Source organism: Dipteris shenzhenensis, chromosome 14 (assembly GCF_047967505.1).
Source record: "Dipteris shenzhenensis isolate YYH24624 ecotype China chromosome 14, Dip_SZ_1.0, whole genome shotgun sequence".
NCBI classification, from domain to species: Eukaryota; Viridiplantae; Streptophyta; class Polypodiopsida; order Gleicheniales; family Dipteridaceae; genus Dipteris; species Dipteris shenzhenensis.
This window is the reverse complement of record NC_141609.1, coordinates 19,792,351-19,864,439: the sequence shown is the minus strand read 5'-3', so window position 1 is coordinate 19,864,439 and position 72,089 is coordinate 19,792,351. Positions and strand designations below refer to the sequence as shown.

General features: G+C 43.1%; 1 protein-coding gene and 1 pseudogene across 3 annotated transcripts; one reads left to right on the top strand and one right to left on the bottom strand.

Moving 5' to 3' along the window:
• Positions 1-14,693: 14,693 nt before the first annotated feature.
• On the top strand, positions 14,694-46,708 carry LOC147894314 (uncharacterized). Of its 3 annotated transcripts, none has more exons than XM_087384956.1 (7): positions 14,694-14,906; positions 15,139-15,278; positions 15,673-15,743; positions 15,908-16,227; positions 24,186-24,263; positions 27,880-27,942; positions 46,209-46,708. In XM_087384956.1, the coding sequence occupies exons 1-7, from the start codon at positions 14,862-14,864 to the stop codon at positions 46,254-46,256; spliced, it is 765 nt and encodes a 254-aa protein (XP_087241082.1). In that variant the 5' UTR covers positions 14,694-14,861; the 3' UTR covers positions 46,257-46,708. The 3 variants fall into 3 exon arrangements, with proteins under 3 accessions (XP_087241082.1, XP_087241083.1, XP_087241084.1); XM_087384957.1 differs by having other exon boundaries at positions 15,049-15,278; positions 46,209-46,707; XM_087384958.1 differs by having other exon boundaries at positions 14,700-14,806.
• A 24,354-nt stretch (positions 46,709-71,062) lies between these two features.
• Positions 71,063-72,089, bottom strand: part of LOC147894313 (uncharacterized) — a 5,650-nt pseudogene continuing 4,623 nt past the window's right edge.

Below are 72,089 nucleotides of genomic sequence, written 5' to 3'. Positions count from 1 at the left end.
TAGGAAATCTTCAAAGGGAAGCACTTCCAACAAGGATCGCACCATCGAGCAGAGTGGAAGCCATGGCTCTAAGAGTAAAAGATGAAATGATGTAGGTCATCGAGAAAAAGTTGCACGTCTCTTAGCCAACCATAGTACCCATGGAAAGAAAATGCTTGGTGCCCACACTATATGGCCAACCATACAGCCAATGAATGCCCAATCCTGAGGAACATACTAAACCCACTAGAAGTGGCTCAACCCCCATGATTATGGTGTCCCATTTGCAATATTGCAGGGCATGAGGTAAATATTTGTTTCTATAATATGAGGGTAGCACAACCCCGGCCCCAACAATACCAATAGCCGCCAATCCCTATTTATAGTGAACCAGCACTAGCACCTAATGCACAAGTGCCACGTCTCAACCCCCTCCCGATGAGGTCACAAGTGCCTCAGCTATTGAGGAATCCCAATCCTTCGCAATATCCTCGATCTCCCAATCTTGCTCCAATAGTTCCAGTGCAACAACTCCAACCTGAAGAGCTAGAACCTCACACTGAGTAAGAAACAGAATACCCTATGTACTACGTGGATGGTGCCGAAGGACTCATTCTGGTGTATGTAATCAAGTAAGGCTCGCCACATATCAAACACCCATTAAGTGTTTTGGTTGTGGAGAAAACCACTACATAGCGGAATGCCCACACAACGGTAACCCTGTTACATTCCAACTTGTGTGCCTGGAATGTGCATGCCCAAATGGAGTGCCCACTAAGAACAAAGCCTCAACCAACCATGGAAGTAAAACTTGAGGTACCCCTGGGGATGATAAGTGTAGAAAATCACAGTGTGGCAACACAAAGTGTGGTATCACAACTAGTCTTGATCATAACAAGATAGCAGAAAGAAGTGGCACGGCAAAAACTCCTTCCCACTCAAAAAGCAAAGAGCCCTCTAGCAAAACAAACCATGTCAATCCCATAACTCAGTGAGACCATGCCTTGCACATCTACAGAAAGTGCAACCCAAGAAGCCAAGGAAGCATACCCCAACACTGAAAATCAGAAGGCTTGTTATCAAGCCTTGAATAAATGGGTACAACAGGAGCAAGAAAAATTTGAGACAGATAGGATGGCAGTAGCAGAGGTCAGAGCACCATCATCACCCCCAGCATTGACATAGTGATTGATCCCAACAACTTCCAAAGGTAATGGAACATGCAAAACATTGCCAATTGGATGGTGCCGCACTAGAAAGCTTGATAAGCTGACCCGTCACGATGCCAATTAGGAGCTTACTAAGAAGTTGCCCTACAATGTGGGAGAGTTTCAAGGGATGGATAGAATCTTCATAATACTTCCCCCCACCTGAAGATGAAGAATAGGTTATTTCATTAAAATTTAGTGCTAGGGATGACATAAAAAATGTAACCATCCCAGTGGAGCATAAAGCCTTTGGCCAATACCCTGCAATAGTGGACGATGGAGCCGGAGTAAACATTCTAGCAAAAGAATGGGGCCTATACCTCTGATGCAGAAGGCCACATTCAGCATCTGCCGAGCCGACCACACTAAAATGAAGCCCTTGGGTATCGTTGACAATGTGTCAACAAAAATTATAGGAGTCAGATTCAGTCTCCAATTGACTATCTTGGATCTTCCCAAGGGAGCCATAGCATACCAGATATTGTTGGGAAGACCATGGCTTTAGGAAGCTTCAGTACTCCATGATTGGGGCACTGATAGAATCACAATTCAAAATAGAGAAACTGCTGTCAAGATAAATTTGGGAATAGGGGAAATCAAACCCAGTATTCCTAGAAATGTTGAAGACACTTCCTCCACTATAGCCACCTATCATGCAACCCCTGTACCTATAAATCTTCTAAAACCCATAGAAGGGGATACACAAAGTGACATCAATAATTGGATACAGGCATTGGCTACAATAGATATAACTGTAAAACAACACATCCAATATTGCCAGATATGGACGCCCAAATGATCCAACTAGAAGCACCAATCTGGGATGATGAATCGGAAGAGGTGGAAATGCCAGTCTTCATGGCAAGTGTCGAGTGGGTAGACCATATAGAAGGTTACGGTGCAGACTTTAATTGAGATCTAGAAATAGAAACTGATAATGCCACCTTGGAAGGCCAAGTATTTGACAATGACGGCAATCTTGTAGGCATGGCCATAGAATACCCCAAGATAGACCCTCCAGCACTAGCCAATAGCAATTGGTTCAGGAAAAAGAAGGAGTGTGTGCAACGCCAAAAGGCCAAGATAGAGGACTTCAATGGATTTGAAAGAATGCAGACAAAGCAAAATACTTTGAAAGTTCAAACCCAATGTGAGAGTGAAATGGTGAATACTAACAAAAAAGAAGAGCAAGGGAACACTGCTGAATTGACCAAACGTCTCCCACCACATCCAGTGGAGCTAGCAGCTAAGCAAGCACCTCAAAGTGCCATGAAGGCCTAAGGGAAGGTCCCGATCACTTCAAAAACTACACCAGGGGAGATAGCAATGCCTAGGTCAATCAAGGAATCAGAGCTCACAAAAACAGAGAATATTGAGGATACCCCAGTTTATGAAGGGCCAGCCACCAAGACGAGGAAACTGAATCTTGCCTTGGATGGAGAAGAAGAAAATCCTGTATACATCGATGAACAGCTCACTCTAGAAGAAGAAAAAGAATTAAAAGCATTGCTGATGGAATATAGAGATTGCATGGCTTGGTCCTACAAAGGAATGAAAGGGATTTCCCCTGAAGTTGCAATACATACCATACCACTAAGGGAAGGATCCAAACCGAAGGTATGCGGACCCTATAGGACAAATCCCAAGTATGGCACCCATGTTTATGAAGAACTAGAAAAATTAATGGATGTTCGTTTCATTTATGAGATCGAGCATACTGATTGGGTGTCACCAATTGTGATTGTTCCTAAGAAAAACAAGAGGCTCAGAATATGTGTGAATCTCAAGTACGTCAATGTAGCAACAATCAGAGATCACTATCGCCTACCATTGATTGAAACAATTTTAGAAAGGGTAGCGGGGTCTAGAGTGTATAGCTTCTTGGATGGGTTCAGCGGGTACAACCAAGTACAAATTGCACCCCAAGATCAGGCAAAGATAGCCTTTGGCACAAAATGGGACATTTTTTCATACAAAGTCATGCCATTTGTCTTATGCAATGCCCCATCTACTTTTCAAAGGGTCATGTACACCGCCTTCAAGGAATTTCTCAACAAGTTCCTACAAGTCTTCCTCGACGACTTGTGCGTACACTCGGGGAAAAAGAATCACTTGAAATGCCTTGAAGAAGTACTAAAAAAATGCAGGGAGTGTGGAATCTCTTTGAATCTTCTTATATGCCAATTCTTGGTCACACACAGAGCAGTCTTGGGACACATAGTCTCTTGACATGGGATTGCAACAGACATGAACAAAATAAAGATCATCATGGAACTTTCCCCTCCACTAAATGCTAAGGGATTCCAAGTCTTCATGGGCCATGCCGGATACTATAGAAAGTTCATACTGAGGTATGCCATGTTGCAAGACCCCTATATAAGCTCCTAGTCAACTTCATCTAGATAGATGAATGTGAACAAGCATTCAAAACCCTCAAGTGGAGATTGATCACAGCCCCTGTTCTAATGGCACCAAATTGGGACATAGAATTTCATGTACATATTGATGGTTCCAATTATGCAGTAGGGAACATGGAAAACAAAACAAAGACTACCCAGTATACTTTGCTAGCAGACAGCTAAATGATGCGGAGGTGAATCATACCATAACAAAAAGAGAAGCCTTGGCAATGATTTACAGTGTACACCGTGAAGAAATTTCGACACTATCTATTGGCTACTAACTTTATCTTCTACACAGATCATCAAGCCTTATTATATCTTATGAATTGACCATGTACTAGTTACAGGCCTGATCACTCGATGTCTTCTATTGCTACAAGAATTCAATTTCAAAATCGTGGTGAGAAAAGGAGCTCAACATTTGATTGCTAATCACATGTCACGATTAAGGATAGGAGAAGAGCTGAAAGGAATAGAAGATGACCTGCCAGATGCTGCATTATTTCAAATAGACACTGTGTTTGACTGGAGTCCAAACATCATTGGGTACTTAATGGCAGGAAGACCACCTCAACCTCAACAGCCCTCCTCAAATCCCCAACCTAAAGAAGGACAAGATCCAAAATCACCAACCCAGAGGTCAGCACCAAAACGACCATGTCTAGTGGTTCTGGACAGTGATAATGATGAGCAAATGAATGCAACATGCTAAGAAGATATGCCACAGAACCTAAGAACCCTAGAGTCAGGGGAAATCGAGGTAGAGAAATTGACTATGCCAGATGCAGGTGCATAACATCTTGATGACCAAACCAACAAAGAGCTAGCAACAGATGAAACAATATAGGTTGTATAGCCACGAGTCTCAACGTTCACCATGTCACCTGATGCATACAACTTCTTGTTGTCAAAGGGCCTCAGAAGTCATTTTGAGAAGCTAATATCCTTCTTGCCAACACCTACTATGACAGAATACATTTGTCAATTCATAACATCATATAAAAGCAAAGCGTTGGAGAAAGATAAGTACAGCACAGTAACATATAAAGAGAATCCCTTACAGATCTACCTCAGTAGATTCACTATGCCAGAAGCTTTCTCATTTCTAGACGCACAAGAAGAATATCCAAAGAAACATTTGGATGCTGAGATTCAAAATTTATTCCCACCTAACAAAAAGTCACAAAGCGAGGGGATACGCCATGATATGATTCTAGATCCCATATGCAAAAAGGCAGCTAAGTTTTTGGCTGACATTTTCAATCATCTAGGAGGGAGGAGGGAGGAGGGTGGAGAAAGAGGGAGGAGGGAGGAGGAGATGGAGGAGGAGGAGGGAGGAGGAGGAGGGAGTAAAGGGTAGGGAATGCAAGGGTAAGGGCATGCTAGAACACAATAGTGTAAGAGATCATGGACGCAATGGAGATCAATCACATGAACATAGTGAGCTTGAACACTGAACCCCAAAGAGTGGGAGCTTCATTCCATTGAGAGATATTTATACATGTTGGTCTCTACACAATCCGTAGGTACATTCGTGGTGGGACCTCTTTTGTAGGAGACCTTTTGAATAAGAGTCCCTCCACTTTTGGGGGGGACCTTTTGGGTCTCTACACAAGTGGGGGGACCTTTGAGTCTCTACACAAAGTGGGGGGACCCTTTGGGTCTCTACACAAAGTGGAGGGACCTTTTGGCTCTCTACACAATAAGGGGGGACCTCAAAAAATGTAGGCTTTTAGTATTTCTCTCTCTAGATTTAGTCTTTCTCTATCTAGATCCTGATTTTGCAAGTATGGTTAGATCTTTTCTAGAGAGGATTTTGGCTATCCTCATCCTTTAAGATTCATCATACCATATTTCACGCTCAAGATATTACAATCGGATCTTTGCCGCTACTCTACACACATAATGCTCTCATCGTTGTTGTCCTAGACTGCACTTCTGGCCCTTGCTACCATAGGCTTAACAACTCCCCTAGACCAATTTGATTACCTGTCCTCAGGTTATGGTTGAGTCTGCAGATGATGTTGTGCTGCGGCTGTCTTTACCCAATAAGTATGGTAAAGATGGCATCGGGATGGATGGAGCGAGCTTGTTGTCGATCTTTTCCTTGTACAATCCACGAACATCGTAGATTGCCAGCTCAGTTTTTAAGAAGCCAGTGTCAAACCATTTCTTCGAACAAACACACATAATGCCCTTGAAGAGAAATGGCTCTTGAAAGAGGCGACTTGTTGTTTGAGCATCTATCGTTGATTTGGATTGAAGCTGAGGTTGGGCAAATGGTCATCAATGGTGAGGGAGACCTCCAAGATTACTGTTAAGGCTTCACTGTATTTTCCTTGAGTGTTTTGTCATAACTGCCTTGCATAATTGATGCATGTTTGTCCAAGGCTCTGATGAGTGTTTCCTGGCTTGTTCATTTGATCTTGAGTTTCTATTGATTAACGGCCAATTGCGAGGAGCATCTACATTATTTGGATCATGATGATTGGCATCCCACCGGTAGCGATGGGGTACCACATCAAATGTGGGATGCATGTGAAAGGAAGATGGAGCTTGTAAGTACTCAAGGAGGTACGCCAAGCAAGTTATGGCTCCAATTTGTTGCTGATGTCTGGAGTGATTTGCGCTTGGTGGATATTCATTGAATTTTCGGAGAGATCCCATCCTCCTCTTGACTGCATGTTTGGGTATTGTTAAAAAATCACCAATGGGATTATGGGTCCTATTTGTATCCTATTGCAACTCCTGTGTGGGTGTGCGATTTGGATTATCCAATTCTTGAAGCTCATTGATGGAATCATTAATGGTATCTTCCATTGAAAACTCAAGGGAGATCTAAGGAATATGTGGTCTTGAGGGAGAGGAAGAGGTTATATGGGAAAAGGCTTGAGGTCGAAGCAAGTAGTGAATTTGAGAAGGTAGAAGTAGGGATGTTGGTGGAAAGTGGAGGGAGAGCAGGGCAACTTGATAGCCCTCAAGGGATGGATTGTCAAGTGTTGGAAAAAAGTTAGGTGTAACTAGATGATAGGAGTTAGATTCTTGGATTAGGCGGTAGTGTTGAGAGGCATGGGTAAAGAGACATGGTAAGGAATGGGTTAGCTTGGATATTTGGAAAGGTATGGAGGATAGTATTGGAGCTAGGGAGGGATGTGAGAAGATTAGAATAGAGAGTGGCAAGATAGGGGAGATTAGATTGAAGGTAGACCACATATTCCTCTAGCAGATCTTTGTCGCTTCTGGTAGGCATTGACAGCTTTAATGTTGAATGAGTAAAAGTGAGCGAAGATAGGGTGTGTCTTTACTAATGATGCCTAGGCAATGACATACCAACTCTCTCATGGACTTTTGAAGAACTTAGACAGTTGCTAAAATAAGGATTTTTCAATCTATTATTGTTTTGTTTTGATTGTTTTTTTTGGCTCGCTCACTTTTTCTTGCTCGCTTTTTTTGGTTCGCTCACTTTTTGGTAATCCTCACGCCATGGTAAGCAAATAATTGTGACCATTGTTGTAACTGCTGTGACTGTGATGTTGTATGATCTGGAATGTGCTATGGCCTTGCTTGTATTGGACATACATTTGACTCCCATGTGCCCATGTGGAATTTTGATCTATTTCTTGAACAACAGTCTATTGTATGGCGCCACTAGAGACATTTGGGGGTTGTGACTCTAGAGTCGTGGAGTCATCAACGTTGGTGACTTGTGATTCTTGAAGAGGCATGCTATTTGGCTCACTTGCAAAGTCATTATGTGGCATGTTCTCCTCTTGGATTTCCATGCTCGAGTCCTTCTGTTGCGGTAGCAATACTGAACTGAGTTGTAGGATTCTTTGGTAGAGTTCCACATTGTCATTCTCTGGAGTCTGTTCAAATTGCCGCCCATCCATGTTATCCGCATTGAGAGTAGGTGGAGGCTCTAATTCCCATTCTGGCGATAATATCAATGTTTCAAAGTCCTCTATATCTTGTGTTGAGAGAGGTGTGGAGTCTTCCTCTTGCTCGATTGCAAACCCAATTGTAATGGCCGATAGATGGGCAATGTAGCTTTTGCCATTATGTGTAGTGGATACATAATTGGTTTTAGCACAACAAGGATATGTGTTGAGCCCAGTCTTGTAGTTTTGCTCTACAAAGGAGTGTAAGAGTTTTTACTTCCTTGTCCCTCCTCCTCAACCCTTACCCCTCCAATCCGCAAAGGAGACTAGCTCTCCACTCCTCAACCTTGGACTCCTCCTATACGCTACAATCCCCTCTGAACCCTGGACCTCCTAGATAGCTCTCTCAACCCTGTCCCCTTTTCCAACCCTGAAATCCCCTTCAAAACCCTTGAAATCTAGTGGAGGCAAGAGCCTCCATCAATCGTTATTATCAAGCCCTCTTTCTCACCCACACAAGCATGAGATTTGCTTTCCACGCTTTAGCCTACACCTCTCACCGGAACACGACCCGATGACCTATGCTACACTTTTGAACACCTATGCTACAACGAGTGACGACACGACTATAGTTGATCAACACCCTCAAAACCTGCACATGGGAGAAATAGGGACAACACTCTAGCATGCTTAAACATGCTCCTACAAAGGACACAACAATCATGCATGAATTTATTTGTGCTTCATTCCTAATGCAATTAATTTTCATTGACGGGATGGTATTGCATTTTGAAGCAATGTTTAAAGCAACTTGCAAAGTGGGTCTAATAAAAAAACTTTATCAAAAGAAGGTAATTACAATGCCAAAGTGAAGGGAATCCAACTAAAACACTTATCAAAAGAGGGTAGCCAAACATCTATTTGACCATTTGGAATTGAAACAATGGGTGTAAGACAAGATGTGCTTGACCATTTGTAGAGAATAGTGTCTCCATCATCTCATAATGTCTTCTTGGGACTCATGGTATGGTAGGGATCACCTTCTTGGTCTTCATGTGGCCATTTTTCATGTGACTTTAGGAAATGAGTGTCAATATATGCATGTATCAAGTCTTGCATGACCCCATCATCGGGGTCTTCTTCATTCCTTACATACTCGCCTTTATTAGTTCCATTCTTGCATTCGTTGAATGACACACTCCTCGCTTAGCATTCATGTATGATTCACTATCAGCTATATTCATGAGGATGATAATGCATAAGATGCTCATGGGAGTACTCTCTTCTTGTGAGAGATGGTGGGTGAATAAATAAATACATTTTATAACACAAATATTTTGATATGAAAGGAGTATAGAGAAATATTTGTACCTCTTCATTCAAAGCTATGTAGGTAGAGGTTGGAGTGACATAACTATGAGTATGTGTCATAGTTCTTTTGCGTTGCCTAACTATTGCGCCTTTTATCATGCACAATACAAGGTGCCCATTCGCCAAAGATACTAGATCACTTTCATGGTTGACCCTCAACATTTGATGACAATGAGGTCATCTACAAAAGAAAGCACCAAAAAAATAGCATATCAATTCAAATATCAACACCATAACAACAAAAATAGCATATCAACACCATAACTCTAAATGAAAAGATGGTGGTGGAAAATTACCCATAAACATCAACTCAACTAATGATTCCATATACTTTTACATAAACACAAAGACATAAGATTTTCTGCATGTCCAAAAAAAGCAAAAATGATTTCAAAGAAATAGCAACCATCAATACAAGTGTCATCACAATCCTAAGCATTGAGAAAAGCCTAAATAATAAAGCACCAAATTTAATATTGAGAAAAGTATGAATAAAGTATGTTTAAAAACCTGAATAAGTTATAATAGTATTGATGTAAGTGTCAATAAAATCTTTGATAGTAGGATTTAAAAAGATGAACATTAACGGTAATGTCAATGATAATCCCAATGCCTCTAATTAATTATCAAAGAGACATATGAATTTGATGTGAATGATTATTTCATAAAAAATAGATTGACACAATAGATAGCTGGGTAATTTGCAAAACATTTTGATGAGTCTAATGATGGCCAAATTATTTGGGATCTCTCTCTCTCTCTCTCTCTCTCTCTCTCTCTCTCTCTCTCTCCCCCTCCCTCCCTCCCCCCCTCCCTCCCTCTCTCTCTCTCTCTCTCCCTCTCCCTCTCCCTCTCTCTCTCTCTCTCTCTCTCTCTCTCTCTCTCCCTCTCTCTGTGTCTCTCTCTCTCTTCCCTCCATTTTGGCAACATTATGCATGGTATCCTCTTTCACCCTTTTGTAGAGTGGGCAACCGATGTCTATATCCCACCTACTTTGCCAACCTCCCCATACATCTATCCTTCAACCATTAGGCTCCTCTCCCACACTCAGATTTCTATTTAATCTATCATAAAATGCTAGAAGTAATGCCTTTCTAAAACTCACCCCAAATTTTTGCCTATTGTTTCATCTTCTAGCCATCACTAGCTATTGTATTAGGTGGGGCTCATCCACTTGGCATTGAATTTATCATAAATGTTGGAACTAACACCTTTTTAAACTTCACCCTAAAATTTTTGCCTCTTGATTCACCTTCCAACTATCGTATTAGTTAGCAATCCTTCATTTATTATGGTGATCATCTAATTTGGTCAAGTCCCAAAGTAGTTCTACCCTTTCTATGAAGCCTTCTAGCCTTGTCTGAATTAATTTTTAGTGGAAATTTATCTCTTGTAATAGATTTGCACACTATATACTGTCTTTTTGGCTTGCATCACCCTTTAAACCCTTCCTACCTTTCCATGTTAGCACCTCTTTAGCAATGATTTTATTGGTTTTTAGGCTACACAAATTTTGCAACTTAATCAAACCACCCGGATGATGTCAATCAATTTAATCTTTCAGGGATCCAAAAGGCATAACTCTATTGTAAGCTACACAAAAATCCCAACATTGCAAAAAACATCAAAGGCATTCAATAAGGATTCCAGCTTCCTATTATATACTATTGAAAGAGCAATGTTATCATCTACAAACAATTGTGCTTCATTTTATGACCTTTGCCAAAGGACTTCATACTCAAATTAAAGATATCTATGTAGGCTTGGTACTCAAAACTAGAGGTACCTATGTAGGAATTAGTACTCAAAATTAGAGATATCTATGTAGGCTTGGTCAATATGGAGTAGAATGGATTTTGAAAAGGAAGGGACATTTATGAAAATACTTCGAATATGTCATAGTCCTAGACTACACTAACCAAAAATGCATCTTTTTTTTAGTGGACTTTGATAGGGCAAATTCAATTGGGATTTCATATCGAAGGTGCTAGAACATATGGGGTTTGAGCAAAGTGATGTTGAGTAATGCATCTACTATCTTGTGTTTAATACAGAGTGATAGGGAGGTTTAAGCTTGAATCAGGCAAGGATGCCCACTAGCCCCGTTGTTATTTACTTTAGTAATAGTCTCATTAATCTCTCTAGTGAATAAGGAAGTGGACAGCAGTAGATTGACGTATTAACATCACCTTTGGGTAGGAAATGAAGCACCACCTCCACGTCCTCCTTGAGCCTTACATTCTAGCCACATCATCATCTTCTTCCTCACACTCTCTTCTTCTCCATTTTTTCCTCTTTTGAGCAGAATTTCCAAGCACTTGTTCTCCCTCTGTAGGCGACCATTTCCAGAATGCTTTGAGCTGGAGATACCTTGTGATAGGGCAAATCTATAGATTCAAGAAATTAGAGGATAGTTGCGCCTGCTGCCCATGCCGATGCAAAATCTAGTTTGTGCTATGTCGTGCAATGCGACCTGCTGTGGCGGAATTTCTCTAATTCCTCTCAAGGGAGGCTGGGTGACACCAAGAGCTATCTACAGTTCAAATCTGAAGGCAAATGCTCTAGTATTTGAGGTGCAATGAAGAAAAAACCAGTCGACTTTTGAGCTTCTGTCTATGGCGACCTGGCATGACATTTTGCCTCTGCTCTCCGGTGAAAGTTCTCTGGTAATAGAGCTTCCTTTCCATGCTAAAAGCCCTCTGAAAGCCAACTCCAGCAGTGCGAATTTAATCCTCTAGTTCTTGACTATTTGATTTGGGGGTTTCTCTCAAATCCCCTTCATGGCTGAAGCATTGCAAGTGGTTAGATGCTCAAAAGTTTCAGTATTTTACTGTTTTTGCTTGGCATTGATGGGTGTTGGTCATACAAGTAGATGGTTGAAGTATTTAATGCTCCAAAGTTGGTGGATCACTTTGCTTGGATGAAAGGTTATATTGGTTACAAGGATGCATCATTCATGATGTTTCAGACTAGTTCAGTGATGTATGCTGCCCCTTTGCATTTCTATGGGGATGATCTGATGATTATGCTTATGCTTTCGGAGATTATGTCTTGGTTGAATCTATTTGTTAACACTTGTTTGACTATCACTATGAAGTTCTTGAATTGCAAATATGATCTTTTGAAATTGTATATTCCTCATGGTATTTACTACCCTTGTACAAGAGTAGACACTGCCCTTGTTGCAATGACAAGTGGTAAGACCCTCTTATCCATGATGAAGATTGAACATCCCAAGAAGATACACAAAGAAGGAAAGCTTTGCTTCATCGACACCAAGTACAATGCAATGGACAAGCAAGTTTATGAGTATGCTACAATGGTGGCTTGGAAACGACGCTAGAAAAAGATTGCCATCAAGGGGAGGAATTTCCCCACATCTTCAAAGTAGATTTTTTGTATGTGTGTGGTCAATAAGGTTCTCTCCTTGATAGGAAAGGGTTTCTTCGACATCTACTTTTCATCCAAGGTTCGCTTTTGATGGCTCACATCGGGCATATCTTCATTAGTTGCTTCATCTGTATGTGATGGTTTTGAGGCCAAACCTCTATCAACCCCACGATCTCCACGAGGGCTAGCCCAACCTAGAGAGCAAGAACCTTCCCTCCACTACCATCATCCAAGACATCATTAGACCCCTCCTGTGTTGTGCTCTTGACTAACTCTATAACCTTCACCTTGGCTTTCTTTTTAATCACCTTCCACTCATCACATTTATTCGCTTTTAAGGTAGCCTCAGGCTTACCCGATCCTTGGAACCTTCTTCAACTCCCTTTTTAGCTTCACTTGTCTCCTCCATTACCCAATCCTTTGAACCTGCTTCCCACTTGTCTCCTCCATGTGAGGACTAGCCCTATAAGGTCTCTGAGCCCCCCCATCAACACTATTAGGTACATGTATGGCCTTTCTAGTGCCATGTAGCTCCTTTTATAACTTTGAGGAAATTGTGAATTGCATATGAAACATGTATCTAGAAAGACTTCAAAGCTAACCTATTAAGTATGCGCCAGACCCTCCGTAATCTTGATGTCAAGCTCCTCAAGAATCTCCTGAGCATGATCCCACAATATCTAGAAAATTTTCACTCCAAAAGGGGGTCCTTGCAGATGGTAAGATGAGGAGAAGCTTATTTAGGATGCATGCCAAGTACTCCACGGCATCTCCTAACCAGAGTGGCAAATTAGGAAAATCAACCCACACAGGGCACTCATGGTGCTTATTTTATTTTTTTGGGGACTTTATGAAAACAATAGGTTATAAACTTAAGGTTAATGACATACTGTTTAAAACATAAGAAACAATGACACAAGATAGTAAGGCTATAGTGGTATCACCATCTCATACCCCCTTAATGGCTCTCACCTAATTCGTCCACGATTACTTTACTCATCTATACTTTCCATCTCAACACATTATTCCATACATAGAACTTAACCTAAGGAGAAAGGTAATTGAAAATGCCAATTGTTGAATATTGATTTCTTAGGTGGAGCACCCCAATGAAGCTAAGGTCAAAGGGATAGCTTCAAAAGGTGGACTTGAACTCAAGACATCCACTCTGCACTCTCAAGGTCTTACCACTAGGCTAAATGAAGGTATTGTGAAAGAAGTATAGGTATGATAAGAGGGGAGGGGCCCTCTCCCTCATAAATAGAGGGACTTCCTCTTTAATTACTCTCATATTTACCCCTCCCCTCCTTACTTTTTCACTAATAAATACACTTTTGAATTCTTTTCAATTGGGGGGACCTATAATAAGAGTAACTTGGGGACATAGGTGCTGGGAGAAATCCTCTATTCCAAAAAGACTTGTGAAAAAAAGGTGGCTATACTCGAAAGGTAGGCACAAAGTGTGCACAGAAAAGTGAAGGTGTGCATTGCATCATAAAATGGAGCTCTTAGAACTAGAACTTTTTAAGGATGATGTTAGGCAAACTCAAAACGTTTCCATTACCACTTGTGTTTAGGGAAGTGCTTAGAATAAGATTATAGAGGTTTTGCCTACAAGGCGGGATTCATAGTTGTGGTATCAAAGTCACCTAGTGTGAATATATTGCAGTGGTGGTGGGGCACAATGTCGTCAGAAGTAGGCAACACGTGGCATAGCTAGGTGGGCATGACACATGGTAGTGGAAGTTTGGGCTAAGTATGCAAACATGCCAAATGAAGCAATAGCTACAGCCATGAAGTATGAAGATGTTAGAGGCAAGCCGAGTGGATTTATGTATGCAGGGACTCAGTAAGAGTACCCGAAGAAGAGTGGGTTTCGAAAGAGGTGGGTTAGAAAGTCTAGTGTCCCATAGTCTGATGGCCAAACCAAGAAGAGTGTACCCGAAGAAGGGTGGGTTAGAGGGGATCCCCACACTAGCTAGTAGGGCTGGACCAGCCCTATTGGAACTGAAAGCAAAAAGCTCAGCTAGCATTTTGGCCTGGCATTTGACTGCTGGCCTGGAGGAGGGGACTGGGAATTTTAGCACAGCAGTAGATTGCTGGACTGGGTGAACCGGTGTAGCTTGCAAAACTCCTCAAAAGTGGTTGCCACTTCTCAAGCCGGTTGCAGATGGTGCAGAACCTCGAGTGTTTTCCTTGTCGCTTTGCATTGATGCATGCAGGGACACATTTTCACTAGCCTTGCAAGCTGCTAGCCTCCCGAGTGCCATAGGCAGGTGGCCAAACAAAGAAGAGGGTACCCAAAGAAGGGTGGGTGAGAAAGTCTGGTGCGGCAGAGTCTCTGGCCAAGTCAAGCAAGCACTACAGACTTTTGACCAAGGTTGGGCAACTGGTAATCAGGGTGAGGTTCTAACGGGCCTTGATCATCGTGCCTTTTTCATGCAAAGTCAAATCATTTCCACTCTGTCAATTCTCATCACTTCAATTTCTTTCTTTCAAGATGTTGTTGCTGCAGTCGTCTTGGAAGTTGCAACAGGACGACGGCTCTTATGCTGCCGATTAGGTCTCTCTCTTCGAGGTATTTTCACTTCGTTGACGCTTAATTCAACACACGGGACACGAAAGTTGGTTTCATGTCTCGCACCAGAGTCATTGGCACCCTCAAACCCAACGCCAAGGTGCCTTTCCTCTTGCCTTTGCTTCCTCGCATTGCAATCGAACGGAGGAATTTTACTCATGGAAACATGGATTTGCACGCAAGCCGACGAGGCTTTTAAGCGTGCTTGCCTAGACCTTACCGGTTTGTATTGGATTGTACAGGAAGCGAACTGCTTGCATGGTTGCTTACAGCGATTGTTTTGAAATAAAACTCAAAATTGCACTTCTGACGGTGCAATCCACGTGGTGCAGCAAGGGACTGCATCTTTTAGTGAGATGTATTCAGATCGAATTGGTTCAGGTGGAGCAGGGAAAAAAAGATCCGTGAAGGATAGACTGGGGGCAAACGTGGACAATCTGGATAATCCCTCTCGCCAGGGTTTCAACAAGCGGTAAGAGCTGTTGCCTGCGGTTCAAACTACCACGACACGCTTTGACATAAAAACACATTTTAAAAATTCTCATAGTAACCTTATTTGTTTGAATTTTGAATCCATCTGAGGCGAAAGCAATAGCATATTGTGTGAGTTGTTCTGGCGTAGAATTTCACTAAAATCTATGCCAAATGTATTCACTTTTAAGAGCACTGGCATACCTTGCAAGTTGGCTAGGTTTGATTGCTTTGAACATCTCCGCCGAAAACTTATTTGGAGAGCAGTAGGAAGCTTAGGCTTACTTGCTTTTTAGGGCTAAGCCTTCAAAGATGAAGATGTTTCCGCAATGGGTCCCACATTGTCATGATTTGATATGCATTGAATTACTGACTTTACTATTGTATGTGGTCAGATTCTGTGGATATGATGGGAAATGGTCGCATGATATATACGATGAGGTTGACAACGGCTCAATCGCAAAAAGTATTGATAAACTTTCTTAGGTTTGAGTCTCAGTAAAACGTGGAATTTGATAGCAGATATTGGTGATGTATTTCTGTTATTGCATCTGTTTTTTGTTGGATTATATGGTAGAGAAAGTTCATTTAGTTTTCAACTTTTGAGCCAAATATCTGACCACTGTTCAGGTGAGCTAATTAGTACCCAGGATGTACGATCTAAGCTAAACAAGAATTCCCTTCGGGGAAGTCAAGGCAGAAACGAGATATCTGGCGGAGTAAAGGACTTAAGAGAGAAGCTTTCTGGACAGGCGCCATCCACTCAAATCCGCACTTCCCAAACCCGCACTCCTCAAGCCCGCACTCCTCAAGCCCGCACTCAAACAGTTTCTATGCCACAGCAACGTAGCTCATCTGCTGCAAAGGCTGCTACACCAGGGGTCACGACTGTTTCTGCGAGTAAGCCAGCTGCTGTGAAGCCCCCTGGGACACACAAAGTATCGACTGGGGTATGAGCTTCCCTTTGTCTTTCCAATGCAAAGTAGGATTTAAGAAAAAGTTCCCCTTTATGTACTTTAGCAGCCAGCTGCTTATGTCCAAAAGTAACCCACCCAAATTTTTTGATTAATCAAAAAATACACTCTCTCTTCTTTACCGGTCTGTTTGTTTGCTTTGTGTGTTATTTTTGTGCTCGTCTGTAAGATGTAGCGGATTTGCGTTCCTCAAAGTGGGGAAATATATTTTCTCCAGGCCAGCTTGAAACTACTATGGAAGCAATTCCTCTGGCTTGAAAATTTGGGAAGTGGCGTAACAAGACCCCTGCAATGCCAAACTTCCTTTTTAAAATCTTCTTCAACTGCCAGTATAAATATTCCCTAACCATCAAGGGAGTGGTAGACGTTACTGCTTTATGGATTTCAGATGCAGTTCATCTAAGGTTTGGAAGCACCCTAAATTAGGTTGTGATATAATGACCAGCAACATCATCTAGGGTTTGGAAGCTGACAGTGAACGTATATGGGCAAGGCCCATCAAACTCTCTCCAAACTTACATCCAACAATTGCATGAAAAACAAACTGAAATCTGTGTAAATGCAGAAGAGAGATTTGTAGCACAAGAGAATCTCTCTTAGATTCTACTGAGGGTACAAAAAAGTGGCCCCCAAAAGTTCAGCAAGGGCTGAATAGCTGAAAGCAAAATTTGCTGAACTGCTGCTGCATACTCTTTCGAGCTGCATGCCTATTGGAGGTTTCATGGGATAAGGAGAATGCAGCAAGGAGTTGTTTATGAAAGGGTGGGGAGGCAGTCTGCACACCCCAGAACAGCTGGCATGGAGTAGGCGGTCAGACCTGCTTCAGTAGACCCTACTGACTGACCAGGTGGGCGAAGCGGCCACGTGGCAGTTTGAGGCCATGTGGACCTATTTGCTGTTGCAGCCCTGCTGTTTGCTGCTCTGGGGTGCAGGGCTGCCATGGTCTACGGATGACCATGGCATCCCGCTTCTACCGAAGCTGAAACTAGGGAGATGCCAAGCCTTGTGGTATTTTTAAAGGAATCTGAAAGGATGTCCTCGTTGACCCCACAGTGCGTTGTGGGAGCCCTAGTGTTTGAACTTGACCGCGTACAAGCGTTGGCAGTAACTTGTACCTTTCTTGAACCGATGAAGTAAAATCTGCTCTGGCTGACCCACCTCTGCCTCGTTGATGATCTCAGTGTGCTCCATGACTTAAGAGGTTTATATATAAGCATGAGACACAGGTGAGGCAATTATCGATATGAAGTCATCTTTTACTATCTAGCTCCTTAGAATGTTGGCAAGATAAACATTTTCCGGATGAAATGTGTTGAACAATAATTCCTTGTGGCAACTTCATTAGCATTCTATCCAGCAATTGTCCACATTTTGTGGCCTTTAGTCTTTTGAAGTTTATTGAACACAACTTTTCAATCGTTATAATTTAAGTCGAAAAGTAATATGTGACTAGTCATCTATTTAGCTTTTATTGAATATGGAGGAATGGATGGTGGAGATAGTGATTGACATGCAAATATATTCATGTTATGCATCAGTAAGTTCATGTATTTTTGTTTCTATTAAAGACATATTTGACTTTCAAAGCTCATGTATTTTTGTTTCTGTGGAAGACACATTTGACTTGTTTTGAAACATTAAAATGCCATGTTTTGAAATGCATGAACAACATGCTTTTACTTTTTCTCTAACTGCCATGTTCTGAAATGTGGAATAATCCTAATTTTCGTGCATAAGTCAAGAAGGAGTTGAGTGCTCCTAAAGAGAGTGCCATTGCTGTAGTGCCTCTGCCTGAAGCTCCTCACTGCTCCTGTGGATTGCATCTGCTATCCAACTGACCCCAACCATCCTAGGGGGGGCTATCTGGTTGCTGCCAGATCGCTGCTACGGACTGCTGGACCTCCTCCTCATGTAACAAAGCTTCAGGAATTCAGAACCTCTTTTGCAGCAGGAGTTCACAATGGGGCTGCTCTAGGAACATCACGATCGGGGAGTGATTTGACATTGTTCCTGCCAAAATACCCGTGGATCCCCCTTTGTGCATCGTCCAATCCCCCTCGTAGAATCTCTCAAGTCTCTCTAGCAATCCATCATGCCGCTGCTGTCCAAAGGAGTAGTGGAGACTACCCGGGAGTCTTGAGAGTCAGCCTCCCTCTAGGGATCACTACGACTAATTGCCAAGTCTTACCCTCTGCAAAAGGCATCATCGAGAAGGAGGCTCCACCTTGCTTGTGCTCCTCTAGAACTTGAGATTGTTGAAGCCTCCGATAAAAATCCAATAGTTAACATCTGAGAGGCTCTCTATAAGCCACCTCTAGGAAGATGGTCATTGCTGCCGGCAAGCAGGGGCATAAACGTTTAGGATCCTGATCCTGGAGTCTCTCAAATCCACAAACAAATCCAAACCACTTGCCGTCCTGTAAGCTCTCCCTGATCAAACGCATCTGGAGCCAGAGACTGGGCTATTGAAATACAAACATCCTTACTTCTATCCACTATTGAGACCAATCTGCCAAGGACCTCTCTTTGGGAGGAGACGATGCTGTCATCTGATATCCTCGGCTAAAAACATGTGCTCTTCAATCAAGATGATATCTAACCGATCATCCCACCACAACCCTCTGCAACTCCTGATGATATCTACCGATCATCCTGACGTAGAATCAACGGTTGGTGCAGCGGCTGCTGACATACATGATCGTGAAGACCATGCATGTTTTGACTCACCATGGTCCAACTCGGGGGGTGTGGGGTGGGTGGGTTTTGGAAAACAAGGCCTTCCTATGCATGGAAGCTTGTGTAACAATTGTTGGCTTCTGTGACTTGGGTGAAGGCTTGGATAGTGAATAATCCGTGTTTGTGCGGTGCATGGTAAAAGCACGACTGGCTCTATGCCTGGCTTTTAGTGGCCACTGCATCAGAAAAGAGGTCTCCACACCTAGTCCGCTAGCACATTGGTTTAGTCTCCCAAGAGAAGGCTAGTTGGAAGGTAGTTGTGTCTCCGTGTGTGATCCACAGCTCCTTCCACTCCCCTACTGTCTAAACCTCTTCTCCATCATCCTAAACATTTGATCCCTCATCATCAAGTCAAAGAGTATCGGGGTCCACTGCTCCTCTCATGTGCATGCAAAGTTGAAGCCCCAGAAAGCACGAGACGGCTTCCTAGCTGCACCAACAGAACCTTGGGCTGAAAATCAGGACTGGCACCTCTAGAGCAATGGAGTAGTCATCTGGAACATCAAGATAAGTCCAGGGCCCTAGTTGCCAAAATTCCGTGGGAGCCGGACGAGGCTTTGGCATTGGAGCCCGAGAGAACAAGGAAGACTCCTGTACTAGTCCTCGAGGAGTCTTGCTGTGAACTTGTGAGGAACAAGGTTGGGACTTGGACGATGAAGCCGCACTCTAGCCTGAGGGTCTGGGTAGAGGCGCGCGTTGAGTGGCTGGCGAGGTGGGGAGCAGGGAGAAGCGAAGACTACGGGGCATAGTTAGGGGAAACGGAAACGAAAATGGAAACGTTTCGGGATTACTGGGAGGGCTGCAACATGGAAACACCACATCAGCAAGGGGGTTTAGAAAAGGGCTGAAATAGAGGGCTGAAGGAGAGGGCTAAAGGAGTGGAGGTTTAGCTTCGAAGGAGGGCTGAAGGGGAGTGGATGACTGAAAGGACTTCAAAGGAGTGAATGGGGCTCAAGGAGGGCTGGAAAACCCTCAGGAATGCAAGAGTATGAGGCTGAAGGAGCAGAGGGAGTGCAAGGTTGAAAGTGGAGGCCAAAACACAGGTAGAAACAACAAAAGGAAGATGGGGGGGTGGGTGGGTGTCTGAACGCGCCGTTTCAGACTTCTAAAATGTTTTAAGCAGCCGTTTTAGAAGTCTGAAACCTTTCAGAAGTGTGAAATGTTGCAGGCAGCCGTTTCAGAAGTCTGGAACATTGCAGACCTGAAACGGTATTTCAGGCTTGGGACTTCTTTGAAACGGTGTTTCAGGACAGGCTTGGCCCTAAAACCCGTTTCAGCGTAACTATGCTGCAGTAGCTAGTCCCTGCTATGCATGATGGAGTTTATGGTTTTCAACCTTGTGAGTGACTATCATGAGATTGAAACTGCACTATGTTGTGTTTTTAGAGGATGAGTTTGGGAATGTTCCTGGATTCATCTAGGTATATAACTATGCTGCAGGGAGGGGGCGAGGAGTTGGCTCTGGCAGCGGGGGGTGGAGGGGGGCTGGACGAGGGTTTGGTAATGAGGGGCGGGGGAGGAGAAGGGTCAGTCGGCGAAGGAGAGGATAAGGAGGAGGGAGGCAGTGTGGAAGAAGGTGCAGCCTGCGTAGGGGGGATCTAGAGGCAAGGGACTGAAGGATGTGGGTGGGTGGCCTGGGAAGGGGCACCTCTCCTGAGCTTGAGCTTGAGCTTGCTGAGCCTGAGTCTGCCGGTGGAGGAGAGGACGAGGAGGGAGGGGAGGTGGAAGAAGGCGGGGGCAGAGGAGGTAGAGGATCTAGAGGCGGGGGAGGGGGGGATGAAGGATGTGGGCGGGTGGCCTTGGAGGGGCACCTCTCATGACCCCGAGCCCGAGCCCCGAACTTGAGGTAGACTCTGAGCCTGAGCTTGAGCTTGGGGTAGACTCTTGATCCTACAAGGGGCATCGGGGGATGCCACAAGAGGCCCATTGGGAGATTGGAGAAAACATGCTCTGGCCCAGGGCATGGGCAGAGTCGGGCGTCGAGCTTCTGGTGAGGTGTGGGTGGGGAGAAAGAGGCTGTGGCGGCAGCAAAGGGTGGAGAGGAGGGACGGTGTATAGATGGGGCGGATATTGAGGGTGATCCTCGGCTTCATTGCAATGGCAACAGGGGGGAGGGAGAGGAGAACCTCGGTGATGGAGGAGAGGAGGGAGGCAAGGTGGGGTGGAAGAAGGTGGGGCGGAGGGGGAAAGGGGTGGTTGGGGGGGGGGGATGTGGGTGGGTGCCTGGGTTAGACTCTTGAGCCAGCTGGGGCCCCTAGGGGGCTGTTGGAAGAGGTTCCGTCAGGAAAGGTCACCTCCCCATTTGTAAGCCCCCAAATGAGGAGAGCGTGGGGGAGGGAGACCTAAGGCAGCATATACCCAGAAAAGAGAGAAGAGAGGACAAAGGTACTTGGCTGACCTGCAGGAGCATAAGGCGGAGCAGAGGGCAGCAACAGGGACCTAAGAGAGAAGGCTATGAGCTCACAGAAGGCATCAGCAGAAGTACGGATCAGTGCGGGATAGAGGCGCACACATGTGGGCAGATCAAGGAGCCAGAAGAGGGCGCAGCAGAGGCGGGACAGACCAGCACATGGGTCGGCCAAGAGAGAGGCTGGTTGGGCTGCTTGGAGGCAGACAACCAGGCCTTATATAGGGCAGACCTAGGGGCTGGGCCCTTGCCTTGATGTGAGGACTAGCGCCCTGATTTTGTGGGTCAAGGGCCCCTAGTTTTGAGCCCCAGAAGGGGCACTTTTAAGGAGCTGCTGAGTCGGCTGTAGGCCAGACTGAGTCGGCCAGAATGGGGCAGACCAGGCGGTATTTTTGGGGCCCCTTGAAGCCTATAAAAGGGCCCCCTTGGAATATGATCCAGCACACCAGCAGTTGTGGGAGCAGCAGGAGCAGCAGTGCACACGTCTTCAGGTCTACTTCCAGGAGGCAGAAGAGTGCAATAGAGGCTGCAGAGTGAGCTCTACTAGGGCTGGGACTTGGCTGTCTTCTAGGGCAGCAAGAAGCTAAGATCTTTGGACGGAGAAGTCTACATATGCTCGAGTTGGAGCATGCGGGCTCAGGTTCTAGAGATAGTAGAAGTACGTGGTGGTAAGATCAAAGGACCACGCCGTGGTGGAACTTTGGATCTTTCTCTCTTTGTATGGTGTCCATAGTTTTGGACGGAAATATGTTCTTTTGGTAGCTTCGATATCTGGCTGGATTATTATCTATTGATGAGTCAGCACATCTATTTGAAGTTATTATCTATTGATGAGTCAGCACATCTATTTAAAGCACATAAGTTTAAGAAGTTTGTGATTCGGCACCTTACACACACTATGTGAGCTCCTGGGCTAGTCTATTTGTCTTCCGCTGTGCGTACCCTCTGTTGATCGATTTCTAACATCGTCTTCTTGACCTGTAGGAGCTTTCTCTGCTTGCTCCTCTTGGAGCCGGGGGAGCTAGTGAGGGTCTCACGCTCGCACCCGTTGATGATGTTGTGTCCGACGTCTCCTCAGAAAGGTCAACCCAAGGTGTTTGCCTCTCATGCTACTGTTTGTTTGTGCGAGGACTGTTTGTACGGCTCTCTCGCTATTGTCTTGAATACGGCGGCAGTTGAGCGGCGGCTTGATCTGTATTGCAAGGGCAAGCTCTTGCAAGATGTCCCATGTGTTTGCATCGAAGTCAGAATGTGCCCCCATCAAAGGTCTCAAGAAGTCTCTCCTCGAGTAGGGTCTCCGAGTACTCTGCAACCACCCTGAGTCGAGGAACCCCATTGCCCGCCAGTGTTGAGGCTGCTAAGGGCGGAGACTCCACCACTATACTAAAGAAACCTCTAGTAGAACATAAAATGGAGCGGTACTTCTTTGAAATGCTAGGGAAGCAAGAAAGCGTGGCACTTGGTGTGTCGAATCCATATCATCAATGCCGAGGAAGATTGGGTACTTATCCACAAGGGCATGGGTGATGTCGGGATAACTCAGCTAGAGAAGAAAAACAGCTCTCCCATAGATGGTGACCTCTTGAATATAGTCACACTCAAGGCCAAACTTGCTTGGATCCAATCACGAACCGGACTCCGAGTGGGCGTGAGGCCGACAATGCGGCCCACTAGTGTGCTTTGTCCTGATGTGACTGGATGGCAAGCTTCACTTGTTGCTTGTCCTCTGGAGATCCAAATGGCTTGGGGAGTTGAGGGAGATGCCATGATTTCACTCGTTAGAAAACTGAACAAAAAACCTGTTCTTGCTGTGTGGAAAGAGAGGGAAGCGGTAGAGGAAAGGAGAGAAGAAAAGGGCGAAGAAAATACCCTGCAAATTGCAGGAAACCATAGAAATACCCCACAAAATCCCCCAAGCAGGGGATTTCAGCTAGGCAGGCTCCTTGCTTCAGCCTCTTTGGGCTGACAACCAGCCAAGATGTTCCAGGGGCAGTCAGGGCTGAGGGAGAATGCAGAAAAGAACCTTCTGCCAGCAGCAAGCTGCCACAGCAAAGGCAGGGCACAGCCCGGAACAGAACTGCTCGTAGAGTAGTTTGAGCAGTTAAAAGGGGAAAGGACCCCTACAGGGGCTGTGTGATGGTGCCAGCAGCAGGGGGGGGCAAGAAAACAGCTGTGCCTGAGCCGCAGGCTCAGGCTGCACTGGAAAGCAGGGGGGGCAGCAGCTGCACGCGCAAGGTGCGCAAGAGAGGAGGCGGAGGGGAGTGAAGGAGGAGGGGGGGAAGAGCACAGGCAGGTGGAGGATGTGGGAAGGGGCAGTGGGGGCCAGAGGGCTGAGGCGAGGGGAGAGGGGAGCAGGGGAGGTTGCAGGGAGAGCCTATCCTTCCTGTGAGGGAACGAGCCTGTACTGTAATATGGTAGGGTGTAAGGATTTATAATACCTTCACAAGAAGATGGTTTCTTAACTCTTTAAAAAGATGACTGCTTTCTGATGTGATGAAGTGTATCAAATTGAAGGCTTAGGCTAATGGTTACGTTGCATTGGTGTGCATGAATTTGTCCTTGCATTAGTGCAAACTTAAATCAACAAGTCCTTGAATTATTTATTGTTCTGATTAGTAAAAAGGAGTTTTGTCTCCATTAATAGTGATATGAATAAAGGTCTTTTTCTCCATTCAATCAAAGCAGTATATTTTGTTTTCATTTAATTAGATTAACATTTGCGAGACCATTATTTGGATTGCCAAAATTGAATTTCTAGTCTCATGGGCAAATGTTCTCTCTTCGTGATCAGGGTGAAGCCATTACAGTATCTAGTTTGTTGCAGTCATTGGGCCTAAGCAAGTATTTGATAAGTTTTCAAGCAGAAGAGGTATGCTACTCTAGTTGCCAGATTGCCTTTTAATGATTTCTTCATGAGTCTTTTGTGTATGCGAGTGCACTCTTTTCCTCTTGTGAGTTCTTAATAAGTGAAGGCTGCATATATTATGTTCATTTTATCATGTTTAGGTTTGTGATTCAGTCCTGCTGACATGAGATCGAATTGTCTGTTTGTAGAATAATTTGTGCCTAAAAAATATATGAGAGAGAGGAAGGGACGTCTTTGGCTAAGGGAGAGAAGTTACCGGAGAGAGCACACTTGAGAATTGGAGAGGAAGCAGGAGAACTAGAGAAGATCAAAGAGTGGAGATGTCACAACAACCCTTTCGTTATGTTCTCTTGGCCCTAGCCAAATTACTCATAATCTCCACTAACTTGACTAAATTTTGATGCTTTTAATGGCCATTCCTGCTTGAAATAACAGTGTCTTCAAAATTGCAAGTGATGGTGGGTGCCAAGGTTCCATGCCGCAAGAGAGCATAATCCATCATGCAGACCACCTAGGTTAAAAGGAAATGTGATAATCTTCACTCCAGCGGATTTTGTGGCATCTCCTCTTGGCAAGCTCACCATCAAGAAGCCCCAAAAATTTTGAACTGGGATGCTATCATGGTTTTTATTTTGCATGCTCTTTTGTGGCATGCTGTCCATGCTTTTAAACATTGGAATATTGATTGCTTTTCCATACATCCCCCACGGCAATGTAAATGGACGTGTCACATCAAAATGTCGCTATGACTGGTAGGTGGGCTTGTGTAGTCCCTTCCACCCTATCCGGAAAAGCAGAGGCCTTTGTGGAAAGTAAAGCTACTTGACACATGAAGCCCAAAGTTAAGGCTAATTGCTAAAGATAGCTAGGCTACGCTTAGAAATGCAAGCCTAGAGCTTCATCTTGGATTTCCTTGGAATATGCTAGAGTTGGATGTCTCATATCGATGTAGACCTGTTGGCCATGGTGTCAGAAAAACCTGGACCCTTGGCTAGTTTCTCTATGCAGCGGAAATAGAAAATGGATGAGGTGTGTGCAATGGAAGAATCTTTGAGAGGAGAAGGGAATGCTATAATTCAAGACTTCAACTTTACGTGTCCACAAGATAGAACTCACAAGCACAAAACTCAGGAGATAGACAATAAAACAGTTCAAAAATGCATCAGAATATATTGCACAAATCTGAGCCAAACACTCTTACAGAAGGCTTCACCGAGATCCCAAAAACATGCAGCAGTCCGCTGCCCTCGATGCTCTATGGTGAGCATAAACTCTGCTCCTACTTCTGTCCTCGCACTCCTTTGGTTGTGTGCTCTTCTGTGAGCTTTGTAGTGCGAATTCCTTGGACAGCACCCTCCTGTGCAGATGTGTGCTCTCCTATGGCTGTAGGTATGCACCAAGACCTGCCCAAAATTAAGGGCTGCTTCCAGTCTGAACTGTGCATGAGAACCTCTACTGCTGCAACTCATCCACTCCTCTGCTATCCAATAGACTGTTGACTTGAACACTGGAGCCTTGAACTGCCCCCACAATGGGGATTTTTGTAGGGGTAGGAAAACCCCTAGACTGGCTGACTTGCTCGTCCAGCCTATCGAACTGCCAGTTGGCTCTGTCTGCTGGCTTATAAGAGTGTCTTCTGCAGGTGCCTTTTGCTGGACGTCTGCGAGTCCACCTGACACCCTTTCCCATTGGACGTGAGTTCGGCGTCTGGACATTCCACCCTAGGTGAAGGGAATCATCCAGAAGACAGACACGTCAGCAGCACTGTTGGGTGCCACGTGGGCTGCCACATGGTCCACTGTTAGAGGTGGGCAGAAGCTCAGGAAGAAAGCAAACCTGTGAGCAGCATGTAGGACATGCAGTTCAGGCCTGTGAGCAGCATTTAAAACATGAAGTTCAGGCTGTATGGCAACATCTGCAGGACTTCCTGGAGCATGCACAAGGCACATGGATTAGTTGTGTGGCTGCTATGCAGGACTGCACAGAAGCTGTCAAGGAAAGAGCTTGTGATCGGCTTCTGCAGAAGAGGTTGTCAGAGGCAGCACACCAAGGAGTCGCTCTAGAAGTATGCTGGAAAGGCCTGGCTAGGCTTACCTGATGCTCACACAGTAGTCTCTCATGCCCCGCAATCATATCTTGGTAGCATGTCCTTGTGCTATCCTCATGTGGGGGCTTATAGGTGGGACGAGGGACCCTAATTTCCAAGACAGGGAGTTGTAGCTAGGAGAAGTGTAATGTGGTATGGGATGCAGGATCCGACCTTGATGCTGTCAAGCTCTCGTGGTGGTGTAGACCTGATGCTTGGGGATGCTTGAAGTACTGAGCCTACAGCTATGAGGTGAGCCGCTAGCTCAACCCTAACCCTCTATCTGTGTATTTGATTAGTATATGATTCTTGCTTAAGGGACTACACCCTGCCGAAGCCCATAAGTGACTTGACCTGGTTGGGGGTGTTTGATGAATCTTTTTAACTCAAATTTGAAAGTGACGGTTAGGCTCCAAGTAATTTTTTGCTCTGGATCTTGCGGCACCCTCTATGTCAAGTCTTTTTTTGCATATGCTGCTTGTCTGGTGTCCACTTTTCTTCATAGTAGAATCATTGATGTTTCCCATAAACTCCCCATGGCAGCTTCAATGAGCTGTCCTGCATTCCATCCTTGGCTGTGCTGTCCTGCACACTTTCCTAGAACTGAGTGTCATTTGTAGCTGGCACATGTGAGATGTTCCACTCTTGCATTATGTCCATGAAGCCTTTGAAATCTGCACATGCATGTGACTTGCATGATGAAGTCGCCACCTTGCTCCACCAAGTGACAAGTGCGGACACAGTCATCCAAGTGCATGCCAGCAAATTAAATATTGCCCTCATCATCCATTGTATTTAGTCTGAAGCTAGGTTCCAGTCTTATGAGCCATTCCTATCCCCAGGGTCTCTTCCTATGATTATCCACATAATTTGAGAAAGACAAATCAGCCTTGGTATTGGCTGGTAGCATGTTGTGGCTGTAACAAGGCATCATGAATGTTCCTTGGCCTCTTTAACTCATGTGCTAGTGGGGCATGCATGCCCATTTCTGTTGTATTTGAGTCGGTCTAGACTAGCTCTAATTGAGTTTGAGACCAAGTCCTTGTGAGAGATTTCACCATGCACGCAATGCATATCAGCAGAAGCACTCTTTAACCAGGAATAGTTCACACAAGACAGAGAGATAGAAGAGACTGAATGTATACAACCCAATCAGGTTGAAAGCTTAAGCTCCACACATGTAAAATATCTGGAAACTACGCTCTCCACTAGTGCACTTAGTAGCTTTTTCTTGTCTCCCATCTACTAGGCTTTCATAACATTTTCTTTAAACATTTTGTAAATCAATGGGTGTACAAACATTCACAATGTGCTGTAGGACTAGCTTGGCCTTTGCATATGCAGTTGAAAATGTCTCATCTGCTCTTTATAGGGCATAGGAGATGTCATTTGGTACTTTTATAGACATTAAGGATCCAAAGAAATGGTATTATGCATGGAGCTGGAATGTAGCTGCTCACAGGTTTCTCTTAAGCAGGTTATTAGATGAATTTTATATGCTCATTATTGAATTCAGTCAATATTGTGTTGCAGATTGATATGTCTGTGCTTCGAATGATGAAGGATAATGACCTGAAGGAGATAGGGATTCCTATGGTATTTATACTGACTTTTTCATTTTGCTATGTGGTTTTTATTGTTGTGTGTCTTCTTTTCTGTTAACTGTTGTCATGTGCATATAAAAGGACAAAACTTGAGTTTTTCTGATGCTTATAGTCAAGCAAAAGGTGATAAGTGTTAAAGAAAATAGTTTTATGTTCATGGAAGAGGCATGCACGAAGCATCTCTCGGCCAATATCAACACGAAGCTCCCAGCTGCATCTCCTCCCATCCAGAGGCTCTTTGTTTCTGTACATTGTTCTGCCTTAGATTTACACACTTCCTTGCACTTGAATACGGATTTGTCGTTAAACACTCGCTGAGTAAAGCTAAGATTACTGAGAAGGGAAAAACCTTCGTTCTGTATTGATGCATGTAAAAAGCTCATGCTCCAGGTGGCTATGTTATTTGCATGAATTGAGGTGTCACAACACCTTATGTGATGCCATACTTTGTTGGAGGATTCATGTCCCTCTCAATTGGTCCCACTTCTTCAAGCGGGTTAAGAGGTTTCCTTCATAATAATTACTGTCTATAAGATGTTTTGGGCAGATCAGGAGATCAAGTCAGGGATCCTCACTCTTGAACAAGACCGTACTTGACAAAGAGAAAGCAGTAATTGTTCAAAACTGTGAAGATTCGTTAGGGCTATTTATACATCTGGAAAAAGTTGTCTTTTGTTCGGAACATCAAATGAAGATCCTTGCTTCAGTACATCATTATATGTAGCCACTCGTGGTTTACTTTGTCATGGGGTTACACTGCTTGGGTGCTCTCTTCTCAAGAATTCAAGTCATCAGTGAGGATAAATCATCCACGCAAAGAATGACTGCTACAAGCTGTCCTATGCGGGCAAACCGCCTGGGGGGAGGGGTAGAGGCAGGGAGAGGGGGATGTGTGTGTGTGTGTGTGAGAGAGAGAGAGAGAGAGAGAGAGATGATATGATATGATATGATTGTGCGTGAGAACTGGTGATCACTATTGGCTAATAGTGATCCCTTACATCCAGTGAGAGACAAATCTTACAAACTTGTCATGTAGTGAGTACTTGTTGGGCTAGCTTGTGAGCTAGAACCAGTACCTTGTTGCGATGTTCCAAAATCTCTTTTAACTAGCTTCCTAGCTTTTTGGCCGGCTGTTCCAGCAGATTTTTCAGATCTCTGCTTCTCCATAGCCATATGCTCTACATCTCATGAGTACACGCTGCTCGTTTTCTCCTCTCCTGTGGGGCAGATTTTATAGATTCTTTCCTCTTTGGGGACCTTGGGTCTTGCCCATCTACCCCTCTCTACCTTGAAATCATGTGAACTAGGCACTTTCTTCGAAAATATGATTGTGTACTCAAAAGATGAGGCAGAGCACAGAAAGCATCTGGCAATCCTGTTTGCAGAACTGCGTATGGATCCCGCGAAGATCAAAGCAACTCGCAACTGGCCACAACTGAAGAATTTGCATGAAGTACGAAGCTTTTTGGGCTTATGCTCGTACTACATGCGATTTGTACGCCATTTCGCTGAAATTGCTTCACCTCTCTATGCTATGCAGAAGAAGGGAGTATCCTTCGTGTGGGCTGAGAATTAGATTGCAACATTTGAGATGCTAAAAGAAAAGCTTACCACAGACTTAACCAGATCTTCGGAAAGCATTTCATGTCCAAGCTGATGCTTGTGGAAAGAATGGCCTCGCAGCAGTCATTATGCAGGAAGGACGGGTAGTGGCTTGTGAGAATAGAATTTTGCAAGATGATGAGAGACATTTGGGCATTTATGAGAAGGAATTGCTGGCTGTAATTTATGCCGTTGCTACGTGGAAGCATTATTTACTTGGGGCTGATTTTGCAGTGCAATCAGTCTTTGAGATATTTCCTTACTCGGACAAAATTATTTGAGAAGCATATGCGTTGGGCCAATTTCTTTCTATATTTCACTTCCAGATAGTGCATGTGGAAGGTAAAAAGAAAGTAGTCTCAGGTTTCCGCAGTAACCATTGCTTACCACAGTGAGTTGAATGCAATGAAGGACCAATATGTTCAGGACGAGGATTTCTCCAGGATTTATGACCAGCTGTCTAATAATCAGCGGCATGATCATTATACTCTCAGAGATGGCTTTATTATGATGCACGGATGCCTTTGTGTCACAAAACAGTTAAGGTCAAAGGTTATGAGAGAGAGTCATGCTCCACCATAAGCAGTAGGTGCTTGTGGCGGAGAGACTGGTCTAGTCTCTAATCCATTTACAATACCTAAAAAATTGTGAGATACCAACATGTGGCGCACCAGGTACGACAACATGGGATAGTCGGTACCATCAAGCCTGTCTTCATGGGCAAGATGCCAAAAGACGGATGGTGGGCCATTGCAAAAGAAGATTCCTAAAAAGAAAAGGAAAATGTGTAGCAAAGGCAAAGCCTCAAGGCTATCACTGCAATGAGCAGGCTGTCCAAAAACTGATACAAAATCTGCAAGTGTCAACCCAAAAATGACAGCAAAAGCTCGGCAAGTGTCAAAGCCAAGTATACTCGCTCAAACACTGAGCAAAACTGCACACAATATCTTAAGTATGATCAGCAAAGACGGATTTGTGGAAAGGGAAAATGTCTGACTACTGAAAGTGATCCTGCAAGTAGCTACTTGATGGTGCAATAATGACTGCAATGGCTGCAAGTGTCAAAGCACCAAAAGCATAAAGCTGCACTGCAAATTTCAAAGCCTCAAGGCTACAATGCAATGAGCTGGTTGCTCAAGAGTGGACTGCAAGTCTGCAAATGTCAACTCAAAAAATAACAGCAATGCTCTGCAAATGAGCAAAAATGCAGAAGGCTGTCCCCAAAGAATGTCCCACAAAGGTAGATTGCAAAAGTGCAAATGTCTGTCCAAGGAAAATACCTCCTGCAAAAGGGCTGTCCTGCAAAAGTCCCAATGCACAAGTCAGCTCCAATGGACCTGAAAATGACGTTCTCAATGCACAAAAGCCAAAGAAAGATGACGGGAGCAAAAGCCCCAAATTCTTGCAAGCTGAGTGTGTTAAATGGAGGACAATGTCTGACAAGGAAACGTTGGAATGGTCACCTCCCCATCTGTAAGCCTCCATATGAGGAGAGCATGGGGGATTGAGACCTAGGGCAAGTGCCCAAAAGACTCATGGTGGAAAGGGGTCTGCCACATGGGCAGCACCTCACAAGGAAAGGGCTAAAGGGGTTGCCACATGAGCAGCACATGGGCTGCCATGTGGGCAGCACAGCAGCCTGGCAGAGGCGCCTCAAGGACTGTGCATACGGGCTGGAACAGGCCCCTTACAGAGGCACACAAGAGGGCTGACTGAGGTGACATGTGGCGCAGCCAAGGCGCACATGTGGGCAGTACAGGGTGCCAGAAAGGGGCGCAGCAGAGGCGGGTGCACCAGCAGCAGGGTCGGCCATCCTGGTTGAGCTGGTTGGAGCCAGTCAACCAATCCTTAGATAGGCAGACAGAAGGGGCTGGGACTCTGCCTTGGAAGGAGGGCTAAAACCCTTGGAATGTGGGCCAAAGGCCCTGGAAAAGAGGGCCCTAAAAGGGGCTGCCTACAGCAAGTATTCCCACAGACCAGGGTCGGCCCAAACAGACCCTGAAGTCGGCCAGTTTGGGTCGGCTATTTTGAGTAGGGCTTTGCCCTATAAAAGGGGCCCCTAGGGGACTCCATAATTATCACTTGGAGCAGCCCTCAGGACAGCAGACAGGAGCAGCAAAGGGGGAGCCTTAGGCCTACATTCAGGAGGACAAGGTGACCTAGGAGAAGCTGCAGACTGAGCTAGAGTGGCTGCCCACCTAGGCTGGCTTCCGGACAGCAAGGTGGAAGGGATCTAGACTGAGAGTCTACATATGCTCGAGGTGGAGCACGCGGGCTCAGAGATCTAGAAGTGCCAACCTTGTAGTTGAAGAACCTTTTGGTATTGTATCCTGTCCTGGTTTCTGGACAGACGGAAATATAAAGTGTTGCTTCTATATTTGTCTCTGAGCATTGTCTATTAACTGGCTTGCACATCTATGCACATAAGTTAAGAAGTTTGTGATTCCACACCCCACATCACATTGTGTGAGCTCCTGGGCATTACTATCAGTCTTCCGTTGTGCGTACCCTCTGTTGGGGCATTTCTAACATGGTATCAGAGTCCAAGTAGGAGGCTCATAGGTGTGGGAGCCTGAAGGCAGGGACCTTGCTGAAGGACGACCCTGTTTCAGACTCTCTTGGGAATTGACTTCCACGACTGGAGGATTGTGCCCTTGCGAGAAGGAGGGTGACTCAGGTTCAGTCAGGTGCGTTCAGAGTTCTGGTCTACTAAAAATTGAGTTTGGTTGACTTTGCTGTGTGATATAAAAGCAGAGATGTCGACCTCTATAGCCTCTTCAGCCCCTGCTCTCCCTTCCTCCTCCTCGAGTTTTCTCTCATTCACTATCCCTAACTTCGTAGAGTCTGGGAAACTAGACGGGACCAACTACCCGATCTGGAAGGTGAAAATCTAGAGCCATTTAGTGGCTCGGAAGTTGTGGAAGCTGACAATGGGAGTGGAGGCGAAGCCGGAGGACATGGTGGACAGGCAAGGGAATATAGTCATGGCAGTAGACAGAGAGGAGCTCGAAGCTTGGGAAGACAAAGATGCCCATACCCTGGTACTAATCATAGGGACTACGACGAACTTGACCAAGAAATCACAGTGAGGATGTCTGACATAGAGATGTGGGTCGACGAGGAGTCAGATGCCTTTGTGATGGTAAAGGACAGCATGGAGCGCTTGGTACCTTCTAGGTGCATGGCTGTTGACACTCACACGAGGGTGGATTCCATCGAGGGCCCTGGAGTCTCATGGTCAGATTGATGCTGTTCTTCGAAAGGGGACAGTACAGGATTACACAGGCTATTGGTGGTTGCCTCAATGAGGTACAGGGTTTGCTTTCAAAGCAAACACACAAGCAGTACAATAGTCTGGTATGTACTTGATATTTTGTATTTGAGCCTTTATAGCTGCTGTGGAGAGACTCTGCTCCTCATTTTTCTCCAGAGATACGAGATTGGAAGGAATTGGCCTTCTTCGAAGGCAGAAGGGGAAGTATTGGTGCTTCTTCAAATCTCAGGCGCAGATTGCTAGAAGGGGATGGACAAAGAGTACTGAAGTGTTAGAGTTTAAGACCTATGGAGGCTCATAGAAAGTAGAGGTACACATGACCAGAAAGAGTACGGATGTTCACAGACAATGCAAGCTATGGAGGATCAAGCATGAGTGAGAGAGAAAGTCGACAGTGGACACAATGATCATATCTTTATTCATGAGAAGAGCCATTTAAATAGGCTTGGAGATACAAAGCGTCTTCTTCCTTCATGCATTACTCATGATGTCATGAGGGGGTCTAGATCCTCAATCTCCTCCATAATTATCTCCATCACCTAACCAAGCTTACACATCACCTATCACTTTATTCAGCATACTCTATCAAGGTTTGCCTTCCAACACCCCCCTCAAAGCGAAGATAGGGGCAGACATAAAATGGCATACTGTCCAAATGGCGGATTCTGGACAATTGGTGAATACTCAAAATAAAGAGTTTCACTACGCAAAGTCGGAATCAAAAGCCCAAAGAGTATGAGTCTCAAATCGATCACCCTCACAAAACTAAGAGAGGAGATCCTCACAAAGAGACTTTAACTCAAAAATGACAGTCTGTCAAACAAAGTGAAAGGAAAAACCAAAACACAACACCTTTGCTTAAGGCATTACAATCATTTAGGGGAAATATCCCGGGCAGCGAACCCATCAAACAAACATATTCAAAGCATATCTTCTTATTCTCCATGCAAGAGTGAAGCCAAATGCCTCCACAACTGTATTGAAACCTTCAAGGTGGTGGGTAACCATGGGCAAAGGATTCGATTGCTGGACACGATCAGTTCTGAAATAATGATTATCTCCAACACTTGCAATTTTTGGGACAGTGCTAGAGTCACCATCAGCGACAACTAAACCTTTGATATCCAACAAATGATGATGATCACAAATATGTCACACCAGTAAGCAGAGAACTGCTCAAAGCTTTTTGAGGATGTTTTCCGAGAACGTCACCATAAAATAGGTAGACACGAACTTCCGATCAGCATCTACCCAACCTTCGGATCAGCCTTGATGGCAGATATACTTGTGGATTTCGCTAACCAGCAGTAACCTTTGGAGAGCAGCAGGAGCTCACGGACGATTAGCCATCAACGTTAAGTATCTTCACGGGCAACGTAAGCAAGTTGGGTAGATCTCATGTTAAATAACATCACGGATTGGATCTTCAGCAAGAGTCGGCAGCAACAACATTCCGAAGCAGTGCACGTACGATGACAATGAAAAAGGCCAACCTTCTGAGCTGTTCTTCAGCGTTGGATAGTCAGCAGCTTCGTGGACCTTGAACAGCCACAGCAGTAAACCTCAAAAGGCAGCGTTGATTGTAGGAAGCTCTTGAATCAAGCTCTTGAAGGCGACGGTGAGTAGATCTTTACATAGCAAGAGCAGTAAATCAGAAGCAGAGACTTGTGATGGAGTAGAGGTAGCGTGGATGCAAGCTGAGAGTGTGGAGAGGTAGAAGAGGGGCAGGAAAGAACACTGCTCTGATACCATGTTAGAGTCTAAGACCTCTGGAGGCTCGTAGAAAGTAGAGGTACACATGACCAGAAAGAGTACGGATGTTCACAAACAATGCAAGCTATGGAGGATCAAGCATGAGCGAGAGAGAAAGTCGACAATGATCATATCTTTATTCATGAGAAGAGCCATTTAAATAGGCTTGGAGATACAAAGCGTCTTCTTCCTTCATGCATCACTCATGTGTTGGGGTAAAGGCACATTGCCACCCTTTTATTAAAGATATGACACCTATGACTGTCTTAAGACAGTCATAGGGTGAAAGCCTAATCCTAATAAAACCTATGAGTTTGTGGTGTGGCTCAACACTCCACACCCACACTTTTGTGTCTCCTCCTCTCTCTCTCTCTCTCTCCTTGGTTCCACTCTCTTTCTCATTCCCTCTCAACTGGTATCAGAGCCTTCACCTCTCCCTCTCCACTCCGCTCTACCCCTCCCTCTCCCCTCGGGCCTCGTGCCCTCAGCAACGGCAGCAGCGAGCTTGGCAGCGAGCAGCGTGCAAGGCAACGCGCACGTGGGTAGAGCAGGGCAGCGCGCAGGCAGCGCACGTGGGTAGAGCAGGGCAGCGCGCAAGCAGTGCGTGCGGGCAGAGCAGGGCAGCACGCAGGCATCGCGGGGCAGCTCGCATACGCATCAGTAGCTAGCTGCGCACCGCACAACCCGTACGGTCAGGTACGGCCGTCCGTACCGTCGTACGGACACCGTACAGGCGGCCGTACTGTACGGACGCCATCGTACGGTCGTTGCGTCAAAGAGGTACAGTTCGGATTCTTTGTCTTTGGGATTTGTACCCTGCGCAGGTACAGCAGGCTTTTTTTGGGGGAAGAAGAAAAAGAGAGCACTCTGCTCTTCATTCTCGGGTGTTCAGTTCTCAAAACTGTGTTGAAGGTACAGTAAGTACCCTCGTGTCCCTCGTGTTTGAGGTGACTAGTGCCACAGTGTGGTGGTTGCACAGTTATTTTGCTTCAGGAAGGTCAAATGCCTTGATTTTGCAGAGGGCTTTTATGCTTTTGCTGAGTGCAAATCTCAGCTTTTGGGTGACATTTTCAAAGGGCTTTTGCCTGGAAGTTTATGCAGTGTATGCCTTGAGGCAGTGTGGAGCCAGGGTGCCCACATTGGTCTTGTTTCCGCAGTGTATTCAGTGACATTTCTGCAGGTCACATTCTGTGTACGGCACCTTGAAAAATCTCAGTTGAGCCACGCTTGGCCAGGGCGCATCGAGTTTACTTGGTCCCTAACTGTCCATCGTTGACAGTGCTCAAAAGATTTTCTCTTCAGTGTTTGTACGTTGGGATCTGTGTTGTTACTGTGTACACAGGGCTGTTTATGCATTACATTGTCAGGTGAAAGTGCCAGGAGAGCGCTGTATTTTGTATGCTACCTCAGTGTTGAGGTGTTTTTCACTTGGTACAGGTGTCAAATCAAGGGGCTTTTGCCCAGATTTTGCTTGTGAGCACTTGAGTTACTGTTTGAGACCTTCAGATTCCTTTTATCCCCTTGGCAGAAGGGTGATTGCTTGGGATTTGTCCCATTCTTTGTTGCAGGTTTGTGACAGGCTGAAGTGTTTGGAGCCTCTTTTCAGTGAACGAAACAGTGTATGACAAGTGGTTTATGCATATAAAATCAGTGCAATACCTCATCTGAGGTGGAAGAAGTGTCCAGGACAGCAGTGTTTTGTGCTTCGTCAGCTGATGATGCACTGATAAAGCACTTGTGGAACAGCTGCAGCATTCTGAAGTTACTGTTTTATGCCTATTTGAGCACGGTACAATGTGTCAGAAGGTACAGTGATTGGAGGGAAATTTTCTGTTTTGCTGCAGATTTTTTTTTGACAGTAAAAACAGCACTATTGTGAGTGCTCCTGGCTCTTGATAGAGCAGGTTTTTCTGAGAAATCAGAATTTTATTTAGTCATTTTTTGACTTACAGGGAGTCAAGTACTTTCCTTATCTGATATGGCATCAGGGGGAAGTGAATCTTCAATTCTGAACATAAAGAAATTGGAAGGGGCACACAATTATGCATTATGGGCAGAACAGTGTTTGAATGTACTTCTGCTAAAGAAGATTTCTAAGCCCATAAGGGTGAAGAGTGTCAAGCCATCTGGGATGTCAGATGATGAGTGGGAGGAGCTTGATTTGTCCGCAAGGGCTGCTATCATGCTTACTCTCAGTGATTCTCTTGTGTTCAATGTTCAGGCTGAAAAGACCTCTTATGGCCTATGGCAGAGGCTAGAAGAGTTGTATGCCCAAAAGAGTTCAGCCAGTAAGGTTTATTGGTTGAAAAAGCTTGTCGATCTTCGCATGAAGGAAGGTACAGCTATGACCTCACACTTGAGTGAGTTCAATGCCATCTTTACACAGCTTATTGCACAGGGATTGAACCTTGATGAGGAGTTCAAGGCTACTTTCTTGTTGTGTACCCTCCCTGAGAGTTGGGACACTTTCAAGACCACCCTGTCTAATTCAAATGTCACTCTTATGTATGCTGATGTGGAGAGCTCTCTCCTTATGGAGGAGATGAGCAGGAAGAATAATGCGGGCAGCAAGTCTTCAAATGCTTTGCAGGTACAGGAAAGAGGTAGGACTTAGCAGAAGGGGAGATCTGCTGGAAAGTCCAAATCCCGCAGTCAGTCCCGTGGCAAAAAGGATATTGAATGCTTTTACTGTGGCAAGAAGGGACATGTGAAGTCTAAGTGCTTCAAGTTTATACGGGATCAGAAAGCCAAGAAGGCTGAAACAAAGGATGCAGGCAGTGGAAGCAAAGGCAAAGGCAAGGCCAAGGCAGATGACTTGGATGCAGTGAATGTTGCATCAGAAGACAGTGAAAGTGACAGACATGATGTTTTATGCTCTTCTGCTGTAATTGCACATACATTGGTTATTGATGGCCATGACATGCACACCTGGCTCTTGGATTCAGGTGCTTCTTTTCATGTTACTCCTCATAGGGAGTGGTTTACTTCCTACACAGGTACTCATGGAGTTGTTCACCTTGGGAACAACTATGCATGTCAGATTGCAGGGATTGGCAGTATACAGATAGTATTCCCTGATGGACGCACATTTATGCTTGATGGTGTTCGCCATGTGCTGCAAATCAAGAAAAATCTTATTAGCACTGGCTTGTTGGATGACAGTGGTTACCACACCACATTTGGGGACTCCAAATGGAAAAAAACAGCTAAAGGACACTTTAGCAAAGAAGCTAGTGGCAAAATGTAGGAAGAAGCAGAGAGACGTAGCCGGTAGATCTAGAAATACATATCAGCATCAAGTTAATCAACAGATTACTGATGGCCAGGTTGTAGTGGCTGAGGGTTATAAGAGTGATACCTTGTACCCTCTTTATGTTTCCAGTGTAGGTAGTTGCCATAACCGAGCTGCCAAAGGTTTCATTGTGGCATAGCCGGTTGGGACACATGTCCGTTAAAGGAATGCAAGAACTGTCACGTTTGGGTTATCTGCCGTCTCTTTCATTTTCAGATTTACCTACTTGTGATCATTGCATATTTGGCAAGCATTCTATGACTCCTCATAAGAGGAGAACTCCCCAAAATAGAGCACCGCTTGATCTAGTGCACACTGATTTGTGTGAGATGCCACAGCTATCACTAGGGGGTGCAAAGTATTTCATTATCTTTATTGATGATGCCACACGCAAAGTGTGGGTCTATTTCTTGAAGCATAAAAGCGATGCCTTAGATGCTTTCAAGAAGTTTGTCGCCCAGGTTGAGAATCGGACAGGTTGTAGGCTGAAATGCCTCAGATCCGATAATGGGGGTGAGTATGTGTCACATGCCTTTGTACAGTTTTGCGAAGCTAAGGGCATTAAACAGGAACTCACAGCCCCTCATAATGCATCTCAAAATGGTGTGAGTGAGCGGATGAATCGAACTATTCAGGAGAAGGTTTGATGTATGTTGTCTTATGCTGCATTGCCCCATGGCTTTTGGGCAGAAGCCGTGCAAACAGCAGTCCACCTAATTAACAGGTCGCCGAATAAGGCTTTGGAGTTGAAAGTGCCAGAGGAGGTGTGGTCTGGCAAGCCACCTTCATATAAGCACTTACGTGTGTTTGGCTGCGAGTGCTTTGCTCATATACGCAAAGAACTGCGCACCAAACTGGAGCCAAAGTCTTCCAGATGCATCTTTATGGGTTATGGTGACGAAGGTGAAATGGGGTACAGGTTATGGGATTCCGTCAAACGGAAGATTATACGCAGCAATGACGTCATCTTTAAAGAGGATAGTGTACACAAAGAACCCGTGCAACCTGTGGAATACAGGAGGGTTGTTTATGATGATGTCGGACAGCAAAGAATGCCCATTAATATGCAGCAGCAGGCTGCTGTAGATAACCCTGTTCAAGAGGGTATACAGGCTGAAAATCAGCCAGACAATTTTGCCAATGATGCACCACTGGATATGCCAGCAAATGGGGCTGTAGAACAGCCTAATATGGTGGTACAGCCACCCGTCATGCATGACGAACAGGCTAGACAGCAGCCTAATCCGGAACATTTTGTTAGGAGGAGCACCCGTGTACAACGGCCTCCTGACAGGTTTGTTCCAGGAGCCAATAATGTGGCTGATTTTATCATGCTGACAGATTGTGGTAAGCCTTCCAGCTTCAAGGAAGCTATGGGAAGAACAGAGAAAAGGAAGTGGGAGAAAGCCATGCAGTCAGAAATGGACTCCCTACTTCAAAATGATACATGGGACTTGGTGCAGCTACCTGCAGGCAGAAAGGTTTTGCCATGCAAGTGGGTTTACAAAGTCAAAGTGGATTCAAATGCTTTACCGAGGTATAAGGCTAGATTGGTTGCCAAGGGATTTAAGCAGGAGAAGGGCATTGACTTTGATGAGATCTTTTCCCCTGTAGTCAAGATGACTACTTTGAGAGCAGTGTTAGCTCTTGTTGCTCATGAGGACATGGATTTATGTCAGATGGATGTGAAGACTGCTTTTCTTCACGGAGATCTCCATGATGAGATCTATATGAGTCAGCCAGAGGGATATGCTGTTAAAGGGAAAGAGCAGCTTGTGTGTAAGCTCAAGAGGAGCTTGTATGGACTCAAGCAGGCGCCAAGAGAATGGTACAAGAAGTTTGATGCCTTCATGCAGTCCCAAGGGTATCATAGGTGTGAGACCGATCATTGCTTGTACACCAAACGGGCAAAGGATGGCAGTTTGATGCTACTCATTCTATATGTGGATGACATGCCGATTGCCAGTAAATCTCAGCAGGAGATTAGTGCTTTGAAGAAACAACTACATAAGTCTTTTGACATGAAAGACTTGGGTGATGCAAACCATATTCTTGGCATGCGGATTATTCGTGATAGGTCCAAGGGACTTTTGTTTCTGTCACAGGAGGAGTACATTGACAAAGTACTGCAGAGGTTTAAAATGGAGGGGGGGAAGTCTATTAGTACCCCATGGCCTCCACATTTAAAACTCAGCAGTAAGGACAGCCCCAGATCAGATGATGATAAGGCTGAAATGGCGAAGGTTCCGTATGCATCTGCAGTTGGTTCTTTGATGTATGCCATGGTTGCCACTCGTCCGGATATTGCTTTTGTGGTGGGAGTCATCAGCAGGTATATGGCAAATCCAGGCAAGCGGCAGTGGGAAGCAGTGAAAGGTGTCTTGAGGTATCTCAAGGGTACCAAAGACTTGTGCATATGCTATGGTAGGCAGGATGCATTGGTGCATGGTTTTACAGATTCAGACTATGCAGGGAATGCAGATAACCGGAAGTCTACTACCGGTTATATTTTCACATTTGCAGGAGGTGCTATATCATGGGTGTCTCGGTTGCAGATATGCGTTGCACTGTCAACCACTGAAGCTGAATATGTTGCAGCCACTGAGGCTTGCAAGGAAGCAATATGGCTTACTCGGCTGGTGGGAGATTTGGGCATTACAGGAGATATGCCAGTTTTGCATTGTGATAGTCAGAGTGCTATCATGTTGGCAAAGAATCCGGTCTTTCATCAAAAGACCAAGCACATAGATGTGAAATACCATTTCATCAGGGAGGTACTGGAAGACAAGCGACTTGAGCTTGTGAAGGTGCATATACTGATGATAATCCTGCAGATTTGCTCACTAAGAGCTTGCCTACAGAGCGGTTTGCACATTGCCGCCACATCATGGGATTAGGATGAGACCATTCTTATTTTATGGTCTTGTATACAGTAACTGTATATTGCTGTAATTTTTATTCTTTTCTCCCCTTTAGGCACATTGGCCTTTAGGTGGGAGGTTGTTGGGGTAAAGGCACATTGCCACCCTTTTATTAAAGATATGACACCTATGATTGTCTTAAGACAGTCATAGGGTGAAAGCCTAATCCTAATAAAACCTATGAGTTTGTGGTGTGGCTCAACACTTCACACCCACACTTTTGTGTCTCCCCCTCTCTCTCTCTCTCTCTCCTTGGTTCCACTCTCTTTCTCATTCCCTCTCATCATGATGTCATGAGGGGGATCTAGATCCTAAATCTCCTCCATAACTATCTCCATCACCTAACCAAGCTTACACATCACCTATCACTTTATTGAGCATACTCTATCAAGGTTTGCCTTCCAAGATGAAGCCAGAAGAGTACTTGCTTAAGAACTCAGCGAGAGTTCGTGGTCTAGGTTATTTGGAGATACTCATTTGTTGCGGAACTTGCCAAAGGAAGGACGGGTTGAGACAGACCCTCAAAGCATGGTGCTTGGAAGACTCCAGGTTGTTCACTCATTATGAGGGGCACAATTGGAAGATCGTGACGGTTGGATTGCTCGAGTTCGAAGGCGGGGACGTGACTGAGGAGGTGGTGCCAAGAGGTGCTACCAAAGATGAATTGTGTACCAGGATGGTGTGCGGAAGTGGAACCAGACCTGGTGGAGCAGGAGCCACTGGATGAAAAGCCAAGAAAAGATTTCGACATTGAAATGTTCCAGAGGACTACGACCAGGGAGTTACTGGAGCATCGTCATCGACGTGTTGGCATTGGGCGTGGATGTGTCGGTGAGAGGGGGTGTTGGAATGGTCACCTCCCCATCTGTAAGCCCCCATATGAGAGCATGGGGGAGGGAGACCTAGGGCATGTGCCCAAAAGACTCATGGTGGAGAGGGGGCTACCACATGGGCAGCACCTCACAGGGAAAGGGCTAAAGGGGTTGCCACATGAGCAGCACATGGGCTGCCATGTGGGCAGCACAGCAGCCCGGCAGAGGCGCCTCAAGGACTGTGCATACGGGCTGGAACAGGCCCCTTACAGAGGCGCACAGGAGGGCGGATTGAGGCGACATGTGGTGCAGCCAAGGCGCACACGTGTGGGCGGTACAGGGTGCCAAAAAGGGGCACAGGAGAGGCGGGTGCACCAGCAGCAGGGTCGGCCATCTTGGTTGAGCTGGTTGGAGCCAGCCAACCAAGCCTTAGATAGGCAGACAGAAGGGGCTGGGACCCTTCCTTGGAAGGAGGGCTAAAACCCTTGGAGTGTGGGCCAAAGGCCCTGGAAAAGAGGGCCCTAAAAGGGGCTGCCTACAGCAAGTATTCCCACAGACCAGGGTCGGCCCAAACAGACCCTGAAGTCGGCCAGTTTGGGTTGGCTATTTTGAGTAGGGCTTTGCCCTATAAAAGGGGCCCCTAGGGGCCTCCATAATTATCACTTGGAGCAGCCCTTAGGACAGCAGACAGGAGCAGCAAAAGGGGGAGCCTTAGGCCTACATTCAGGAGGACAAGGTGACCTAGGAGAAGCTGCAGACTGAGCTAGGGTGGCTGCCCATCTAGGCTGGCTTCCAGACAGCAAGGTGGAAGGGATCTAGACTAAGTCTACATATGCTCGAGGTGGACGGGCTCAGAGATCTAGAAGTGCCAGGCTTGTAGTTGAAGAACCTTTTGGTATTGTATCCTGTCCTAGTTTTTGGACGGACGGAAATATAAAGTGTTGCTTCTATATTTGTCTCTGAGCATTGTCTATTTACTGGCTTGCACACCTATGCACATAAGTTAAGAAGTTTGTGATTCCACACCCCACATCACATTGTGTGAGCTCCTGGGCATTACTATTAGTCTTTCGCTGTGCGTACTCTCTGTTGGGTCATTTCTAACAGGAAATCCAAGAGCGGAGAAAGACAATAATGGCAAAAGCCCCAAATTCTTAAGAGGGCAAATATAAGAGAGGGCAAATCTGTAAAATCCCCCATAATCCTACAAAATTGACTACCAAAAGCGACTGCTCTAACAATGAGCAAATGCACAAGGTGTCCAGCAAAATTTGTTCCGCAAAAAAGGTCCTGCCAAAGTGACCAGCCCAAATCAAAGGGCAAGTATCTGCAAATCTATCCAATGCAAATCTGAGTACAATCTGCCCAAAAATGGTGGCAAAAAGTCCCTGCAATGCCAAGTTAGAATGTTCCCGACTCTCCCACAAAAGAAGCAACTTTCGGGGAACGAGTGTCAAGTGGAGTGCATAGGGTGTAAAAGCACCAAAATTTGAAAGGCAGAATACCCAAATCAAAGTGCAAATACAAGAAAATCTCAAACATAGCTGTACCGAGCGAAGGTCACTGCAAATTCCACCAAATTTAGTAAAAGCCCCAAATTTAGAAAGGGCAAAATTTGCCAAAAAGGGCGACAAATGTGAAAATGCCCAAATTTCATTGCAAATGCGCAAATGTGACCTAAGGTCCTGCAATTTCTGGCCAATGTCACTGAAACACTCCAAATTTCAGATCAATGAGGCAAGATATCACCACAAACATGGCAAATGTGATACACTGTGCCTCAAATCTGAAATCTTCTCAAAAGCCCCAAATCTAGAGCAAAATCACCTCAATGTCAATGCAAAAGCTCAAAAACCTCAAAGTACACCCTGAAATCTGCAAAAACATTTTTGCAACAGCAAGTGGTGGCTGAACTGCAAGAAAAACAGGCTGTTTGGAGGTCCAAATTCACAAAAAACTGTACGGACAGATATCTAGAGGCTGTATGGACTGCATGCATTCAAAAGCATCGATTTCATATAATTGTATGGACATGTACAGACATGTGCAGAATGGTGTCGTTTTTGTAGAAACATGTCAAAAACTGTGAAAAATATCTGAAATCGGACTTGAAAACGTCAAAAAAGAGTATCCGGACTATTTTTCAGCGCCAAAAACAGTTTCTTGTAGTCAAGGCTGGTGTAAAGTTGTTCCAGCACCAAGGAAAGTCAGTGTAGATGCTGGTTGAAGGTCCGGAGCAGGATAGAATGCAAGATAGGTTAAAAAACGAGCTGTAATCTGCACTGTTTGCTAGAAGGTGAGCTGAACTGGGGGTGACCACGGGGAACCAATGGAAAGGGAGTGGAATGCAAGGGACCAAACAACAGCTGAAGGAAACTGAGAGTAATTGCTAATGGATAATGAAGCAATGTACAAAATTGGCCTATATAGGCCTACAGGTTAACCAAAGTGTTGACCAGAGAAGTCAACCAAGATGTTTGACTATGTCCTAACTAGGCTACAGGGGCATACTAGGGCCTAAGTGCCAACAAAACCAACATTTTAGAAATTAGCTTGTACACCACATGCATCAAGGTGATTGGATGCCAATCAGATAATGATTGACAAAGGGGCTTCTTTGGAATCAATCACGGCAAGCCCTTTTTCCAAGATAAAGGAAGATGACCAGAAGTCCATGCCCTATTAATCACAAACAGAAGAACCTGGCTAAGCCGATCCCAAAATTCAGCAAAAAATTCCACTGTCAAGCCATCCCATCTTGGAGATTTAGGGCGCCCCAATTTGGATAGTGCCGCATCCTCTGAGAGAGAATTGGTTGAACATTTTGTACAAAAATACTGCTTGCATCAACCTCCACAAGCAGGGGAGGAAGCGGGGCAGCAAACACATCAAAAGTAACTTTGAACCTCATCATCAAGCTGCTGTCTATTCATTGTCCATGTTCCATCCTGGCGCAGGACGGTGCAAAGAATGCATGAGGCGTGAGGCATGAAGACTCTTGAAAAAGGCCTTAGAAGAACAACCCATATCTTCCATAGCTTTCTGCCTCAAACGAAGCTGCCATTTTGTCAACTTGTGTTGATCATTGTCAGACAAGCAACGAAGGGCATCTTTAACAGCTATTTGATCATCCATAGACAATTGGCTTCGCTGTGCTACAAAAGTGAAGTGCTGAACCAAAGCTTTTGCATCTGCTACTTTGTAACGCAAGTCCCCAAGATAGCTTTTGCCATAGTCTCTAATAAGGTCTTGCATTCCCATGGAGGAACGGTTCCATGCCCAGTTTCCATCAATGGATGCATGTAAAACAAGTCGGCATATGAGAGCCTTGACCATAATCTGAAAGGTCTAATGCTTGAGGTAAGAATTTTTTCCTGGCAACCACATGTCATGCACAGGCAAACCAAAATGAAGAGTCATAAAGACTGGAAAGTGATCGGATAAGCGCAAGGCATAATCGAAACGCATATCACACGTAAAGTCATCAAACTGGACTGCATGAAGCATGTACCATCGATCCAAGTGTGACCAATATTGAGTGAAGGCATTGTGATGGAAAGTATATCCAATATCATCAGGCTGAAGTTGCTGCCACAAATCGCATGCGTTAAAGTATCAGTTGTAGTGCCCTGGCATTCTTTTCCCTTGCCATTATGTGGGAGCGATACGTGCTGCTGTCCTCATTGCGAGGAGAATTATTGAAATGTCGGTCCAGGGATGTTCAGCCAAGCGGTGCCACATTTCAGCGTGAACTACAAATGTCGAGGATGCATAGACAGAAGAAAACTCATAAATAATGCATCTGACTATAAGATAACGACCATGTGGGTCATTATAAAGCAATTGTGGCTGTAAATCATTATGAACCAGCATCGCAACCCCCTTAAGAGAAGCTCGGCCAGCATAAAAGAAGCGAAAACCCGCAAAGAAGCCTTCACAGCCTGCGAAGGAATGCTGATTGTGTTCTTGCAGACAAACCACATCTAGCCTATGAGCAGTATTGTAATCCCAAAGTAGCCTCCAATTTTGTTTTTTTGGCAAAGGCCATGAACATTATATGTAAGACATTTAAGCGGTATGTACATATTTACAAGCTAGTATGCGTGATCATCTGAGGAAGGACTGGCTTTAGCCAAGATAATTCAAAGTCTTCTGTTATGCTTTTCATGTCCTCTCCCCCCCCAAACCCTGTTTCTTTCTTGTCCTCTCACTTTCTCTCACTATTTCTTTTCTTTCTTTTAACATCTTTTCAACTTTGAAGACTAGATATAGTATTTTTGACGGTTATGTTTGGGAAATTGAGAGCGCCTAGTGGTAGCATATGATGTGAAGGTTAAAGGAAATATAGTCTGTGTTGAGAAACCCGTATGTCCTTTGATACAAAGCGGCCTTTATGTGAAGTAGTCCTGCAGTTTTAAGACAATGTTAGGCATCCACAACTTAATGGTTCACCACTAGATTCAAGGACATTCTGAAAGAGCTTTGGGTGGGGGCACAATGAATTTGATATAGCTGTAATGAATTTAACAATGAACCTGATGTGAAATAGATGTGAAGATGGACCTCTAGTTGTAAATGTTGGTTTCAATTTTATCTGTGTTGCAGGGACCCAGGAAGAAGATTCTTCTGGCCTTGGCTTCACAGAAGCATTAGGAAGACGGGCTGCGTTAATACTGACAAGCTAACTGTTTCTTATCTGGATGCTGCCAAGGAATCAAGGTCTCCAAACTCAAAAGTTCTGGGGTTACCTCTTGGGAGTCTTATTGATGGGGGTTGACCATAAGGGCTGAGCCTGAAAAATGATGTTTTTGCGAACTAGCTAAATGCTGCTACTTTTTAACTATGAAGATCAGACTGAGGGTTAATTTGGAATTTTCATGGCTAGGTTTAAACGATTCCCACAAATTGAGTTATGGTAAGGATTTGGCAGTGAACTCTGATTAGTTTGTTGTATAATGAAATTATGAACAGTGGGTTTGTGAACTCCGCGTGTAGGTGTAAATAGTTCAATTCCTAAGATTCGTTTTGCTCAGACTGTTGATTTGACAGTGCTATCTTTTGTGCTGTCCTGGAAACATCCAATGCAATGATTTAATGGAAACACATCACCATTTTAATGGGAGTATTGATGTTTTGAGTTTTGACCATTAGCTGTCTACGATGGCATCGCTGTTGATGTGGATATGTACAGGCTGCCAGGACTTAATCTGTATGAGTAGTCGCAGAAGAGGTTGCAGTCATTTATTCGTTGTAATTGGGCGCACAAACTATGAACCACAAGGGGAGGTTTTGGGAGGTATGCTAAGTTTGAGGCAATCATAAGGTAAATTTTAAACAATTGGGACAAGGAGCAATTCACTCTATAATTGTATAGGAACTAATGTCGAAGAAGGAAAACAATGTGCAACCTGCATGATGAACTGTCGGAGGCAACAGAAAACTGAATGGCTCCTTAGATCTGTAGTGTGAGGGAATGGAGAGCTCACCTTTCTATTCGTCAAGTTCCATGACTCATCCTTGAGCCATGAATAAGGCATATTGAGGTAGAGATTGAGGGAAGATGATGTGAGGAAGGAGATCCAATTTTCTACCTCGCATGATCCATCCATTAATGACATTCTTTTAAGCAACCGTCCGGTGCTGTAGATCTTGTCATTAATAGATCTATTCCCTCTCTGCCTTATCTATGTTGAAGGAGATCCAATTTTCTACCTCGCATGATCCATCCATTAATGACATTCTTTTAAGCAACCGTCCGGTGCTGTAGATTGTCATTAATAGGAAGAATGATTGTAATGTCAAGGACACGTGCGCATTATATATCCCATCCGTCCTTGCATGATTAAAAAATCCTTATTCCCCACAAATACACTTAGTGCATTTGAAAAGGGGGGTTGGCGGTTGTGGTTGGGGTTTGAGGTCTCAAGAAATAAAAAGTAAAAACAGCAAGGAACGTCTCAGCTAGATTCTCCCCTAGGAGAATAGGCAAGAACCAACATAACGAAGGGGAGGGTGATGTGCGTGCATGGGGGCTATAAAAAATTGATTTTGAAATAAAGAAAGCATCTTGTTGCCAATGCTCCCTTCCCTGCCGTACTTTGTTTTAGTTGCTCTCAACATCTTTTTGTGATCCTTTTGTTTATTTCAACGTTCTTTTCTCATTTCTTATCTTCGGCAGTGTTCTCTTCTCCACTTTTACTTAACTTTTTAAAAAAAAAGGAATCTTTGTATCTATCCTCTTCTCTTGCTCTCTTTTTTTTTTGGTGCTTCTAGGATGAAAAAGCTCTTACAGTGGCCTTGGGCCCCTAGCTAACCCTAACTCTAATTGCCAGTTTGGGGGGGGGGGGGGGGGGGTATATTGGCTTAGCGATACATGCTATGATGAATTTGCCTTTTGGAAACTAAAAGGGCAATTTCTTAGGACATCATTTGGCTCTTGTGATGTACCTTTGTAGTAGTAAGGGAGGAGTTACCTTGGGAGGAGTAACGATTGTGCGAGCAAGCCCTCCCCTAAATACTTACTAGTCTCGCTTTTGCTAGAGTTAAGGGATATAGTAAGGGAGAAACTACCTTGAGGAGAGTGCAAGCAACTTCCCCAATGTTGGATCACGTGACCTCATCGAACAACATTGGAAATGCTAGTGATGTTCTTGTCTCATTGGTAGGTGATTTAGTTGGATCGAGCTTGTAAAAGAACGAAAAAGTTAGAAGAAACATATATAAAGAAAAATTCAACTTTTTAGCTAGGTCAAACTTGAATAATCTTCATGATTTTGGGGAGCACTCATTATACAAATAATAACATAAGAATTCTTTATAATCAATAATGTATGTTGTCTATAACACACACAGTAGTAATATGCTTTATGTAGGACAAACCTATCAGACGGCTTTTATTCGTTTTCAAGAACATGTTAGGGATGCTAGAAAAGTTCATAGGAAGAATTCCTTGATGGAGAATTCAAAACCCTTGTATGCGGCAATGGCAAAACTTGGTTTCGAATCTTTTCATTGCTTTCCTATTGAGCATGTAGAGGGCCATTTTAATAGTGCCAAGGACTTTTACAAGGTTGATCGACCTCGTGAATTGTTTTGGATGCGAAGGTTACACACTTTCTTGAGGTTTTAATTTGGAAGGAAAATCAACTCATCATAAGAATAAAAATCAACTTATCTTAAGAATAAAAGAACCTCTAAAAAGAACCCCATGATGTGGAGAACTCATATCAAGTGCTTTAACATTCCTCTTTACCAACATAATCATATACCTACCCTTGTATGGGAACCTATGTTACGGAATTGTCCTAGCTCTTCTGCAATCTCACATGTTGCTCCTGATTTGCCACCCTCACTTCCTCTTCCTCCACTTTCAGTTCCTTTAACTTCTTCAATTCCAAGAGTTTTTTCTTCTTGAGACTATAAAAGAAGACTTATTTACCTAGATAGACTAATGTCTTTGGGTCTTTTTTCAACAAATGTTTTTGAAAAATATAATGCCAAAGTTCTTTTCAAACTTCAATACACCTTGGAAAACTTCTCTTTTGAGGATTTAAATCTAAATAAGCTCCATTATATATAACTTAAAACTTCGTTGGATCGCTTCTTAAAATTAAAAGCTTCCTTTCAAAGCAAAGAACTCTATTTAAATAAGGAACTCTTGATTTCTACTTTTACTTCTCCTTCTGACAAGGTAGGCTTGAACTCAGTTTTGAAGTCTCTTGAAGTAATCCACATGGATTCTCTCCCTCATTATGTGAGAAGAGTTTGGAAGCATCCAGTTGTAGCTTGGAAGTATGTAAAAACTTTAGGACAAAAGGCTTTCAACTATGGAGAGATAGGTAAAAGGCTTTTAGAGCATTCAAAATCTTCTATCCTTAGAGAACCTTGCTGTTGAAAGTAAAAGATTCCAAAGCTTTATTGATACAGATTTGGGACACGTAGTCACAGCTGATACTTCAATTTTTCCTTCTAGTAACTTAAGAGACCTTTTCATGAAAGGCACAAAATTTTGATTGTACTCTTTTAAAGAGTCTTGCCTTTTAGAAGATATTGATAAGGGAATCTCAAAGTTTGAGAAGAGAGTTTAGGAGTTCAAAATATCATATCAGAATGGAAAGGGAAGATTTTGAAGAAAGTTGCTTTGAAACTAGAAGAAGTCCCTTCAGATAATTGTTCAAAGCAAAGTAACCATCTTTCTAAAGAAGATGAAACTCTTCTTCCAAAATTCTATGGAATTTTGTCATTTCTTATATGGACAAATAATCCAATAACTTTGTTTTTATTTGCAAAAAGTTTTACTTAGCGTGTCCTCTAAGAGAAGTGAACTAACTTACGCCCTTGCCTTAGTTTCTCAAAAGGATCTCATCTCAAGACACCAGAGTTTGCACAAATCTTTAGGGTTTGTTTGCAATCCAAGTATCCCTTTTCTTTTATTAGCACTTGGAAGTTTCACAAAACTCCAAAAAAGCCAAGATTTATTGCAGTTGCTTGTGAAACGACTTTGACAGATGTCTCTAAAGGGCTAAGCCACTACTTCAAAGCCATGTTGCCTAGTGTCCATGAACTTTGGAGGGACTTATGAAAGGAGGTAGATGTTCCCTCACATTCAAGCTAGAATTTAAATGACTTTGTAGGAGTGATTCCTATTGTAAAACTTGTTAATTCCTCTCGAAGATTCAAGAAAAAGAGTCTCCTATTCTCCTTCAAACCTGTGATTTTACTACGCTATACAAAGATCCAGCTGGAAGATCTAAAGTTAAGAAAAAAAAAGCTAATGGTTGACGTTTTTAAAATGAGATATGACAAAGATAGATACAAAGTGCTTTATGTTTTGACTTTTGGTGGCTAAATAATAAAGATCATGACACCGATTCTAAAAATAAAAGATACACAAAGGTAGTAAGTGCTGAAGATGTTTGCTCTTGGATAGATTTTCTTTTAGATAATCTCTACATCACAATAGGCGATCCTTTGTTTCAACAAATTATAGGAATCCCTATGGCCACTAATTGTGCTGTCTTTTTAGCAAACTTTTATGTTTTCACTTATGAATTTGAGTTTATGCGACGTCTTATTTGTATTAATACCTGCCCTATCATTTTACATAAGCTTAGCCAAGTTAGGCGTTTTATAGATGATTTATTTATACCAGATGTTCCTGATTTTAAAGACTTTACGTACAAAGACGTTTGTGTTTTTGGAGAAGGAATCTATCCTTGTGACTCTTGTGAACTGAACTGCACTTCAAGAGAGGGGATTCTTGTGCTTTCTTAGAGCTTAGACTTTCTCAATCTACCATAGGATTAGAGGGCGATATATATGTATGATAAGCATGAACAACTAGAATATAGTGGTTTACACATTATAAAAATGCCTCACATTGACTCAAACATTTTTGATTTGGCAAAATATGGAGTCATTCTTCCCAATTCCATAGATTTTCATGCCTTTGTACAACTAAGGAGTTTTTATCACTCAATGTAGTAATTGGATCACTTTACTATACACAAGAGGTATAATCCAAGAAAAATAAAGAAAAAAGCATGCACAATCTTAGATATGAAGTCTTTTATCTATGGTTGGGCCTAAGATCAGCTGCTTTGCTTGGTCCTACAGGTACTTTTGCCCTCAGAGGACAACAATACATTCTTCTTCTTCCACTCTATTATCGTGCCTTGCATATGCTATTGTTCCTAGCTAGCTCCCATGTGTCCAATAGCTTCTTAGCCTTTGCTTCTAAAGATAGAATGTTTGTCCAAACTCATTATTGCTACTAGTGGAGTTGTAGTGAGGCTTTGATTGTTACTTAATTGTTGTGCATTGTTTTGCCTATAACTCCCTCGTGTGTGAGGGGTTTGTTGGAGGGGACACGGGGTAAAACAAGGGTGCATCCTATTGCATATTCTCACTCATTTGTCCTACCTCTTCTATACTATCTTCCCACCTCTCTTGCTTCATCTCCCTTGTCACACCCCCCTCCCCCCCACACACACGTGCATGCATGCATGCACACACACACGCATGCACACGCACACATGCGCACGTGCACACACACACACACATCCCCTTGTGGAATCTTATAGTCCTTAGGGTTTATCAGTACTTTAGTCATAATGATAATCATTACTGATAGTGCCAAGATCTATATAGATTTTGGATAATACGGTAACTTAATTGAGAAAGAGCATTTATTGTGTATAGTACTCTATCAATTCACGGTTATTATAGTAATGGTCTGTTAGACATGATTGATTACGATAGGGTTTATTGAAGCCACGTGATATAAGTTGGAAGAGACCTAATCCAATGGGGAAGGTAACCATTATTGAGGACTTGTTTTGTTATGATTATTCATTAAAACACTTGGAAATATGGGATATGTATGGAATTGTCACTAAATCAATATTTTATTAAGACACTTTGCATGGTTTTCTCTTGAGATTACATTAGCAATTTTGGGGGAATAGGGCTCTAGGAAATATTCTCCCTTGGATGAGAGAGAGAAAGAAATCTCTAGATATTGGAGAATGGTTGGTGGACTGCGATTCCGAGAAGGATCATAAAAGATCACGAGGACTGATAGGGAGTCTGAAAGGAAAGGGAAGCCCATTACACATCTGCATGCAGATGAACTGCAAGATGAAGACGTGAGCAAGTACATCTCCACCTTCCTTCAAACAACCTCCTTGATCTTTTGAACCAGCCTTACTACGTTTAGAAAAGGCAACGGCCTCTCCCAAAAAGCTTTCTTTACTTTCATGAGATCGGGCGGATATTGGCAGCAACAACAACACATCAAGTACTCCAGGAACTTCCTCAGGAGCCCATGCAAGCTGCTCAGCCAGAATGAGGACGGCTCATGCGTTCACTGGCCCCAACTGAGGTGATCACCATAGTGTGTTTGGCGGTGACATTCACTAGCCGTCACACGGAACAAGAGTCCTCTCTTGTTTCACACAAAAGCTCTTGCGACAACGTTACTAGGATCTATATAATGAGAGAGTGGTTCGATTGCAACGAGCCTATGCAAGCTTCGTAGCCAGGTACGAGCACTGATCTCCCATCCCAGGCTGAGTGCTGCTCATAAGCACTAAAATGGCTCTTGCATTGCACCAGTACAGCTCTTACTCACCATAGTACAGCTGCTTGCATTGCGCCCCCGATACACTCACAGAAGGAAGAGCCTAAAAGATCGGACATCCGTCACACTCTGGCATGAGACGATCTCTATGGCTCTATGGGACGAGCTCTATGGCTCTGCCGCCACCAAGGTAGTATGCCTTTGATAGCTGAGACTCAAAGCTGATTGCCAGGCCGGGAGATGTAAGAGAGCCTTTGTCTTGCAATATAATCCTCTGGTCCAGAACTATTTCGGAGACCCACGTACGGCTGCTCTACAATGAACCCAACTGGGTATATTGCTCCCTGGCAGAACTCCATGCATTTTGTTCCAGAAAATATTGCCTTCATGAGTACATAATGAAGTGCAATGCATGACCAAGAAAGCAGCTCCTTCCAGAAAAGGACACTGTCCCCTCTTGAATTGGGGGCATAAAGGTTTAAGACCAATGGGTACTTCATATTGCTATAAATTTATGAAAAAGTTGACTTTGAATCCTTTATCAAGGTCTATTTCAATTTGGTTATTCTAGAATTTACTTGCATTTGTTGGTTTTGTATATGGTGCATTGTAGATAGTTCTTGGATGCTTTAAATGCTCCACTGAGCAGTTCTCTTTTCAAGATCTCGTTTTGCATATCCTCTTCCATGTTTTCATAAGTTCAAAAACGTAGTTTTGTATCGTTTATCATTTTTGACATTTATGAGTTCATAAGTAGTTTCGTATCATTTATCAATTCCCGCATTTATAATTTCACTAGAATAGAAATCTCTTGTATGTGCTTATTTTGTAGTATTTCATTTAATTCTCTCTCTTTGTATGTCCTTGTATAAAAGATTAATATGAAAGCCCATAGCTTCTATTTGTATTGACAATTATCTCATTCCAACTCCCAATCTCATTTGTCCACCTTGTAGCTGTATAATCCACCTTGTAGCCATATAATATTTTTTTCCTTTATTTATTATTGAATTTCAACGAGGTTATCTAGAAAACTCTATAAGAACAAGTTATCAAGCATTTGATGGGATATAAAAGTAAAAAACAAAACAAATAAACACCAACCATAGAAGTGGCATGCACATGCTTAGAAATCATACTCAATGAATGACTCCCTCTAAGGGGATATGCTCCAAGGCATGAGCACAAAAGTTTTCTTGCAAGGGCATGAATGTATACGGACACAATAACAAATTTCAAAAAAGAATATACACACTCATTTTGTATATAACGAAAAAGAGAGATTTGCATCAATCTCCTCAATTAGCATAACTCTTAGAGGAATAACCTATCTCATTCTCACCTCCACTCCATATCTCTTATTGGATCCAAATCTCTCATCCTCTCTAGAGCAATTACCTGATTTGTTAAGTGCCATTGTGAAGCAAAAAACAATTGGAAATGCTTATTCGGTGACTAGAATTATATGAAGTGCTAGTATACTACAATAGTAAGAGTGGCTAAAGACTTGTCTCAAATGCAATTACATCCCAATAGAGGTCTACTCCCTTGCTCTCAAGCTCGTCAAAGAGAGCCTGCACAGTATGTGCATAAGAAATTATAGTTAAACGGCACATGAGATTTAATGATTGAAAAGATTGTATGATACTTACAAAATCCATTGTGATCAAGGGACCGTTGCCATTGCTTCCGAGATGAGCTTTTTTTGTTAGGTGGTGCCTCCTTTCAATGGTAGCTCCACCGCTCACGTTCTACCTTGAGCTCTTCCTTTGTGAAGCACCAACCTCCAAGCGAGTGGTATAATATCCCTACAATGATCAACCGGATGAATGATGTGCGACTGTGTGAATCATGGTAGGGATAAGAATTAAGAGTTTGAGCCATGATGGCAATCATAATGTGTTTATAGAGATTTTAAATCGACCTAAGGTCACTCTGCAATTGAAAGATGTGATGTCTAGCCGTATTTATGAAGCAATCGTGTTGATGAAAACATCATTTTAGGTTTCAAAATTTGCCCAAGGTCTACGTCAAATATGTGATACTTGCTAAGATATAGGACAACAAGTAAAACCAATGGTGATGGGAATGTGTTTTCATAGCTAGGAAATCAACCCAAGGTCGATTTACAATGGGCATGCTTTGTACCATATGGGAATGTGCTTGAGCCATGATGGTGATGATGATGTGTTTTAAGAGATTTCAATCAACCTAAGGTCAATTTGCAATTCAAAAATGTGATGTGTAGTCATGTGTATGAAGCAATGGTGTTGATAAAAACATGTATTTTGGGCTTTGAATTTAACCCAAGGTCTATCTAAACTTCAAATATGCGATGAGAGTTGACGTGGTAGAGAAATTGAAGCCAATGGGGATGAGAATATGTTTTTGGAGTTTTGAAATAGACAGAAGGTCAATTTATAATGGGAATTATTGTACTGTATGGAAATTGTTTGAGCAATGATGGTGAGGATAATGTATTTGTATAGGTTTGACATCAATCTAAGGTCGATTTGCAATTGAAAGATGTGTTGTCTTAGAGTGTCTATAAACCAAATGTTGTTAATGAAAGCATGTTTTTGGAGATTTGAAATCAAACCAAGGTCAATTGATAGTTCAAATATGTGATGTGTGATGAGATGTGGGAGAGCAAGCAAAGCCAATGGTGATGAAAATGTTTTTTTAGAGTTTAGAAATTGACCCAAGTTTGATTTACAATGAGCCATGATGGTGACAATAATGTGTTTGTATAGACTTGAAATCGATGTAAGGTCAATTTGTGATTAAAAGATGTGATGTTCAGTAATGTGTATGAAGCAATGGTGTTGACGAAAACATGTATTTTGGGCTTTAAAATCGACATACGATCAATTAAAACTCCAAATATGCAATGAGAGTTGATGTGGTAGAGTATTGGTGACGAGAATGTGTTCTTAGAGTCTTGAAATTGACCCAAGGTCAATTTACAATGGGAATGTGTTTTGAGCGATGATGGGGATGAAAATTTATTTGTAGAGATTTGAAATCAACCTAAGGTCGATTTGCAATTGAAATATGTGATGCCTTGCAGTGTTTATGAAGCAATGGTGTTGATGGAAGCATGTTTTTGGATTTTTCAAATCGACCCAAGGACGATTTATACTTCCAATATGTGATGTGTGATAATATGTGGGAGAACAAGTGAAGCCAATGGTGGTGAGGTCTTTAGAGTTGGGAAATTGACCCAAGGTCGATTTACAATGGAAATGCATAGGAATGTGCTTGAGCCATGATGATAATGTGTTTGTAAAGATTTGAAATCAACCTAAGGTTGATTTGCAATTATAAGATGTGATGTCTAATAATGTGTATGAAGCAATGATGTTGATGAAAACATGTACTTTGGGCTTTAAAATCAACCTAAGGTCGATTTAAACTGATAATATGAGATGAGATTTGATGTGGCAGAGTAATTGAAGCCAATGGTGAGGAGAATGTGTTTCTAGAGTGTTGAAATCAACCCAATAGAGTGTTAAAATCGACCCAAGGTTGATTTATAATGGAAAGATGTGCAGAGTAATTGAAATCAATGGTGATGAGAATGTGTTTCTAGAGTGTTGAAATCGACCCAAGGTCGATTTATAATGGAAAGATGTATAGAGTAATTGAAGCCAATGGTGATGAGAATGTGTTTCTAGAGTGTTGAAATTGACCCAAAGTCGATTTATAATGGAAAGATGTGCATGTTCATGATAACATGTTTTTAGAGTTTTGAATTGGATACTATGGCTTCTTTTTTTCAATTTTAAACAAGCATCAGATATATAAATACTAACAAGGGACTTGCTTACTTCATTTTAACTTTTAATGTAATTTCAAAAGAATTTCTAAGATGTACTACTTAACACTTTTATGAAATAATATTATATTAAAAATTGAAACACGAGTAAGATACAATCAATATACTTCATTATAAGAAAGATGAATTATAAAATTAAAGTAGCTAAATGAAAAAATCCAAACCGATATTTCTTTAAAAGAAAATTTTATAAATTTAAAAGAAATAAAAATTAAAAGAATCAAAACCAACATTTAAAAAAAATGTGAAAATACAAATTAAAAATCATAGATTTTAAAAACTTAAAGAAATTTCAAGTCCGCCGACTTTGAATTTTGAATTTGTATCTATTAGCCGTACAGTACATACCCGTATAGCAATTCGTATTCTTTTCCAAGAGTGGTATCCTTGCATTTGGATTCTGTTGCCTCTCTCACAATGCCTCTCTCACAAAGAATGATACTGTATTCAAGGAAATGGTGGTACGCAACATTCCTCACCTTGTTATCTTTGCCGAGATGAAGAAAAGAGAAAGAACATGCATGTCGCCAGCACAATACCGACCTTTTGATGGGAGGGACGGTTTGGGCTGAGACACTCTGAAGGCACATTGCACATTCACTGACGCTGAGATCATAACATATTGTATGGAAGGAAAAGTGGATGTAGAAGTAGGCTGGGTGTGGAGAGGGAAAGATGTGCATTCATTTTAAGGACGGATGGCCAAGGGAAGGGCTAGAAGTGGGAGTGACTTGAGCTCTAGAGTCTGGACATCGATGTTTTGGAAGCTGCAAAGTTGATCGAGGCGAGCGAGTGTTCATGGGGTTGGATGGAGGAAAATAGGGGCTCTAGTTAAAGACAAGCTTGAGGGAAGTTTGGTTGGAGGGGAGGAGGAGGGAAGTGAAGAAAGGAGGAGCTAGAGTTTTTTGCACAAGAAGAGAGGATGGAGAAGTTTCTTGCCTTTCCATCTCCGTCCCTGTTATTTTTTTCTACAAGAAGGACATTCTCACGTCGAAGAAACAATAAAATATCAAAGCAATGGTAGGGAAGGGCTCTCTCCCTTGAAGAAATTACGTGATGAAGTTTCTTGCAAGGGTCTTGCTCACTGGTTCCATTGCAGCGATGCCCTTTCGCCTTGTTCTTGTACTTTCTCCTCTTTCTACTTTGCACCTTTGATAGACAGATCTTGAGTTTGATTTTCTCTCGCTTAGTACGTACTTCGACGCACAAACTCCTCCGTCTGTCACTCCGCTAAACGATCTTACATTGACTCTTGCTCCATGTAGTGCATGGTGTGTCTCCAGTTAATCAAATTCTGAAGCCGTCAAAGATGTATTTGTAGCAAGGCTTATCCCGACTCTATCCCAGGTAGAGCAAAACTCCTTATTCTTTAGCTTGGCGGCAAACGCTATTGAAGTATATCAGCTGTAGATCTCCAGGCTTCTGGTTCCTTCCCATTCCGATCTAAACAATCCTTCTTTCTACTTTCGATGAGCATTGACAATCAATCATGCTTTGTAGTAGACTAAAATTGCGTAGACTTTCTTGAGAAAAATAATTTCCATAGCATCTGAAGAATTTTGAGCAAGCTAATATGCATATTAATTTTGTAGTATGCAGCCCGCGCGACGCTGCACATCTGATGGAAGTAAGAGTTTCATCTGAGTCACATTCTTCCCACAGGCGAAACCATGTATTGCAATGTAGAATGCAACATGTGGCGAGCACGTCTTTCCAGAAATAGCATGTATGAAGCTGGGCTTCTCCATTTAGTATGCTTTGATTTTCAGTCAATTGATGTCTACACTGTTGATGGCTCCATGCTGTCCATCCATCCATCCTTATTTGTTTCCTTGATCAAGTTGGATTTGTCCTCTCTACCTTGCTTCTGCAGATGTTGCTTTTACAGACTGTGAGCTCGTGCTTGCTCTCTCCAATTTTTCCTTATTATCAAAGGCCTTCTTGCAATCCAAGCCTGTGGCAATGGTTGCTCCTTCGGCTGTAGCCCTCTACAACTCAAAGACGACTTGATGTGATCTTTCTTAGTATCCCTGAATTTGTATGCTTCTTGTGCCTTGCACTTTCGGTGATCTTGCCCTCTCTTCATCAACCCCCTTGCTTTCCCACATCCGCATGACCTAAGCTACATCATCTGCCTCACTATCCCTGCACTCTTCTACTTTGCACAACTACCTACTGCAGATTTTTCCTCAAAACTCCCACCGCTTTTTGCCTTGCTTTGCCACGTGTTGTCTCTCCACACTCGTTAATCAAATTTGTTGCGTGAGATGATCCCCCAACCAAAACTATCTTCAAACCATATATAGATGTCGAGATTTGGCTTCTATTCGGATAGAAGTTTTGTGTGTGATTGCTTCTTGCATTGAACCTTTTTGCTGGTTACTGGGGATTTCCTTTCACGTTTAATCTTTTGAATGTTTGATACGTGGACTTCCCTACCAAACTGCTTTGATTGGCCACACAGTCCGACCTTCTATCCTTCGAACTTAGTTGAAAATTTTTGCTTACACAATTCCATAACCTGTGAGTTCGCTATCCTTCGGCTACGTCTACCTCTTGTTTGCCAACTGCTCATTTGCCTCCTCCATATTGTGCAAGCTTTCATGGTGATCCCTCATGGCTCACCCCTTCCGCATGATGTTTGCATCCCTATCCCCATGACTCTTCGCATGCCTTCCCATCATCGGGAATCAGCAGTACCCACTGCCTTGTTGTTCATCCCTACACATTTCTGGCAAAATCCTCAAGTTTTTTTTGGAGAGGAGAGAAAAGCGAGGACAATTGCAACCTTTGATGATTGCATATGAAACACCCCAACCCAATGATCAAAACACATCCTCGAAGCGTGCAACCACAGTGTCATGGCACGCTCCCTTAGATCATGCACCTGCTCTGGCACTTAGCTTGTAATAGCGCCTGCAGCGCAACCCACTGTTGAACTATTACCACCTTCGATATCTCTCGTAACACCGGCCGCATCGTCTCAATCATCTTCTATGTAGATGCAACAAAACACATGATGTTCACGATTGAGCTTCAACTGAATCAAAAAATCAAATAACGAAGGGTTGCATGTATGCAGCCACTCTCAAGTTCCAAGTCTGCCTTCGATCGCATCACTCGATATGGAAATTGGTTGATGGGAGGGGATCTGGAGGTGCTAGATCCTGAAATTTTATGGGAGAGGAAGTAGGAGAGGAGTGGAAGCCACAACTAAGAAATCGCGCATGAACCAATCAAAATATGAAGGGGCTGAATATCGGAACCAAAACTCAAAACGTTCAATCACCAGAATTAGAGACGTCAAATGCCCCAAACTATAACATAGGTGTTCACAAGTGTGGTCATGTTCCAATGAGAGGTATAGGCTAAAGCATGGAAAGCAAATCTCATGCTCGCATGGGTGAGAAAGAGGGCTTGATCATAACGATTGATGGAGGCTCTTGCCTCCATGGGAGTTCAAAGGTTTAGAAGGGCATTTCAAGGATTGAAAGGGGAATAGGGTTGAGAGAGCTATCTAGGAGTTCTAGGGTTCAGAGGGGGTTGTAGGGTTTAGGAGGAGTCTAAGGTTGAGGAATGGAGAGCTAGTCTCCTTCGCGGATTCAAGGGGTAAGGGTTGAGAAGGAGGGACAAGGACGGAGGAGGAAGAGGGAGGAAGGAAGAGGGGGGAGGAGGAGGGAGGAGGAGGAGGGAAGAGGAGGGAGGAGGAGGACGAGAGATCTCAACAACAACAAAAGTAGAATGGAAGAAGGTGAGAGAGAGGGAGAGCTAGAAGAGAGAGCCACACAAGTTTTGGTGGATGCAGAACACCCTAATCTTCTATGTCGTCCATATATATATGTGTTTGAGTATTGTACATAGCCAGGGTTAAGGTACAGTGGCCTTTAACCCCCATAACCTCCCATTTAAAGGCCAATGTGCCTTTAAGGGAGAACAACCAATGAGCATACAATCGAATGTCCATTAATACACGACAATACTCAAATTGCTAACTAGGTAGACTCTTCGTCAACATATCTGCAGGGTTATCATCCGTATGAATCTTGACAAGCTCGTCCTCAAGTACCTCCCTAATAAAATGGTAGCTGACCTCAATGTGTTTGGTCTTTGCATGAAAGATCGGATTTCGTGCTAGTTGAATAGCACTCATGGAATCACTATGCACTGTCGGTACACCTATATGAATCCCCAAATCTCCCACTAGCCGATCAAGCCATATAGCCTCCTTGCAACCCTTTATGGCTGCAACATACTCAGCCTCTGTGGTAGACAAAAGCAATGCACTTCTGTGCGCGATACATCCATGACACTGCACCACCTGCAAAGGTGAACTCATAACCAGAAGTGGATCTCCTGCTATCCACATGCCCTGCATAGTTTGAATCTGTGTACCCAAGTTCACGCATCTCTCCTCTGCCAAAGCAGATGCACATCACCCTTGATGTACCTCATGATGCACATAACTGCCTCCCAATGCCTCTTTCCTGGATTAGCCATATACCACAGCTAATAACTCCCACTGCAAATGCAATGTCCGGTCTAATAGCTATCATAGCATACATAAGACTCCCCAACCGCTAATGCATAAGGAACCTTGGCCATCATGGCTCTCTCCTCATCTGATTTGGGACTATCTGCCTAACTCAGTTTCACATATGGAGGCAATGGAGTACTTACTGCCTTTCCCCCCTCTATTTTGAAACATTGTAACACTTTTGTGACATACTCCTTTTGTGAAAGCCAAAGGAGTTTCCTACTCCAGTCATGCGTGATGCGCATACCAAGAATATGACCTGCAGGTCCCAAATCCTTCATGTCAAAGGCCTCATGTAGCTTGGCCTTCAATGCGTTCAGCTCATAAGTATTCTTGCTAGCCAATAGCATATCATCCACATAGAGTGCCAGAAGTCTCAGGCTATTATCCTTAGCCCTTTTAGTGTAGAGGCAGTGATCAATATCACTTCTTCTGAAACCCTGGCACCAAATGAAAGCATCAAACTTTTGATACCATTCTCTAGGTGCTTGCTTAAGGCCATAGAGACTCTTTTTCAGCTTGCAAACAAAATGCTCTTTGCCCTTTTCTTCAAAACCTTCCGGCTGTACCATGTAAATTTCCTCATGCAGATCCCCATGCAAGAAAGCTGTCTTGACATCCATCTGCATAAGCTTCATATCCTCTACTACCACAAGTCCAAGTATGCATCTAAGTGTGGTCATCTTCACAATTGGAGAGAAGATCTCATCAAAGTCCACACCCTTCGCTTGCTTGAACCCTTTAGCAACTAAACAAGCCTTGTACTTAGGCAAATCATCACCTGTGACCTTCATCTTGTAGACCCATTTACATGGCAATGCTTTCTTTCCATGTGGCAAAGAAACCAAGTCCCAAGCCTTATTTTTCATAAGTGAATTTATCTCTGATTTCATAGCATACTTCCACTTACATTGATCGTCGCGCATCATAGCCTCCCTATAGCAAGAAGGCTCCCGACAATCAGTAGCATCACATTGTCTGCTCTGGAGTCTAGACACTCTAGATGATCTTCTTAAGGGCATTTCAGCTTGCTGTCCTGCTTGCATATCAACCACATTTGGCTCATCATTTCCACCAATAGATGATCCATCATCTACCCTTGATTGTGTACCTATGGGAGTACCTGCTGGCACCATTTTGGTGCATGGATAACTTGCTATCTATTAACAGATTTGGGTGGATTCACATCCTGGAAAGTGATTCTCCTTATTTCCACATCCCTCATGGGTGTCTTATGCATCTTCTTCTCATTGAAGACCACATCATGGCTTCATATGATGTTCTTTGCTTCTGGACCCCAGAGACGATAGCCTTTTACCATAACCCAAAAAGATGCATTTCCTAGACTAAGGATCTAGCTTCTTCTGAAGCTCTTTTGGCACATCTGCATATGCCTCATGCCCAAATATACGCAAATGAGAGTAAGAGGGCTTCTTGCCACTCCATGACTCTTCAAGAATACCACCATCCAAACTCTTACTAGTAGGTGATCTATTGATCACATGCACTACAGTCTTCATTGCCTCAGCCCAAAAGCCACAAGAAAGACTTGCATTGGAAAGCATACATTGTACCTTTCTCGAATGGTGTGGTTCATCTATTCTGCAACTGGATTTTGCTCTGAAGTACGTGGGGATGTGAGCTCCCTCTTAATCCCACATGTATCATAGAAATGCTGAAAGTCATGAGAGAGATACTCTCCACCATAGACACTTAAGCGTTCTACCTGACTGATTTTCAACCAAAACCAACCATTTCTGAAATACCTGGAACACATCGCTCTTCCGAGCTATAGTATAAGCCCACACTTTCCTAGTTGCATCATCAATGAATGTCACATAGTATTCAGCCCCGCCTAATGACCGTGTAGGCATGGGACCACATACGTCTGAATGCACCAAATCAAGCCTTTCAAGCACTTTGTTTCCCCTTCTTTTATGGGCTGATTTAGTGTACTTCCCATAGAGACAGTGCTCACAAAATTCAAAATCAGGAAAGCTCAAATGCGGTACATAACCCAAACGGCATAAGAGTTTCATTCCATTTTTGGCTCATGTGCCCCAACCTGCAATGCCACAAAGAAGTACTTGGCTGCTTGGTTATTGCAACAACATGATCAGACACCCCTGATACATGTAAGGGATATAATGCCCCACACTTGGCACCCCTTGCCAAAACCATAGAGCCCTTCTGAAGTTTCCAACTTTGAAAGCCAAAAGTGGTATGAAAACTAGCATTATCTACATGACCTGCTAAAATAAGACTCTTGGTCAGCTTAGGCACATCTCACATTTTTCAAAACAAATGTAGACCCATTTGCAAAAGAAAACTTTATGTCACTTGCTCCCACTATGTCACATGCATAGTTATTTCCGAGATGCACACAACCTATCTTTCCACTGTCATAAGTGGAGAACCATTCCCTATGGGAAGTAACATGGAATGAAGCACCGGAATCCAAAATCCAATCCTAGGAATATGCATCATTTGAAGTGGTAAGCAAGTCTGCAGGTAGACTACACATGAAGAGAATGTCATTGTCACTATTATTAGTGACTGCATTAATCTCCTCGACCTTCATTTTTCCTTTGTCCTTCTTGGGACTCTTTGCATTCTTATTCTTATCCTTTTGCTCTCTTTTCAGCTTGTAGCAATCCTTTTTCATGTGGCCCTTCTTGCCACAATGGTAACACTCAATGTTTTGTGCCCTAGATTTGCTACGAGACTTCCCTCTTTCTTGGGACTTCCCCCTAAACTGTGATCTGCCCCTTTGCACATTTAAGGCTGCATCTTGATTGTTGCCATCCATAGACTTCCATCTAATCTCCTCGGCCAACAAGCTACCCACAACATCATCAAAATTCAGTACTTTACGATGTGAGAGTTACTGACAGTTGTACAAAAAGTATCCCATGAGGATGGCAATGAACATAGGAGAAATATTGCCTTAGTCTCCACATCAAAATTCATCTTTTGAGCTGTTGAAAATAATATTGAATTCATTCAAGTGAGAAGAAATGGAGACCCCTTCCTTCATCTGTAGCTCAAAGAACCTCTTCATAAGGTATACTTTATTAGAGGTAGTTTCCTTCTCATAAGTGGCACATAATTTCTTCCACAAATCTTCCGTAGTCTGCTCATTTACTACTGTGAAATAAACTGACTCTGCAAGATGAAGTCCAAAAGTAGACTTTGCTCATGCATCCAACTCATTCCAATCATCCTCAAACATATCTACAGGCTTAGCTCCAATCCCTGCCAATGGTTGAATATGCTTCTTTTGAATAAGCACATCCCTTATCTATTCTTTCCATAAAGAAAAGTTTGTCCCATCAAACTTTTTAATGCTTAAAAACTCATTTTCAGACATGGAAGAGGATCCCATGATGCAAATGAAACAAAATCCCAAATGCTAGTACCTGCAAGAGAGAAATCACAGCAAATACCAGGAGCACCCAAATGTGTATGCCAAAATGGAAGGTAATATCACCAAACCTCAAGGGCTCAAAGCATCAAAATGCATCTGACTCAAGTGCATATACCATGCATCCATATGAGCAAATCTGGCCCAAAAGAGAATGCCAACTGCAATGGGAAAACAAAGGCAAACCCAATGCCAATAAGAGCCAAATGCCTCAAGCATAAACACCGTCCATGTGCGCCTCTCTGGGGAGGCAGCACGCTTCCTTTCGCAAAGGGTTATAATCCAAGGAAATGGGCCTTCCCTTGGCATCGGGTTGTTGAGCATCAAGAATATATATTACCGAGAACATTAGCATCAAGCAACATTGAGAATAAGTCTCACGAATGGGCATATTTATATCTAGATCAAGGCCCAAGTCTTGTTACTTGATATTGAAGAGTAAGTGAGATTCGGATGAATCACAACTTGAAGTCATGAAAGTCACATGTTGGCATTTAATTCAAGAAGAAAATCACAAATTACATAGAATTTCCAACTATTCAATCATGCACTATCTTGATTTTGCAACAACTCATGTAAACTAGAAGAGAGACGATCACGTACATACACATCAGCAATAACACTAACTTGCAAAGACACACATCATTGATATAAATCATACACACACTCCCAATCGACTAACTACACGCATTAACAATTAGTAGGTTCATGTCAATGACATTCGGGTGGTACTTACGTAAGCCTCGAACATCTTTCTTAATTTTAGGCTTCCTTGGGTACAATGGTTTCATTTATACATATATATACATTTTCTTACATCATTGCTCATCACCTAGTCACATATTTTTTGACATTAATGCTCATCCCCCTCATGATCAACATTGTGTTAGACTCTGTGTTGATTCAATCCTCATTATTTGTGGCAACTATGGGTACCATCACCATGTCACACATTTTTTAACATTATTGCCCATTCCTCATATGATTGGTGTTTGCTAGAGGCAATTGATTCGAGCCTCAAGATTTGTGATAGCTTTGGGTTCACCTCCAATTCGATTTAGTGTGCATCCTACTTTGCTTTGGAGTTCTACTCTTCTCCCTCTCATGATTAATGTTTTGCTAGAGGTGTGTCAACTCGAGCCTCAAATATCAAACACACTTGGGGCGGGTACTGACTCAAGCAATTAGAATGATGTAAAATTAGTGATTTGTCATGTCACCACATCATAGATTTTAGGGGCTTGTCATCAAAGAGAACATATCCAGTCTTAATTTTAGACTTCCTTAGGCACAATGGGTTCTTTTTATACATAAATATACATTAGGGCTTGTCATCAAACAGAACATATCTACTCTTAAGTTTAGACTTCCTTAGGCACAATGGGTTCCATTTATACATAAATATACATTATGACACAATGGGTTGCATTTACAGTTCCTTAGGGCACAATGGGTTCCATTAATACATAAATAATTATTTTTTTACATTATTGCTCATTAGTTCATCACACATTTTTTGACGTTACTGCTCGTCCCCCTCATGATCAATGTTTTGCTAGAGGTGCATTGATTAGAGCCTCAGGATTTGTGGCAGCTATGGCTATCACCTTGTCATACATTTTCTAATGTTATTGCTCATTCCTCATATGATCGGTGTTTGTTGAGGCATGTTGATTCGAGCCTCAAGATTTGTGATAGCTTTGGGTTCACCTCCAATTTGATGTAGTGAGCGTCCTCCTCTACTTCATAGTTCAGCTCATCTCCCTCATGATTGATGCTTTGCTAGAGGTGTGTCAACTCGAGCCTCAGGAATGTGGTAGAATAGGTGAAAGACAAAAGTGACCGATACTTGCCACAATCATCCTTTCCCATGACTCTCTCTCTCTCTCTCTCTCTCTCTCTCTCTCTCTCTCTCTCTCTCTCTCTCTCTCTTTGACACCTCTCTTTAAACACCACACACATGTGGCCCCTGTGTGTGCACACACAGAGGAATACACACATTTTATAATATAAATCTCTCTCTCTCTCTATGGCTTTTAAAAAAGAAAAAAGAAATAAATAAAAAGTATAAATACATCATAAAATTTAGGGGTTTGTCATCAAACAAAACATATCTACTCTTAATTTTAGACTTCCCTTAGGCACAATGGGTTTTGTTTATACATAAATATACATTTTCTTACATTATTGCTTATCACCTTTTCTGATGTTATTGCTCATCCCCCTCATGATTGGTGTTTTTCTAGAGGTGTGTTGATTCGAGCCTCAGTTTGTGGTAGCTATGGGTACCATCACCTCGTCGCACATTTTGTAACATCATTGCTCATCCTCGGTGTTTGCTAAGGCATGTTGATTCGAGCCTCAAGATTTGTAATAGCTTTGGGTTCACAATTTAGCGAGCGTCCTCCTTTGCTCCGGAGTTCAGCTCATCTCCCAGGATTGATGTTTTGCTTGAGGTGTGTCAAGTTGAGCCTCAAGGTTGTGGTAGGTTTCATGTGAAATACCGAACACACTTGGGGCCACAAGTATTGACTCAAGAAATTAAAAGGATGTAAACTTAGTGATGTGTCATGTCACCACATCATAAATTTTAGGGGTTTGTCATCAAACAAAACATATCTAAATCCTTGACAATCTTTTTTAATTTTAGACTTCCTTGGGCAGAATGGGTTCCATCTATGCATAAATATACATTTTCTTACATTATTTCTCATCACCTGGTCATACATTTCGTGATGTTATTGCTCATGCCCCTCATGATCAATGTTTTGCTAGAGGGTGTTGATTTGAACCTCAGGATTCATGGTGGTAGCTATGGGTACTATCATCTTGTTAGTCATGTTCTAATGTTATTGCCCATACCTCTATGATTGGTGTTTGCTGAGGCATGTTGGTTCGAGCTCAAGATTTAATGTGATAGCTTTGGGCTCACCTCCATTTTGATTTATTGATTATCATCCTCTACTTCATAGTTCTGCTCATCTCCCTCATGATTGATGTTTTGCTATAGGTGTGTCAACTTGAGCCTTAAGATTGTGGTAGAATACATGAGAGACAAAAGTCACCAATAGTTTGCACAATCATCCTTTCCCAAATAAATAAATATCTTATATGATTTAAAATCTCTCTCTCTCTCTCTCTCTCTCTCTCTCTCTCTCTCTCTCCCTCCCTCCCTCATGGCCTTTATCCATGACAAGTGGCTCAACATCTCTTTCGTGACCTTTTCTATGAGAGTGTTCACAAGTCCGCCAAGCTCCAAACATTGTGAGTGCCACAAAAACACTTTGTATGGCTTCATCGTAGCCCGATTTTGCACATGGTCATTAACTATATGTACCCCTCTACATGTACAAGACCTCAAGGAGATAAGATGACAAGCCACCATACCATAAGAACAATGGATCTAGTAGCATCCATTCAACCATAAATTGTGAGATCGAAAGTGTGGCAGTCATCGTCGAAGCACAATATTCCTCCATAGTCGATGGGGTAACCCCGCAACCACACCTTTGACTGTCCAACATTTAGAATATCAACTTGTAGCTCTTGTTTGAATAAACAAGATGAATTTCATTCAAAGGGCCTGGCCAGTTGAAGGATATAAATGATAATGGTGTTGAAAATCTTGAAGCATGTTGTAGAGAAGTGAGTGGTCTGACTAGTAGATGTAGTTAGCACCGAATTCATAGCTTGTATTTGTTTCGTATTTTGTAAAGAAGCTTGCCTTCGAAAGTGAAGCAATGACAAATTAATTTACTTAAGTTGGAAATGAGAAACACTGGTAGAGAGCTAATACCACTACCAATCCTCTAACCAAAAGGGATTAGAGCCTTGGGAGTAGTGTCTGTAAATTGCAAAGATGGCTCTACAGTATAAGTCTACCATGCCGTTAAGAGAATTCACTTCCTCTCCAGACTCCTTCTTGATTGAAAAGTTCGTGCTCGTTGTGCAATGTCGATTGATTGTACATTAGAGGGGCTACTATTGTTGGTGTTTGAAAAGAAAACACACTCACAACTCTTTTGCTTGTTTCCATTTATCTCTTAATGTGGATTTTAATATATAATGTATTCCTATGTCTTGGCAAACATACTTTAAAGTTGCAAGGGATGTGATCAACAGAATGAGACTTTGTATTATGTGAAAAAATAAAAGGATGCAATGCAATAGGGAACTTGGGTAATGTGGATTTTAATCTATAATGTATTCCTATGTCTTTACAAACATACTTTAAAGTTGCAAGGGTTGTGATCACAACACAATGAGAATTTGTATTATGTGCTAAAATATAAGCATGCACTCGAATAGAAACCTTGGGAAAGTTTGCAAGCAAAAGAGATTATCATAATGAAATACTTTAGCATGTGCATCATCACTTAAATACTTTAGCATGAAACTTCAAAAACTTTGAAAAAGAGATTCAATGATAGCATGTCCATCAATAACACAAGAAAACTACATTTTTTTAAATGTCCTCTTTAACAACACATAACCATGCAAATCAACACAAAGTTCTTAGAAGAACACCAAGACAAATGTACAAAGTCGACCATGGAAGATCTTAATGTGAGATTTCTTGTGAGGTGAGATTGAAGGGTTAGAACACAAGATGTAGGTGCAACAATATGCACACAACCTAGAGTTGGAGTGAAAGTATTTAGCAAACAATTGTGGCATTACAAAACTCATCTTCCACACCTTCATAAACAAATAAAAAACAAAAGAAACATCAAAATCATTATTGAAACCTTCGGCATCTGCCTCCTCATCTTATTCAATGACTTCAATAGTAGTGATGTTAAACTAGGTGGTCTGCTCGAACCTACAAGCAGTAGAGGGGAATGGGAGGATCCACGATTGGTTGTTGGATGCTGCGAATCTAGAGCAATATTTATTGGACAGGCTGGTAAAATCGATTTGGAACATTGCAATTGTGTGTAGGATCACCTCGTATAACATTCGATACTGTGGGGCTGCTTGATTGCAATAACTTTGCAAGAACGAGTCACCCACTTTGACTTCTTAGAAAATGGAGAACAACAACAACAACAAACCAAATACATAGACATGGAGTCGAAAAAAATAGACCACCTACTGGATGAGGCCATAGTTCATGAGCTGCAAAATAGACCGATGACCCTGTCCCTTTGATCAGATCAACATGCATAAGGCTTTGCACGGCCAAAGGAGATAGTCCTATCAAGACCGGATCAACATGCACATCCTTTGCATGGCCAGAGGAGATGTTCCTACCAAAATAGGGTGGTTGGAATGAGAGAGCGGAGGTTCTCATCAGGTCTCCATGTGCCAAACAATCTTGTGCAAGAGTGATCAAATGACCATCGAAAACACTATTACCTTATTCATCTTGGTAGTGATTTGAACCGTCTCCGAGCACTCCTCTTTGATGAAATGTTAAGCCTCTACTCTCCACGCCAATCCAATATTCTACACAATTCAGGAGCACGTAAGTAAGACATGCACGAAACATTGATACTACCATACAGAGTGATAGTCTCATCCACTGGCATACAAGAAGCATCGACACACAAGGATCTACCATAGGCAGAAGAAATCTATTGTCTACTGATCGTTGACTCCACCACCAAATTTCTTAAAGGTCTTCGTAGTAATGCCCAGTGTTTTCAAGTGCTCCTCCTTCCTTTCCTCCAAGGAAGATAAAAATTCTACAATCAAGCATGGCAAATTCAGAGACGCAACAACAAATTGTAGATTCTCGCTACAAGCTGCCCGCCAAACACAAAGAAGGCAGATGGACAAACCGTTGCATGCAATAAAACAAAAGCACGTTCCAAAAATGAGAATTCACATGAATTGCCTTTGTCATCATTTCCTCCACCACATGCATCGAACTTCTTCTCCAAATCTGAAGAATGTATCTAGTTAGGACCAAGAGCAAATATTGAAGTATGAAGTGTAAAAAGTAATAAAGAAGAAATAAAGAAGTTCGAAGACAATGTAACCTCTCTGGAAGGTCATCCATAGACTCAGCAGAGAACTCACATTTCTAGATTACCTCCATCCTCACTACAATGCACAACCACTGACCCAACACAAAGACGAGCACATAAATTACACGCTCCACTTTAGAAGATGCAATAGTTATATAAAACACACAAAGAGTCCTGCATGCCCCAAATTTGTAAAACCACAGCAATACACCGAGCCAAAGGAATCTTGCATGCCCCGAACTCGTGAAGTCATCACCACAGCAATCTGCCTCTAAACATGGTCCAAAAAACTCCCATCCAAAAACCGCCACAAGCGAAATGTGATGAAGACCTCCGCATCTTTGCCCTCAAAACACCGCATGGAGCCGCCACAACATCCGCATCTCTACCCTCGAAACATGCCATAGCAATCCGTCGACCAAAGGAGTCCTACATGCCCCCAATCCATGAATACAATACTCCAAGCTAGGATGCTCCAAAGAGTTCCATGACCTCCCTACAAACATCGCTGGAACCCGCAACATGCTCAAAACTCATTATATAAAATGCACCAACCCTTCAAAGTTAGTGTGCATGCATCACACCAAAACTTCGAATACCAAAGAATTGCATCACACCAAAACTGCAAATACCAAAGCAGTGGCACTCTTTGGAACCTCCAAAGATCGTGATGACCTACTCAACCGTGCCCTCAAAAAACCCCATGCCAATAGCACCTTGCACATGAAAGACATCGAGCTCCTAACTACAAAAACTGCAAAGAGTAGAGATTTCCAAAGATCACCAGGAGCAATAGTAGAAGAAATCGCAATGGAGGGGTCATCACGGCCTCTGCGATCTAAACACTGCATGCAGCGTGCAAACACCACAGTGAAAATGGAATCGCTACACCAACTGAAGGCAATTCAAGGACCTCCACATCCTGCTACTAGCATTCTTTGCACACATGCCAAGAGCAGTGTCCATGACTGACGTAATCGATGGTCTTCTCGCGCGAGAGGTGAGAATTGTGTTGGCTTTGAAATGATTGTTCTCACAGGAGGGTGTCCATGGGATTGCCAAAGCTCTCCCAGTATGAAATTCCCGGTGCTCACTACACCTTGTTGGAAAGCTGGGATAAATTGCCACGCCATATACATGAAATTCGAAAGATCCAAGCCGTGAAGCAAAAGAACGATCAAAGATGAAAGTATGATGCAAGCTGAGGAAATCATAAGTTTCTTTCTTTTGGTCCGAATCATGCAGGACTAGAATTAGTCTTTCTTGTGTTGGATTCCTGTTGTCCTTCCATCTCTTTATGGCTCTTATGATTTTGCTTGCTTTCCTTTGAACGTTGCTTTTGATTCATGATGTATGGTCCGACAACTCGTCCAACTCTTCTACTTCTACTCTTCTACTCTTCTACTCTATTCTTTAAGGAGAGGTTTCTAGTGGAGACTTGGAGGTTTTGAAAGAGGAAAAGGAAGGTTCGCGGGAGGTTCGGAGGGGCTTGGAGGAGGTTCGGTGGAGCGAAGCACGCGAGGATGACACATGGCACAAGGCAGAGCAGTCACAGTGGCACAACGATGAAACATGGCAGAGGCATGACACATGGCATAAGGTTGGAAAAGGCGTAGAGGCATGAACATGACACAACGC

Bases quoted from the DNA above. Each gene is read 5' to 3' on its own strand.
- LOC147894314 (XM_087384956.1), top strand. From the start codon at position 14,862: ATGTCTCGCACCAGAGTCATTGGCACCCTCAAACCCAACGCCAAG. The intron at 15,744-15,907 runs GTATTGATAAAC...ACCACTGTTCAG, and splicing joins CAACGGCTCAATCGCAAAAA to GTGAGCTAATTAGTACCCAG. The intron at 24,264-27,879 runs GTATGCTACTCT...ATTGTGTTGCAG, and splicing joins TAAGTTTTCAAGCAGAAGAG to ATTGATATGTCTGTGCTTCG.